Below are 60,948 nucleotides of genomic sequence, written 5' to 3'. Positions count from 1 at the left end.
GGTGATTGTATCCATTGTCACAACCATGTATTACTTATAGACCCAGATATTCATTTGCGCAAACTCTAGCATTCACCAATTTTTTTTAAAAAAACAAGTAATATCTACGGATTTTGTTGTTTTCATGATTAAAATCGGGCGGATTTTAGATTAAAAACAAATTGTGTTTTGATTATACAACTATTTTTATAGAAAAAAATCTAATAAAAAATCAATGGCACACATTACAACATTTTGAAACATTATCTAGAGGAGATTTTTGGCGGACTAGGCATCGAAATTCGGAAATTTAATGAAATTTGAACCCATTGTAGTATGGACTATTGGGTGCAGACAAACATTCACCGATTGCCTTAGCCATCTGTGACTTCAATGTCATCGGCTCAAATCCAGTGATATTAGTTTGGTGTTTTATTTCAATATTGACCATGCATGGCTCACATGTAAGTTCTTAGTAAAATAGTCGACCCTTTATATTCGTTTGACGAACGTACGGAAACAGAAGATTGAACTTTTGGGCAGAGTTGATAATTAAATATATAGTTGTCTATAATAGGGCTTTGTCAATTATCAGGTTTAATTATTTCTATATAGTATATCATCAACCGTACATATCGATCAAGGATGATGAATCACTCTCGCATCATCATGATCCATGACTTAAGTTGATATAAACTGCATTAAAAACATAATCATGTTTTAGATCTTTGAGATAAAGAATTCGAAGTTATACAACTGCATTAATTTACCTAAATGATGGTGACAAATCGGATTACAAATAATTAAGAAACTATCTTCTAGATATATAACGCTTACAAGATTAAATTTTGTATTGTGTAGAATTCTGTAACTGAAGTATACGAATACATCTCTTAAGTTTTGCAGTCTTGTAAACGGAAGCTATTTTATCGTCGTATTACTAGACTAATGACTAATTTTGAGAGTCCCATTATTGCTTATTGCTATTTAAACTTTTTAACCAATATAATTCACTTCAAGAAATCCACGTATAGATACAGAAGAACCGGATTCTGGATTGAAATCTATTAGTTATAAGATTAATATTCATATTTGAAAGTGGTAGCCGTGATATCAATTCAGAGAAAACCAAGAAAATAATAATGAAAACAATATATAAAAAGGTAATGTTACAAATATTTCATGTTAGAGAGACACACATTGACTATAGTACCATATGACCATGAGATTAATTAAAATACAAGTTTCAAGCTGCATGATTCTAAATGTAGTATTTTCTAAAACGAAAGTCAAAGAAATAAAGAAATCATGATTCAAAATCATTAAGCTTCCGGGAACGTTCCTAAAGTCTCCTGATGGGATATAATTTTAATTTGAACAATATATACAGTAATTGAATAAGGAATGCATAACAATCACATATCCTTCGAGATCAGATTGTTGCACTTGCACTTGCACCAACTCGTGGTTTAAAACTAAAGCGTGGTTGTAAGCTTTTTAATGAATTCTTTCCTCATCTATAAAAACGTAGGATACTAGAAATATAAAGAATTCTACCAATAGGTCATAAAGCGTTTAACTGTAAATTAGAGAAAAGAAAAATTATCACTTTTTTGTATAAAATAAAGAGATCTACCAATAAATCATAGAGCATTTATAATTTTTAAATTTTTTCAAAAAATCTATAAATTATATGAAAAAGTAAATCTAGAAAGATTTTTTTCTTTATAGAAAAATTTGTTCTATAAAAAATTAAGAAATGTCCCAATAAGTCATAGAGTGTTTGTATCATTAATTTAATAGAAATAGAATAAACTCCAAGAAAATTAAAGTTCTTCATATTTTACCCATGTTGGGGTTTTCTGTTTTTTCCTTTCTTTGTTGATTTTCCAAGGATTCACAAAGTTTTATAACCCACGGTTTTGACCTCAAATTTTCGACTCCTTTTGGATTGAAGAATTTTCAAGTCAAAGAAGTTCACGTCAGGTAACTATATTATATCGAACGTTTATATATTAGCTATATATATATATATATATATATATATATATATATATAATGTGTGTAATACTAGTCAGACATGAATAAGAAAGATATTTTCATATGTGATTTCTCGTGAATAATTAAGTTATATATGTGGGTATTGTTTATATGTGATGTCTGCAAAATAAGTTTTAGTAATTGATTTCTAAGGATCATGTGTACGTTATCATACAAGTTCATGTATAAATTTACTTCTATTTAGTTTATATATCTAAAGGATTTGACTTAATATTTTTACATAATTTTCTTTGGGCTCTTCTATTTTCAACGCTCATTTGTCAAATTTTGTTTTGTTTTTCTTATTTGGATTACTTTTTGCTTAAATTTGGATTACCCCTTCTCAGGGGTTTCAAATCTTTAATGATTACTAAAAAGGTTTCCATTAAGCCATAACATAAAGGAAAAAGTTTTTATTATTTGTAGTTAACGACTTAAAGTATTTGTTATTTCTTGTCGAAACATTCATGTGAGCAGAATCCAAAATTAGGGTTTCGGGAGTGATCATTTTTGTTTTGCTATTACAACTTTGTAAATTACACGTGTCGTTTTCTAAAAAAGAAATTAGATTGTCATGTACCTAAAAAATAAAATCGTCACGGAACAAGAAGCTCCTGATTAAGGCATGGATCAGACAAGCATTGTTGAGGCTTATGCATGTGGGCAAGTACCAGGGCTGTCTCTATCATCATCTCTATTTTCTTATTCCATACAATAATTTATTAATTAACCACAAAAATTCAATGAACGCACATAAAATATCTTATAATCTATCTATAAATTAAAACCAATCTCTTTGTACAATCCTTTATCCTTTTCTTCGTTCATCATCTACAAGCATCAAAATTCTTCTGAATATCATCGGTATATACTTTTTTTTTTTTTTCATTTAATACTTTATTTATTTACTATAAGGTGGTTTTCCCCTTGAAATATCAAGTAGTTAATTTATCCATGCTTTTTGTTTACTATGATTTGTTTAATAATTTTCCAGAAATGGAAGTCAATTATTGTCCGGAAACACCGTTGCTTTCGTCAAACGATCATGAGGCTGGTGATCAGAAACCGAAGTTAACCGGTATGGTTTCTTCAATGAAATCAAATTTCTTCACGGATTTGCCTCACAAACTTCGATCCAATATCGATCCGGAGAACCCTTTTCACCTTGATGTCTCCAAAGCTGCAGGCCTCAAAGGAGGTATGTTTTCCATTATAAGTTAGACAATAATTGTTCACAAGACTCACAACTACTAAACCAAATGTGTTTTTTTTTTCTCCTAAAATTCACATTTTTTAAAGATGAAAAGGAGTACTACGAAAGACAATTGGCAACATTAAAATCCTTTGAGGAAGTAGAAAGTTTCTTAGCTCGATCAGATGAGTATACCATCGATGAAAAAGAAGAAGAAGAAGATCGAGCTGAGAGAGCTGCACAAGAGCTTGCCATGCAAATCTCCAATTGGGCAAACATCTTTTTACTTGCTCTCAAGGTGTGACTTGATCGATGTATTGAAACATTTATATACATTGTTTTAGTGATGTCGTCTATTTATCAAATGTCTACAATGTGTAGATATATGCTACTGTAAAGAGTGGATCCATAGCGATTGCAGCATCGACACTCGACTCTTTGCTTGACCTTATGGCAGGAGGAATACTTTGGTTCACACATTTGTCAATGAAGAACGTAAATATCTACAAATATCCTATAGGAAAGCTTAGGGTGCAACCTGTTGGAATCATCATTTTCGCCGCTGTTATGGCCACCCTTGGTATATATATCCTTTTTTCTGATTTTTTTTTAGATAACTCTAAATTATATGTAATGCTAAATTAACCATATTACAAATGCGTAGGGTTCCAAGTGCTGCTTGTGGCAGCTGAGCAATTGATTTCGAATGAACCTTCAGAGAAGATGAATCATGTCCAATTGATTTGGTTATATTCAATCATGCTAAGCGCAACAGCTATCAAACTCGTCTTATGGATCTACTGCAAAAGCTCGAGAAATCATATAGTTCGTGCCTACGCAAAGGTAGATTAATTATGTGCATATATTCTTCTAATTCAATGTAAAAATGAGGACTGATTGATGATGTTTGTTATAGGATCATCACTTTGATGTGGTAACAAATGTTCTTGGATTGGTCGCGGCCGTTCTTGCTAATGCCTATTATTGGTGGCTCGATCCGACTGGTGCTATTCTTTTAGCCATCTACACTATTGTCAACTGGTCCGGGACTGTTATGGAAAATGCAGGTGAATTTGTATTTAAGTGTTGTCATATTGTTTGATATAGTCACAATGATTGAGATATTCACTATGATTTTTTGTTTATATAGTTTCATTGATCGGACAATCAGCTCCTCCAGAAGTACTACAAAAGCTGACATACCTAGTGATGCGCCAAGGTGGCGATAACATCAAACATGTGGATACCGTCCGTGCCTATACCTTTGGTGTTCTCTATTTTGTCGAGGTTCGTCTATATATATACACATATTAATGTTTCGATCGGATAGTTAAAACTTATATCATAGAAGTTGAAAAACATTTGTTGATCATTTGATTAGAAAATTTGCACTAATGGAGATCGAGGACAAATTTTTACCTGATTCTAACACTCGATAAGATTTATACAACTAACTATTTAGTTGGGTTAAATTATTGTTATGTGTATATATTGGCAGGTGGATATAGAACTGCCGGAGGATTTGCCATTGAAAGAAGCTCATGCTATTGGTGAATCATTGCAAATAAAGCTTGAAGAACTTCCAGAGGTGGAAAGAGCTTTTGTTCATCTAGATTTTGAGTGTCATCACAAGCCTGAACATTCAGTCCTTTCTACAATCCCCAATGATTTATGAAGATTGCATGTATGTATGTATGTGTAATTGTTTGTCTTGTTTTTCGTTGCTTCGTTAATATATTGTACTATGTGACCTCTGCAGCTTGATACATAGCAGAATGAGTTTTTTTTTTTTTTGTTTTTTTTTTTTAAATTGATTTTTTGCTTTAATGAATATTTACTTTTCGTCTTCTCTAACTCATAAAACATTTTTTTTTTTTTTGATAACTCAGGAGAATCCCAGACCTATGGAGGGGCCAAGACTAATCCCTTGGGGGAGGTCTTCTCTAACTCATAAAACATTTTACAAGCTCTAAAATGACCTTTTAATTAGTTGGGACGCATGCTATCATATATTTTTGTAACGCAAATTTTTATGTTTTTGCAAATTCTTCCCTTTACATCGGATTTTGCATTTAGAATTTAAATTAATATGTGAGAAACTAAAAATATGAAATTCATTAAAATGAAGAGTTATTATAACATGTAATCATTTCAACATTTATCATAAAAGACTCATGTTGTATATATTGAATAACAATTTATTCAGGGAGAAAACACTAAAATTTCGCACATTGCTTTACATCAAATGAAACGATCTATAAAGCAAGAATATAAAAAATAAAATAAACAGAGAGTACAAATTCAAAACGTGAGAGAAAAGTGTAAACTGTAAGGGAAAAAAAAAGAAGAAGAAAGAAGCTAAAATAAAAAAAGGTATAAAATTGAAAGATTTTTTTGTTTCGTTTTCCAGACGAATAATAACGTTCCGAATGATACAAAGTCATGAAACCTCTCACAATCCACAGTTTAAATCAACAGCAAACCCAAAACCGTTAATTTAGAATAGCGAAAACCTCAGGCCATTGCTCGTTGCAAATAAGTTATACTCTTCAACCTCTTTGCTCTCTTTCGCTTTTGTATCGTTATTTCCAACAGGGTCGCGCAAAACCCCGTCTTTGGAATGAGCAGGCTTGGACTTACTTCCAGTGGAAAGACCCACAGGTCCACTGAAATGGAATAAGGAAAAGCTATCTTCACTTACGGTCTGTGTTTCCGGTGGAGCCAAACCGTTTAGTTCATGTGGCGGCTCAAGATTCTGAGCTTGGTCCTCGGTGTTGGTTTTGGAATATGAATGGAACACTGGAACTGGCCCGGGATTGAAGAAGGGAGTTGCCGCATGATTTAGTGGGTTACCATACTGCAAGCACAGCGGGGAATCTCCGTTCATACTATATCCGAGCGGACCTGTGTATAGATAGGGATTAGGGTGAGCGAACGGAATTAATCCGTTGGCTGGAGCCATGGGCCAAGAGACTGATGGTGCTTGATGGAAGTAGCTCATTGGTGAAGCAGTCTGGAAAACGGGAAACTGTAGATTCTGGTTTAGCAAATGAGGGAACATGCCCCCTTGTGGTTGCCCATCAACAACACCATGTGCCATGTTATTGTTACTGTTATTATCAGAGTTGTTCCCAGTTACTACTATAGGAGTTTCCGGAATTTCACTCTTCCCAGTAGTATCTGGTATGAGGATATCGTTCTGTGTACCAACAACTATACTCTCTCTTCCTTCAGATTGCTGACTGGCGTCTTCAGAATCAGATGTGGAGGAGGATTCAGTGTTTCCGTTGTTTGAAGAAACCGTATTGCTCTCTCCCTCGCTCAGGCATGACGAGCAATTGTCTGAACTCGATGTACTACTCATCATAGGATCTTTCAAATGCCACCCATTCTTTGTTTCCCCGGACTCCATGCTGTTGTTATCTATAAGCTTGATATTATCCAATTTCTCTGTAGCCTTACATTGAGACAAAAGGTCAGATGAATTCTCAGCAACGATAGTGTCTTCTATCTCTTCAGCCTTAAATGTTGAACATCTAACTGTTACTTGAGACTCAGAGTTGCTTCGTGGATACTTCTTTGGCTCCATGGGCTCCCAAACTTGTTTTGAATGTAGTGAATCTCTAGTAGTAGAAGGATTTGGACCAACTCCCACCTTGCTCTTAAGTCTTAACTCACGATTATAGTCTGTTTGAGTATACCTGTTGCCTCGGAACACTGGCTTGGAGGCATCGGGTGCAGAGTCAGAATTGGATACTGTTTTTGGTTCTCTCATGCTTCTGGTAGCAGAGATGTTAGGTTCTAATTTTGCCTGGTATTCACCACTCGGTTTGCAACTGCAAGAATTGAAGTCAAACCTCTCACTGATCCTGTTGTCGCAACATTGAAACTTCTCATGAGACTTGATGCCATTCAGGCCACCAGTCTTTGAAGCTTTCACTCTTAACTGTCTGTTTGACCCATTGAATCCTCTTGAAGGCACTTCTAATCTATCATTACGGTATCTTGCCTCTGACCTACTGACAAACGAAGCATTATCCGAATATCTGCGTTTATCTGACCACCTCAAAGCATTATCAGACTGCACTTCTTTCCAGTATCTTGCATTCTGGTGAACAGTTTTTTGATGATCATTTGTAAAGTACCCGTTCTCATCTTCAAGATTTGTAAATTCTCTGTCAGGTCTGTGACAGTAGTGGTTTTCCGCTCTTGGAGAAGGGCAACCATCCAAACACTGTCTTTCTTGAACATCAGGAGAACCAGGTGGAGACAAATCTGCATCCCCCGTTTCAATTTCTGACTCCTCGCAGTTTATGGTATTGTTTGTCTCATCATCAAGGTTGGGAAGATCTTCTTCTTCCCTTGATAAATTCAGCAGCATGTCTTTATCACTAGATTCAGGGTTTTTCTTCTCCTTGCCTTTTTCTTTTTCCTTCAATCTCTCCTTTCTGCGAAGTTTTTTCTCCCTTTCTTTGGATCTTTTCTTCTCTTTCCGCTCCTCTTCTTCACGCTTTTCCTTCTCTTCTTCCTCAAGAAGTTTTACCTACCGGAGTTAAGACAACAGAATTGTTGGACATAATCTTGATCAAATTGCTTTCAGAACCTTAAGACAAAATGCCTACCTGTTTCTCCAAGGTGATAATTTCCTTGCAGGCAACATGTACACGTTGTTCTAATAGTTTCAATGTAAGACATACAAAGATACTGTGTGCATTTTGCCGAGCGGTTCCTTCCCTGAATGCTTTTTCAACCTAAGATATAATCAATAACAGACCGAAATAAGTACCTAATGAGCACAAAATAACAATAATAAAATGCGACTTTGAGGGAACCTATATCTAACAAACCTGTTCTTTAAAAATAACTGTTGCAGCATCTAGAAGAAACTCTCGAGCAAGTTCTGGACTTTTTGCATGCTTTTGTGGACGGGAGCATTCACCATCAAGCTCATTCCCATCTTTGTCCATCATGTCTTCATCCTTTAATAACATAGGAAGCACAGTGGTATCATTTAAAAAGTAGAAAGAATAATATCCGTGGAGTCATAAACAGTTGAGAAGTTTGAGTTAAAAAGTTTATGAATCTGGAATCTACCTCTTCTTCCTCAGCCTCTTCAGCATGCTCAAAAAACCTTCGGATGTTTTCACCTCTCTTGATTGAAACAAAGCCATCCCCAACTACTAGCCTGCCGTGCACACAGTTTTGACCTTTTAATGCATGGGCTTTGACGGATACCTCAGACCAGCGGCCATCTAATTTATAAGCTCTAAGGGTAATGTAACATGAATTTAAACCACGAAGGTTTAGGCCATTGACTTGAACTCTCCCATTCATGCCAACATTTTCAAACTTGAGGATATCACATTTTCCTTCTCCGGTTCCAATTGCCCACTCAAAGTGATGGTACATTCCAGCATTCTCAGAAAAAGTTTCCCGCCAGTCTGCTTTCACCGAATCAATGGATACCTGTAATATTGCAATTACATTTGTAATCCCATCTCGCAATATAGATAATCCTCATAAGAAAAATAGTAATATACTCTTCGAAAATCATAACTCTAGACTATAGGAACCCACAAAGATGAAAAGGTTAACATAGATGAATCACCTCATATTGGAAGGCTGTATCGGCAACACAAAACCATGTGGTACACCGAGGTTCTCTCCGCATTCGTTTCAATTCCTTAAGCTCTTTAAACTCACGAATAACATTTCGTCTGCAGTCTCTACAAAATCTCTTGCTGTCGAATCTGTAATTTGAAAGATCCATTTGTTATTAGGCCGAGAGAAAAAAAGTCTCGACATGACCAGACAAAGAAAAATGTTGTATTGCATGACTTGGTAGGCACATCCTCAAAGTCCAGACAAAGAAATGCCCATTCATCTAGCAATTCAGAATGTGATATCTTGAGTAGTAACATATCCTGTTACCCATGACCCAGATCATGTCCAAAAACTTCCTGACTCAATTTTGTGATTGAACAGCAAGGATATTAAATCTATTAATGACCTACCTGTACCTCAGTCTTTCCATAAAATCCTCTTCTTTCATCCTCAAAAGAGATTGTCGAGTTTCCTCGCTGAGTGCGGACCAGAAATCTACCAATGTATCACAAGAAAGCCTTGCAGTATGTAGAGCACACGTTTCTCTAGTTCCATGCCCTCTACCATAGCTAGCCATTCCTTGACTTATCCATCCTCGACCTCCACCACCACAAGCATCAGGATAAAGCAACTCACGTTCCCTTTCTCGAGCAGGGGCGCTGTCAAACACCTGCTAGAACCAATAGATTAACTAGTTGAACAGGAGTTGACTGCAAATAGGTAAACCTTGCATGAACTTACATTTTGAAGTCCTTTGAGAGACTTTGCGTATAAATAGCAATCAAGAAGCGTGAGTGACCCATCACGTGTCGTGGTGAGACCTCCCCATGGATGAACAGACGGATCCTGCATCTCATCGGAACATCCGTTACTGACAACTAAGTTACAGTCATTTTGATATTTCGAGCCTCCTGATTTGTTGCAAGGAGAAGTCCCTATTGATCCCTCCGGGTGCAAGGACTTCCCATGCATAACAATCTGCAAGAAACCTTCGAGAAGCAGGCCATTGCATCTGGAACAATACATGTTCTTACGAGCTTGCTCAAACAAAGTCTGTTTGTCAATCTTGAGGAGTTCCTGCCTAGCTTTCGGCGACAGCTCACTCCAGAACTGCACACAAGTTCAGAGCAATGTGCTTTGAGTTAATGATTTATCATCATATAAATAAGATCTGAACAAAAAAACTTGGATTGAAAGCAAAACATCTCTTAGCTAATAAACACCAATTAGAGAATGAATCAGAGGCTAATTCAACGTCCAAAAGCAAATGGGATAAGTACCTTTTGGAGCTGATTGTAGCTGACTCCATCGATTTCCTTTGACCAGAAGCCAAAAGAGTATTGGTCATTCCTCTGCGCTAAACCAGGCATCATTTACAGTCTCTTGTATTCATCAACCAATGTTTTCATTATCTCTCCCACAACAGAGACTGAGTCAATCAGGAACCAATCCTATTCGATTCAATTCCGTGGAATCGGACTACAAAAACACCAAATCCAATCGGAGAAATACAACAAACAACAATCGATCGCGATGAATCGAGATTTCTGGAAAATAAAAAGAGAAAGAGTCTGATTATGAAATTTCCCGGGAAAATCTGGGAAGGCAGATCCTTAAACAGAAAGAAAACGAATCGAATAGAGAAGAAAAGCCGCAAATCAGGGTTCCCTCGTGGTCGATGACGATGACGATGAGATTCGCGGCTGCGTCAATATATTCTAGAAAGAAAGAGAGAGAGATATGAGATTTGTTGTTGTAACTTATAAAGGGAGGCTCTCTCTGCCTTGCCTTGGTAGAAAAATAAAAATTAGAGGGAGCGGTTAAAATGACCAAACGATTACAATTTTATGTTCTCATTTTTTTTTTATTATTTTGTTTGGCTCTTTCTAACATTTTGGGTAATAAAATTAAAATCTGCAGACCACAGTTTATTTTTGAACAAAAAAGATTTGATAAAAAAAAAAAAAACAGATATATGTATGGTTTTTGCTTGGTTTTCATACGAAATGTTTGTTAGTTAGCTTTCCTCAAATGAGTAAAAGTGTGTATATGTGGGTGAGGTGTTGTCATCATGCTGTAATGGCTAAAAAAAAAAATTGTTTACTTTTTAAAATAAATTCTCATTTATAAAGTCCATAAAAAAAACTAATAATGTATTCGGAATTAAAATTTAATAAATTGTGTACACGTTGTTGACAAAAAAAATGGAAAGAAAATTAAATTTGAAATTGTGCGATATATGAAATAAGGATTTAAAACATGAAAATCATTTGCCATGTGTTATAGAATTCTGTTACAAAAAAATTATAGGGAGTTTTTGAAAAAAATCTTTTCTATTTTACGAACTTTTTGAAAACTAAACTCTATTATATGTGATAAACTTGTTTTTTTATAAAAAGTCAAAAGATCCAAATCTAATCAAGCTTTTACAAACTTGTTGAAACACTCTTGTCTATTTCCACACTTCTGAGTTCTGATTCCTGATATCGATATATGTCATCAAATGGAACTGAGAATTCGGAATGCTCATGAGAGTCATGAGTACTACTTGATATGATCTCACTTGTTTCAAGAGTAATCATTCCCTCATGCATAAAATCCCTAGATTTCAGCTCTGTTTCAAAGCAAGAATCACATAAAAGGACAATACAGGTTTTGTTTCTGCTGATTCATCTGAAGAAGGTTGATTTTCCATCATTGGAAGATGGAATAGTGAAACTGAAGTGCTTACAGACAGGCAATGTTGGTACAGGCCTCCTCAATATCTATAATCTGAAACACCGAAACTGAATCGAATTTAAGATGCTACTACTGCTATATAAAGAGTCTAAACCGAATCAAAAACACCATTGTGAACAGAAAAAAAGTGCACCGATCTTTTTTGAACTTGGTTTTACAACAAGAACATAGCCAAAATCATGTCTTACTTTTTCCTACATTCTCTGAAACCACAACAAAAAAAAAAACCCAACAAAAAATTACAGAGATAATATAGTTCTTGCAGCCACAAATAGTAACAATGGCTCCTCCAAACTGATTCATCATAGAAGATTTGTCATCATCTCATCTTCATCCCCATTGGAGAAGAATCCATTATACCACACTAAAACCAGACAACAAACTTCAAATCTTCCATATGATCATTAGCTCTCCACGAGGCTTCTTCTTATGTACATCATTTTTCAATCAGTTCTTTCTTTTCTTCGTTTTGGTTTACTCCTCTTTCCAGATTCGCCCGGTCACTCTCAACTTGAGTTCTTGCCTATCACCTCCAGAGAAGTAGAGTGCGAGGTTTCTTGGGATGATGAGTCCGTCTTGACTGTCCCGGACTTTCCTGTGACTGTCACGGATGCTTCTAGGGATCCCTTGCCATGTTAATTTACGTCCATGAGCTCCTACTTCCAGGCTGTAACTGAACTTCTTTGCCTCGTTCTCATCTCCCATGAAACGAAGGAATGCCATGTACACTGGAGCCATTCCCAGCTGGAACGCCTCGAAGTGTAAACAGAACTGTCTCCCAAAACAGTTGAACACCTAGAAACAAAATTTCAGTAACTGAGATTCGAGTTAAAGTGTAAAGCAACAAGTATCGGAAGACTAGGATGAAAATGGGACTAAGAAACCCTATGATAGGTACTTAATGAGCCCGTAAATTGGAATAACAAAAGAAGAGCAAAGTGGGAACCAGAATAGCAGCTAATTAAGGGAGTATGCTTGCGCTAACCGTGCAATAATGTAGGCCTAGGCCCTCTACTTATGGCAGCAGATTGATCAAAGTCAAAATTAAATAGGCAAAATAGAATAACATCAATAGCATAAGAGATCAGAAGCCGGAGATTCCAATAGTTCCTATTTAAGAATCCAATCTATATTTTGAAGAAGAGAGCTAAAGCCAGGAAAAGTTCATGGTTGGGGGGGAATGTAAAACTAGTCATATGATGATATAAAACCACAACCTACGTACAAATTTAATTTGAAAGAAATAACCTGAATCAGACTTTAAATTTGAAACCTTTAATAAAAAGAGGAAAACATATGGAAACAAGAAAGTTTTACCGTAAGCATCCATGTAGCATTTTCGACTTCATGTGGATTTGACTTTACATAACGGTGGTTGAAGGTGCATCCGTCATGCATATCGACTTTATGATCATCTTTGAGATGAACAACAAGTGTGGGGATATCACCTGTAACCGCGCACTCAGAACCAGCATAAGGACAAGTGTAAGGCCTAAACCTGCAATGCTGCTCGTGCTTAAGCTTGCTGTAGTAAGGAAAAATGTCATGACACCCCAAATTTTGGTACCGGCATGGAACTTCCAAAGACTCTGCAACTTTCTCAAGAGCTAAGCATCTTATGTTACCAAGCTCATAGCGACATGTAGGGCATGTGTTCTGCACTCTCACTTTGCAGTTTGAACATAATGTGTGACCATTTGGGCACTGTAGAATTAGACAACATTCAGAACATGTAACATTGCAATTACAAATCTTTTGAAACTCATATGTTTCTGACCTGATGAATTGGAGGGTACATTAAATTTGTACACACGGGACATTCAAGAAGCTCATAAACACCATTGTTTGAATGGATCCCATATTTTCCAATCCCTGCACTCCCTGGTTTTGTAGGTTTGTTATTATTATTAACTTCCACTTTTGCCGTTTTAACCTCGTAATCCATTCCCGTTGAATTAGATTCCATGACTTCTTTCAAAGCACTGCCTCCAGGAGCCATGGCGAGCCCAAATCCCTAATTCACTAAAATGAAATTTCCTTTTGTTTTCACTTGTCAGATAATTTACTCCTAATAGATCTCTTTATTATCCTGCAAGAAGAAAAAGGAATCATTAGCAATACAAGCTTATATGATTCACGTCAAAACTAACACTAAACACATCAAGAAAGGCTTATACATATATAGTTGATATATTGAGAAGGAAAGGAGTAAATTCAGGGGGAAATACTTAGTTCAGCTGATCAAGTCTTTTACTTTATTTCTAGGATCTGTTATAGCTTCTTAAGCAACAAAGAATGAAATAAAAAGAGCGAAAAGAAAACAAACATTTGAAGCAAAACATTAAATGCACTTTCAGATAGGAAAACAAAGCAATAGGCCCTTAAGCTATGAACAATGCTAAAAAGCTAGACCTTTGCACATTCCAATGACTTTAACAACAGTTAACAGTAATCAATCACAGGACTATCAAACATCAAAACAGAAAAATTCCAAGAGAACAAACAAAAAAACTCTTCTCTTTTCAATCTAACTAAACAGAGAGAAACATGAAAATAGATCTAACTAGAACAAGAATCAACGAATCTAACCTGTGACAGCTAAACAAAGATCGTGCAAGCAAGGTTTCACAATTTTGCAATTAAAAAGAACAGTTTTAATTCAAACAAGGTTTAAGCAGAAATCTATAGAGAAAAGGTGTTCAAAATACAAATCCCAATATCCTAAATCTCAGCATTATCTTTGTCTCTTTGACCTATGAAACAATCCATCCATAAACCAAACGATTCAAAAACAACAACATAGGGCAAAAAAAATTGACCTTTCGAGAGATATATTTCCCCCAAAAAAGCAAGCTAGATTCGTCGTCTTAAGATGCCTCCGGAGTCCGGATAATTAGATAAAACACCGACCCGAGAAACAATTTCGGAATTCGGTGATTGTGGATCTTTTGTTCCCGATTTCAAAATTAAAAACCCCAAATTCAAAAGAAGGAGAAGAAGTTTTTTCTTACCCGGAAGAAATTTTCCAGACTTTGTTATGGATTTGGCCTTGCTTCGGATTCAAATAAAGAGGAGAAATCGAGGGATTAATTGAAAATTTTGGGGATTACCGAGAAGAAACGAGAAGAGACGGGAGGAGACGGAGGAGGAGGAGGCTGGGTTTGAGTTTGTGTCCTGTCTTGTTCGTATCGGTGAAGAAAGCCATTAATGGTGGTGGTCTCTGTTTTGTCTTTATTCCCACTTTTTAAAAACACCTAATCACAATTCACGAAGGTGGTTCCTTTTTTTTTTAAGAAATTAATTTTATCTCATTTAATTACAATTATTTACTAAATATTCATCTGAGATTTTGTACTATCTTCATAATTATTACTCTTATTTTTCTCCATTAAGTTGGTGCGTTACAACGCTCGATTACCTTCTTTTTATATTGTTTTCAGATATGTTTACATTTTTGTAACAGATTTTAAAAAAGGACAAATATTTCCCCCTTTTTAATTGCATCAAATTCGCTTACGCTTGTGAGGGTATACACACTGGGAAACTTTAGTTTTGAGTGTGACCAATATATTTATTATAATTTTTTTTAAGAGAGAGAGATTTGGTTCAGAGGCGGAGCTAGCTTATAATTAAAGGGGTCATATGACACCTATGAAAATTGAAAATTTGGTGTAATTTTGTTAAAAAATCTATATAAACTCCAGCTCCATTAATATGTTGACCCCTATAAAATCATTTTCTTACGTTTTGACCCCTATAAATCAATTTCCTACCTCCGCCACTGATTTGGTTAGAGGAAAAAGAGAGAGGAGAGAGATGAGAGAGAGGAGAAAGATAGATGAAACATAAAACATTAAAATAATATCCACACCCAAGTGTTATCTCACACTCATGTGTTACACTATTCTATTATTTTTCTTTTTAATAATATTCACGCCCCACCAAAACATATACCACTGTATATGGTCTGAGTTGTGACTGTAAGTTATGACTTTAGAGTAAAAAACAAAACAACTAGTAAAATAGTTTTGAGATAAAGGTTACATCTCCGGCTAAAGTCAATTTAAATTGCCGAAAAATACAAAAATAATGACGAATTAAGAAAGATTTAATAACCATTTTAAGATTAAAAAATCTTATTGGCTCGAGTTCGTGCATCGAATAACGAGACGACGCTCGTTTCCCGCACACATCATTTGAGTTTTTTTTTTTATTCAGTTTTCAAATTTTGGCTTTTAACCGTTTATTTACCTGCATGCCGTTGACGTAATTTTCAGTTTCCTCACGACCTGTTTAATATTTAGAATTTTCTCAAATCATTTTCCAATGAGGTTTAAGGTTAAATTCAATTAAAACAGGACCATTATAAGTGTAAGCTGATTCATTTTGGCAGCTTATAATTAAGTTAACAAGAATCCAAGAAACTTTGTAATTTAATAAATGATGAAAGCCTGAAAATGGTGGAAGATGTCTGTTTTTGTGGGGCTTTTTTATTTATTTTTGTCTCCCCTCGTGTGAATGTATTTTTGCGGTGCTTTTTCTTATTGCCAAGAAAATATCGTATATAATATTAGTATTAATAAGATTTTTGTTGTAATCAGAAGAAGTGAAATAATTGTTGAAGAAAACCATACGAAGAGAGATAATTCAACAGAATAATAGACGTGTCACGTGTCGGATGTCGCTGTGCGCATGTGACATGTACTCTGCTCAAAGTCTTTTTGGATTTTTCTACAACCATATAATCATCGTTTTGTAACAAATTTGTCCAATAAAAAAAATACACACTACTCTAAAAGTTAGGAGACAACGAAAAAGTAAGGGTTTTAAAAATTACGACGCCTGAGAGATTCGAACTCTCGCGGGGAAACCCCATTTACTTAGCAGGCAAACGCCTTAACCACTCGGCCAAAGCGTCTTGTTGATAAGATTCTTGAAATGTGCTTTATATACTAACTGATTGCAGTCTACAAAGTTATTGGTTGTTCTACATGTTCTTAATGATTTTCAAATCCAACAAATTTTTATGCTATCTAATTTTAATTTGGAAATCGATTAAATTTTTAAATTTTGGTGGTTTATAAGAATAGATGTCAAGAACACTACGCATTCCAAATTAGATGGATTCAAAGGAAAGGAATAAGAGATTTTACCGTCAGCAAAAAAAAAAAAAAAAAAAAAAAGATAAAAGAAAATTTTCGATTAAAAAAACCATCCCTATTGAGAAAAATACAAAACAAATTACAACAAACCAACAAGCAACACAGGAAAAATAAAGTTACACAATCTTCTTCTTCTCTTCTTCTTCTCTTCTTCTTAATCATCATCATCGTCAGCTTCCAGGTTGAAAGCTTTCTTTTATTTATGTTTCTCAAGTAAATCTCCTTCTCCTAGGCGGACGAGAATCTGCACTGTCTACATCAGACACCCTCGAACCATTCTCATTCCTTCTCCTCGAAGACGATGTCGAATGAGTGACCATAGAATCAATCTCAACTGCAGTGTCCACTTGACTCTCAGAGTTTATAACAGCTGCAATGCTTGAGAATGAGTCTCTATCATCAACCATAACAGGAGCATGATGGTTTTGCTCTTGGTGGTTCCTCCCCAATGGATGAGTCCTAAAATACGCATCTACAAGCCTCTCAGCAGAACTCAACGCTGAAGTGAAAGTCGAGATCCTTGCAACTCGGTGCGACTGTAACTGTCTCCTTATCAACAGAGGATGGAATCTCGTGTTGGTTTCTCCTTCAAGATCAGGAGCAATGTTTGGATTCAGATCGATATCCTCTGTTGCTGCGACAATGGCTGCTGCTGCAGCACTAGCCTGGTTCTGCTCTGATCTAACTCCCCTAGATGTCATCAACCGGTTAAGGATCGAATTGGCTCGATCGTTGACTCTTTCCGATGCCTCGCGGTTACTAAAATCAGGGACCGGGGTTGAATCCCTGTCAAACCTATTTTGTATACGTCTAATCATTTCTTCCATCGGTATTGTAAAAGGCGACCTTTGAATTGTATTCCTCAAGCTCTCAATGCGTCTCGCGTGTGGTCTCATGGGGATCTTAGTATCTAAACTCTCTTCAATTTCTCTTTTGTGGTTTCCACGCCCATAGATCGGTGTCACGGTTTTGGAGGTCACCTCTCCTTTACAAACCGGACATTCCTTTGCATCCGAAATTTGTAACCATTGGTACAGACAAGGCCAACAGTAAAGATGGCCACAACATGTAAGAACCGGCTCCTTGGACAAATCCAAACATATATTACAATCGAAAAAGTTACCGTCGCTGCCACTGCTTTTCTCGATATCCGCTTTCTTATCCGATACACCGTCCCCAAGGGCTCCGTCGCCGTTCTCACACATTTTCAGATCCTCATTGCCTCTTTCACTACCCTCACCAGTCTGCAAAGCAGCTCCATTGACAGAACTTCCCATCAACTGGTTCAGTTCTATAGCCATGGTATGGGTTTCAGATAGAACCGGGATAGGGAGATTAAGCTGTCTGAATCGCGTCCTATGGCGAGTCCTGATCCTCGTCACAGCTTCAGAAGATCTGTCAGGCGGGTCATTAGTCCAATCGGCCAAATTCACAGTCTCGTTTGGTGCAGGTTGGAGATCAGACTCAGGACCAGGCCCAAGATTCAAATCCAGGTTCATTGTGTCAGCTAACTCCTCACCCATCAATAAACAAAAAGGCTATTGCTTTCACTTGCGGTGAACAATATGTACTCCGTCTCCGACTCACCGTGTGATCTATATTATTCTGCGGGGAAAGAGAAGCAAATAGCCAATTACCTATAAGCATATGTTCACAAGTTGTTTTGATAAAAATTCGAGAAGGGAAACAAAGAAGTCACTATCAAATATGCAGATCCCATTAAACAATCAATCTAGCTTTCTTAGTAGCCACACAGTTTTCAATGTAAACAAGAAACACAATGTGAAACTGAAACTATTAGCATAGTAACTATATCCACCAGACCAAAGCATAAACAAAGTCAAAAACATTAAGAAAGAAGAACACAAAGTCTAAATAAGATGTTACAAAATTTCGAACTTTGCAATAGAAAAAAAGAGTTGATTCATCAAAAGAAGAGATATATACCGTGGAAGCAAAATACAGGCGTGGGAGTTTGGTAGATTCTCAGATTTGCTTCAGATTCAATAGATGGCGATGGATTAACGAAGAAAAGAGTCGACTTTGGACAAACAAGATGATGCTAATTACAAATAGAGATGGCAAGAAGAGACGAGCCATTATTCCATTACTCTAGATCTCCGAAAACAATTTGAAAGGTAAACATCAACAAGAAAACCCCCAATCGGAAAACCCTAATTCTCAAATCCACAACCGAAAACAAAAAAAAAGAACCCAGATTGAAGAAAACCCAAAAGCTCTCGATCCAGCAAGAATCAGCTTAGCAAAACCCAAAAACCGATTCAAATCTTACAAAAATAATGATTACAAAACGAATCAGAAGAATCTGGAGCTGGAGAGAGAGAGAGAAGAATCAATCAACGACCTGGAGTTTGGATTAGGTCGTGTAAGACCATGGGGTTGATCAAATCAGCTAGAACAACAAGACCAACAAGCTCAGAGCTAGCTGAAACTCCGACAACGCCATGGAAAAATCGCCCTTTTTTTTTTTAAGCTTTTAGATACACAAACGTCCAAATCTTGTCCAATTTGGCTTAAGTGGGAAAACGAACCCAAAACTCTTCTAAGCAGAGAGAGAGAGGAATCTGGTACGCTCCGGTTTAGGTAAAGGATGGTCTAAAGTTTCCACGCGATGATCACGATCTCTTATGAACGGACGGTTAGGGAAATTTAGAATCATTTTTTTTTTGTGAGACAAGATTGTTTTCTGATTTAAGAGAAAAAAAAAAAGATTTATGTTTATGTGTAATCTTCTTTATTAAAAAAAGGTGTTTATAATCATAAGAAGGACGAATGTTGAAAGATACCAAATGGTTTCTATAAATGCATACCAAAACTCATTAGTTGTCTTTCGTTTTTGGTGTGAAAACCCTTGTTTAGATGCTAAACTTTCTCTATTATTTCGTTGTAATAGAAAGTTATACATTTTATAAATGGATAAGAAATCTAACAATATGGTCATATTGATCCATATCAATTATTTAGGAAAATCAACCGATACGAAATTACGGATCATTGAGAACACACAACTTTGGAATCGATTCAGAAGCATGAACGAAGAGAATTTAACATATTAATAAATAATAACTACTCAAACAAATGCACATAAGGACTCAAGTATATGTGATTTACAAATTCGGTTTCCTAAAACTTCCAAGTTTTGATTGAAAACAGAAATATTTATCTTAGAAACTCAAATTAAACTACAGTTGCGTGAGTACTTTTGGGCAATTGGCGTAGTCTCGACTCTCGAGTCTGACTCCATAGATTAAAGGGCCAGTAGATCCATTGGGCCCTGATTAAAAAAAAATCCTTTAATGTCTGTTGTAAAACCAAAAAAAATCGGAGATAAGATATCGGAGAGATATGAAAATAATTGGTTAGAGACTTGAGATTATCATTATTCATTATAGACAAACTTTTCTGTGAGCTCTGCCTCTTGCAAACCAAACAAGATCCAGAATACCTCCTCCCAAATTCGAACACAAACTAGTCTTCTTTTTTTTTTTTTTTTTTTTCCGAATTGGATCGATGTTTGATCAAATATTGTTTGGTAGCGTGGCTTACACGCAAAATTACAATCTCTGAAAATTGTCTATATCTAATGGAAAAAAAAAACCCATCATTATTCTGATATGTTCTTCAGGTTCTCAAAGGTTCAGGTTCTTTGGAACGACAGCGAAGATACACATAAAACACAATGGAAACAAATACAAGGAAACCAAGCAATGATAAAACCAAAATCAAGATGTCAGCGGAAGTGCTATTACGATGATGATTATGATGATGATGATGATGATGATGATGATGATGATGATGATGAGAGCCGCTGCCGAAGGCATGCACACCACCACTACCGCGACGGCCACCTCCCTGACCACTACCACCAACTTTTGCCGCAACAGAAGTTATCGAAAGGGTTAATATTACACCGGCGGTTAGGAATTTCATCATCACCATCATCTTTGGTGAGGAATAAGACTTCATCATCTTGTTCAAGAGGAATATAAACCTACAAAAAAACTAAAACAAACAAGCGACGCTTGTGATTTTAATCTGTAACAGAGAAAACTTGAAGAAAATAACAACCTGGGGTTTTGCATAGACAAGCCTCACTTAATAAGGAAAAAGTACTCTCTCCAATCCCTAATTTGTTTAGGTTAGTCCCTTATTGGCTACTCTATCCTTTTTTTCCATGAAAATGAACTAATAGATATATGTAAAATTATACAAATACGAGTTAAAAAAAAAGAATGATATAATTATACAAATAATAATTATCCATTTACTCTCTTTTTTCGATAAACTTTTGAAGCTCAATTTCGTTCTTGTTTTATTTCTATAAGTTCAAACCTTCTTGTTCAATTTGATCGAATATTTTTAAATAAGCGAATCGCTGAAAAATATTAGACACAAAGTCACAAACATTTGTAGTCTCGAGATTCTTAAAAAAGAATAATGTCCTTTTATGTTTCAAAATACATTTTAGATTCTAAATATAAATGTTGACATCAAATACATAATTTAACCCAAATAAAAAGATGATTAAAAACCAGTTCTTCCGTTTTTAATGTTAATGTCGTTGTTGTTAACGTGAATTGAAATATACTTTTTAATCAGATGTCCCCAAATGAATAACAAGTTTTTGCAAAAAAAAATGAAAAATTCAATTATACCATATGAAAAACCCTAAAAGCCAGTTCCTCATCACTTTCTCAAAAGTTCAGAATCTTTGGAACAACATAAGCAAAACACAAGAGTCAAGAAGACAACACACACGTCATCGTTAAACCCATGTTGATCCGTCAACCAAACCGCTATTACGATGACTAGAGCCGACGCGGATTGGAATTATACCACCACGCCTACTGCCACCACCGCGAAAACCACCACCTTTTGAGGCCACGGAAGTTATAAAAAGGATTAAGATTAGACTCGCTGTCACAAATTTTATGGTCATCATCTTCCTTGAGGAACAAGACTTCATCAACTTCTTCAGGGAAAATAATAAAAACAGGAAAACGCTATTGATTTTAAAGCTGTAACGGTGAAAAATTCAAAAAAAAATAGCAACTTGGTTTTGCATAAACAAGTCTCACCTAATCTACTCAAATTCCTATTGACGCGATAAGGAGTTATTTTCCTAAGAGTTAATCAAAATAAATACTATATGTTAAAACCTCAATCAGTAATAAAAATAGTTAAAAAGGTCATTTAACATTATCTTTTGAAAAAAGAAAGAAAGGATCAAGTATAAATATAGGTGCTTAAAATTTCTATATTTTAATTAGTTTTCTTATTTTTTTAAAAAAGCAAATTAAAATATACAATTTTTAGTTAAGTACTTTGGGTGTAAATAAATAAATAAATATTATCAAAGATAAAAAAAATATTAGTAAAAGTTATATATATATATATATATTTTTTCTGCTAAGAACAAAATTTATATATATTGATATTTTTAAATGAAAAATAAACAATTTTTTTAGTGTAATTAATGGACTGAAGAAAAAAATTTCCAAAGTTTGACATTTGACATAGGATTATACTGCACAAGCAAGAAAAAAAAAAAAAGAAAATCAAATGAACATTATACAAGAAATGAATGCATACATAAATGGATTTTTTTTTTTTTCCTCCATTTTTTACATAAATGGAAGTTCCTATTTCCTACATTCGTCAACACAAGAAAACTGGAGAAAAGCCAGGTTTATATGTGATTCATTCTGAGAGTGACACTAATTGCAGTCGGTATCAAACACAGAGTCAATAAACAATCTGCATCGCCGTGGTCAGAGAAAAGATCTTGCAATCTCTCTGAGCTAACCGCTTATCATACCCTATTCAACTCTTATCAAAACTCGAGGTGATAAACTACCCTATTAGTTCATGGCTAGCTTTTCGCATAAAGATTGATATGCCACAGTGCAGAGCTTGAACTTTTCCTCAGCTTCATTCTGTGTTTCATCATACCAATTTGTTGTCAGTGCCAAGAAACACATACAGGCTAGATGAATTAAGTTGTTAAAAACACAATGAAGTGGTTAATATAGAGGAGGAGATTGTATTAGTTACCTTGGTAGAGGCGTGGTGACGATCTGGATGCCATTTTAATGCACAAGCTCGGTATCTGAGGAAAAAGTTGGCAAGCGAGAGTTAATAGAGATTAATAAAACATGATCGATGTAAATACAGCTTCCGTCAGATAAGATGAAGTGACTAATTTTACTTACGCAATTTTGACATCTTCAAGGTTTAAGGGACCTGATGAACTCAAACCAAGTGCTTGTCTATGAGACTCCTGGTTTGGTTCTGTGTCGCTCGATTCTGTTGAAGAATACTTATCTCCTTCTTCTTCATCTAATCGATATCTCGAACCCCAAGATTTTCTAAAGTTGCTAGAGTACCTCCCCGAGCGAGTTCCCCCCTCTCCATGAGTGTTTGACCAAGAGAAACGTCGGGATCCACCCAATGCAGTCCGCAAAAAGTGCTCAATTTCATATCCATCATCAACTTCGCTAAAATCAAAACATCCTACATAAATGAAAGCATTGTATTGTTGGAGACTGATATCTACATCCAAAAGTGAAACCAACAAAACAACACATGTGTGATTCACTAGACTGCCTTTTACTTAACATAAACTCTACCACTAGCATTGTAGAAGCAGTTACACAAACTATATAGTTTAGTCATTGAAGAGAAAGCAGAGGCAAAGAAGAGTTGTCTTACTTACTTTTATCCAAATGTTGAGGGATGTGTCTTTTACCATTCCGATTCCTTTTGGAAACTCTAGAGTACTGTTTCTCAAACCACGAGGTGTGCTTACCAGAGTAATCAAACCCATCACTCCAAATCTGGGAAACAAAATTACATCAAAATGAAAGCTTTTTAGTTATATATAACATTGACAAAAAAATGTTTCATTCCGACAAAAAAAAAAAATTCACAAACTTGACATTACCCCGAATAAGTGTTGTGCAAAAGCATTCACATTACGACGCAAATCTTGCTTTGCCTTCTTTCTTCCCAACCTTTTGCTTCGAGCTTTTGAATTCTATCAGATGATGCAAAAACAAAACGAGATATTTATCCATATAATCAAACTCTGAACAATTGAACCAACAAAAATCATAGAGAAACACAATCCAAGCATCGATTGAGAAGCAGAAACAATGAGAATGTGCAGAAGAGAGGGAGAGAGAGAGAGAGAGAGACTGACGGATTGATGTTTGCGTAGTAAGATGGGAGTGGAATGGAAAAAAGCTGTTTTGATGTAAGAACAATAGTCTTGTCGCTTGAGAATCGCTGCTCTTATGGCGGCCATCATCTCCGGCGGCCAAAGATCTCTAACCGGAATGTTGCCTTATTGACTCTGCCTGCTTAGAGCAGAGTCAATAAGCAGAGAAGAGGCCCAATTAGAGCCTCAGTAATAAGGCCCAACATATCTTTAAAGCCCAACTTAATTGCCCATCCCTTTTTTTTTGTGTGCGCAACGCATGTCTAGTGAAATTCTTAATTATGTAATTATGCAGACTAAAAAACTCGACAATGCGATATTCATTGTATTTGTATTACTTGTAAACATAAAACACCATTTGAGAGGGTGATTGCTGTTTGCTTGTATGAGAAGAGAGTTAGTTCATCCTTAACAATTAAGAACGTAAGAAATACTTTTTCGAGTTTAACGTTAAAACCAAAACATAAAAAAGAGTGTGTCTTAAGCCAATAATATATAGACATGTTGTAGGACCTGAATATTTCAACAGGGGTACAATCTAATATTCGTAAAACAATTAACATAGAACAAGTATCAAAAATCAACAATACCAAAAGGATGATTGAAGAACGGAAATTGACGGTGGTAAATAGAGTCGAGAACTTTGATGTTCTCTCTCATTAACTTAAAAATCGCCCCGTAGTGTGTCGGTTTGATGACAATTAGAGTTCCAGGATAAAACTGTTTCTCCTTTTGATTGCAACACTCAAATCAAAAGCTAATCGAACACTAGCTTTGTGTTGTACTCTTAGACTCGAACTAGAGAAGAGAAGAAGAGGAAGGAGATTGTTACGTTGTTGAACGTGTGTCTCAATGAGAAACAATGGCAATCGTTTTATACCCAAAATCTCAACATACACACAATTAAGAGGATGATACGACACTTATGAGAATTGATTTTCAATTTCAAAGTCAAAAGAATTACTCCACCTTAATTGTCGTTGATTGATTTTGTTGTTACAAAACCTAATATTAAAGGAGATATTTATTGATTTAATTAACAAAATTAATCAAAACAACTTAGGAAAATAAGAATAATCTTATGGCTTATAAGCCCAATTCCCATTTCTCAAATCCCAATTACAGTCCATGTGTAATTGGGTTTCTCCTTTTAACTTATAAAGTTTGGAATTTTGACTACGAAAAATTGAAGAATTAAGACTGTAAGACCACGATTTCTACAACATGGCAAAACTGAATAATTGCAATAGATAATGATAAAACCAGAAATAAAATACAACAACCGATACCAATATTTGTTAAACAAAGAACGGGTTGTGCGGAGGCGAGACACTCTTTCCTTAATTCTTTAATTGCCCGTAGTGTGGCGGCTTGACGCAATCAGAATCCCAGGATACAACCGCACCATCTTCTGATTTGCAACACTCAAAAATCAGAAGCCTAACGAACTCTAGTAATGTGTGTACTCTCAGACTCGATAACTAGAGAAAAGAAGAAGAATGAGATTGTGAGCTTTGTGATCCATATGTCCATGAGATCAAAATGGAGAGATGAAACCTTGGTTTTATAGTCCAAGCTCTCAACACTATAATGGAGCAATAAAGGTGAGAATGTTATTGTTATGAGAATGAATTCTCAACATCAATGCCATTGACTCCACCAGCTTTAATTGTCATGAATTAACTTTTGTTGTTACACAATTTATAATTCACATTAAAGGAGATAATTGTTGACTTAATCAACTTACACATTTGGGTAATTAACAATTATCATTTGGGTTATAAGCCCATTTCCCAAATCTCAAAATCCCAAACACGGTACGGCTCGACACGATACAACACGGCTCAGCACACATGTCTAGTTTGGATTTCTCCTTTAACTTCCGAGGTGCGACATTTGATCCTTTAGTCAAATTTCAAGCTATCCAAGCTAGCCACTTCGGACTTCCATTTCTCATTCAAACGAACTTCAATTTTGAAAGTTATCCGAAAAAGTAGTCCGGCGCAACTAATCAAAATAAGTTCCAACACATGTGATTTTGTTCGGTGTATTCAAATGCCTTTGATTGTGAACCTAATGTTGTGTAGGGATGATGTGATCGTTGTAATATATGTGAATAGATGTGAATAGCAAAAGATGATTACAATAAATCCGGACCGTCAGATTGTTCACACAAAATGCTTCTACGCCATGTAAAGAGGAGAAGAAACTATTACTATGATCAGCTTACATAAGTCGAGCTTCACTAGCCTTTCTCACCTTCCTGTTTCGTTAATTATATATTACGTGGTGTGTTAGCCGTGCATATTGAAGTTTGCTCCCGAAGGAAAACTCCTGTTTCAAATCAAACGAACACGAGATCCAAAATATCACCGGAACACAAGAATATGTATCTTTTTTGGTTTGCCGAATTAGCAACCCTAATTAAAATGTTTGATCATATATGATTGCATCGTGACTTACACGCAAAACAAAACAAAAAATCTCTTAAGTGTCTATATCTTATGAAAAACAATTAGAAACAAAGCTATAGTTAAATATCATAAGTTCTTCACTTTCTAAAAAGTTCAGAATCTTTGGAACAACATGAACAAAACAGAAGACACCAAGCATGTCATCGTTAGACCCATGCTTGAACCGTCAACGGAAGCGCTGTTACGATGATGAGAACCACCGTGCCCGCCAAAGAGAAATAAACCACCACCCCGACCATGACCACCACCACCGTGACCTCCACCGCCGTGACCACCACCACCACCACCTTTTGCGGCGACGGAAATTATCAAAAGGGTTAAAATTAGACAAGCGGTCACGGATTTCATCATCATCATCTTCGGTGAGGAACAAGACTTCTTGATCATCTTCTTCAGAAAAATTAATAACCTATCAAAAACAGGAAAACGATCTTGATGTTAATCTCTAACGGAGTAAACTTCAAGAAAATATTAACTTAATTAGGGTTTTACATAAACAAGTCTCACCTAATATACTCGGATTCCAATTGACGCGACAAGGGAAAAGAAGATTCACTGCAATGTCTAATATATAAAGTTTAGATCTGAGTATCGTCCTTTATAAGCTCGACGTACTCTTTCGTTTTTCTTGCCCAAGAAAACGAGTTAATGGAAATAAATATATGTGAAAACCTCAATTAATTCGATATGAAGCATGAGGAGTATCATTAATTTACTAATAAGCTTTTGACTATAGAAATCTCCAATTATAATGCTCTTTTGTTCTCTTGTCTTATCTCCCAAAAGTTTAGACATTCTTTATGTAAAAGTTCTTCATAATTTCTAGTTTTCCATTTGATCTAATATCTTTTAATTAAGTAAGCGAATCATATTGAAATAAATGCACAAAATTTAAGTGTGGAGGCAAATTCTTATCATCAATGTTCGTATTTAGTATTTTAGCACTCTTTTTGTTTTAAAGTAAATATTGTTTTGATGCATTTTACACGAATTTAAACAAACTTACATTAGACTTTTTTTTTAGAAACTTGCTTATGCAGTTATGCTAAAACAAAATTAATTCAAAACTGATAAATTAGTTGTGTTCGTTATACTCTTCATAAAAATTCTAATATTTGTTATATGTGAAAAAAACAGTAAATAAACTCTACTCTCTCGTCTTCTTCTTCTACTTCTACTTCTACTTCTTCAGACTTCTAAGCAGCGAAATAAAAAAAAACAATCTTTGACATTTTTCCCCTTATACCTTCTTCTTCAATGGCATTGATCCAACGTGGTTCGGTATCTGGGACCTCTGCGGTTCGATTGAGCTTCTCATCCTCCGCATCACCAGCGTCGTCTTCTCCTCCACCGTCAAGGGTTTCTCTCAATTTTCAGTCGGAGAAGAAGAGTTGTTGCCGGAGAATGATATGCAGAGCTATGGTACAAGACGCGGTTCAAGGGATTCCTTCGGTTTACGCCAGAGAAATGGAGCGTCTCTCTGCTAAGGAATCGCTTATTCTCGCCGTAAATTTCTCCTCTTTTTATTTAGGTCTTCGAATTTCTTAAAAATTGAAACTTTCATTCTTAGAAATTGGTGAGAATTAGGTTGAATTTAGTATCTGGTTGTGGAAATCATTAGATTGCTTGCATGGATGGATTCACAGTATGAACTTTATCAGTGAATTTTTGATTGCTCTCTGTTGGAGTTCTGAAACCATTTTTGATTACAGTTCAATGACGCTGGAGGATTTGAGGCTCTAGTTACTGGGAAGATCACTGATATGCAAAAGATTGATGTGAATGAGAGGATAACCACTCTTGAGCGGCTTAATCCAACTCCTAGACCAACCACGTAAGTTGCTCCATTTTGAGCTTTAAGTTTTAAGTTTTAAGGTGGTTATTTGAGGGACCAATGCCTTTTAACTGGTTCCTAATAGCTAGCTTTTCAGGTCTCCTTATCTTGAAGGTAGATGGAGTTTTGAGTGGTTTGGATCCAATACGCCTGGTTCACTTGCTGTTCGGGTTATATTCGAGTCAGTGTTCTTACAATCTTGCTCATCGATAAACACAGAATCATTCGGTTTTATATCTTGAGAGTTTTAAGCATTGCTCTATCTGTTTGGAATTGTGGCAGGAGGTTTCCTTCGACATTGGTGAGTCTATCCAGTATGGACATAGTTATTAAGGATAATAACACAATGGCAACAGCAAACATCAAACTCCTAAACTCGGTAAATATGTATACGGTTTTCTCTTGATAAGATTTATGGATGTATTACCAGACTCAAAGAGAGTTTCTCTGTTGAAAATAATGCAGATAGAATACAAAATCATCCTGTCATCGAAATTGACAATAGAAGGGCCTTTAAGGATGAAAGAAGAGTATTTAGAGGGAATGCTCGAGTCGCCAACGGTTATTGAAGAAGCTGTACCTGACCAGCTAAGGGGTTTATTGGGTCAAGCTTCTACCACGTTGCAGCAGCTTCCTGCACCTATCAAGGATACTCTAGCCAATGGTCTAAGAATTCCCCTTGGTAAGCCATAAGCATCATTTCAACATTTTCCGCTCCTCACATGTAACATTGTAACCACGTAGTGTTGTTGTTATTGACTTTCAGGTGGAACTTACCAAAGATTCTTCATGATATCTTATCTAGACGACGAGATTCTTGTAAGTTCCTGAACTTTTATGATCATAATGCAAGTTGAAGCTTTCAGAATATTATAAAACGAGTCTTTTTGTTGTTGTGCATGTAGATTGTAAGAGATACCGCAGGAGTGCCTGAAGTTCTAAGGAGGGTTGAAACATCGTCTTCGATTTCTTCATCGAGCGTTGTAGAGAATCTTGAATACAACAGTTAAAAATAGGTTCTCTTGTTACTCTGATTCTCTCTGTAAATGTAAGAACAAAAAGTGTATCCAACTTACCAACCTCAACACAGTATATCACCGGCCACAAAGAAGTGTATACAAAGAGTGTATGTTTCTTCTTTTCTTAAATCTACTTCTTCTTTTCTGTCATTCGATTGCCAAAATTTGCCATTTTTATTAGTGAATGTTTTGGATTGAATATTTGTGATGTGGGCTTCCATTTTATAGGCGTTTACAATCATTATCACTTATCAATTTTCACTCTGATATTTATGAAACATTGTAAATGGCTTAGAGGACATCCAAGAAAGCAAAAGCTAGACACAACATTCATCAGAGTAAATTACATGTTGAAGACAATGAACAAATCATAAGACCTTAAGGGAGAAATAAAAGGAGTCTCAGCTTATTTCATCAGATCAATTAGTCTCATACTAAACAAAAAAAAAAAGTAATAAATTAAATTCATTTCCACAAAAACCTAGTAAACAAAATAAAAGATACCACTTAGAGAAGAATAAAGTTACACATCCTTTGAGAGACTGAGTTAAGCGAATTGATCTGAGAAAACTGATCCACCATGTAAATGAGAGGAAGAAGAGGAATTAGAAGAAGCAGAAACATCCATGGAGGACAAGGGCAAATACGGAAATTCACCAAGTTCTTGAATAAACCCTTCGAAATCTCCCAAACCATTCAAGAACCCTCCGGAGCTTTCACCAGCACCATTATTACCGTTCCAAGTCATCGAGATCTCTTCTGAATTTAAGCAGAACCCTTGATCACAATGCTCGGGTTCTCTTAGTTTCTCCGTGTTGATCATGTCTTGGACCTGACGATGAAGACGATGCATATCTCTTCTAGGTTTTGTTTTTGAAGTTCTGTGGTCGTCTGGTTTGCCGGTGAGGCTTTGGACGAGCTCACGGAAGTTGGCAACGTCGGTCTTGATGATCTCAGGAGCAAATATGTGAATTATACGGATCTTTGGCTTTGATTTGGTTATGGAGTATGACTGTTTGTGCACCGCGACGCTTGATAATGAGTTTCTTCTTTTCTCGAAGATCGTGGCTTCCATTTTTAGAATAAGCAGGGTTTATTGTTTAGCAATAGATAGAGAGAGAGGAAGAGAGAGTTGGTGAATTTGATTGTATATTTGAAGGTTATATAGAAGGAGAGGAAATAATAAGTATGAAAGAAAAAGATATTTTAAACTTTTTCTCTACAACTTATATCCTTTTAAATTATGCTATGTGGAGTACTTTATATATATGAACTAGATATAGGCATGTGATTTAGTGGTCATTTTGTTTTATCTATTTGATAATTGTACTCAAACCACGATCCAAATTTATAAATTTATAGCCATCATGTAGTTCATAGTAAGAAGGATATATTTTAAACAAATGGATCTCTGGTCTTGTTGATATATACATTTATTGGAGAAACTAGTTGTATTAAATTAATTGTATGCGTATTGCTAGAATTGAGTGTTGGAATAATTAATACGTGTATTTATTGTATTTATGAGAAAGATGTGTTAGTCTGCTAGCTTCTTAAGACATGGAATAGAGGAACAAGAAGCACATTGGTCCCCTCCCACAACCCAAATTAATCTCCATGTTGTATTTTTCTTTAATATCTAACGCAATGTTGGAATTTTTATATTCTGTGCCTATATATATGTGTGTGTCCTTGTGTATAATAGATAAATGCAAGTGGTATAGATAAGTAGGATTTCGCAAACTTGGCCCCATGACACACAAACTCAACAAACTTATATGATTGGTTTTTTATATTTCCAACAATACAATATTCGTTTATATTATAATGTTTAGTTGATAATAGAGGTCACTTTTTGCATATCATTGTCTGAACTTCTAATTTACATCGTATTCATGTTCCGTCTAATTGTATCAGCCAAAAACATACACTCATACATGTATAATATTGTCATTTATGAATTTGTTACACATGCATATCGTAATTATTCACTGAGTTTGCATTCATGAAGCAATTAAAGGATTTTTTTTTTTTTTTTAGATAAAAGCAACTAAATTAAAGGAACAAAAAGAAAACAAGTTAATCAGCAAATAGAGATAATAGAAAAGTAGGAGGTAATAAAAAGGAAAAGTAGAATGTGAAGACATGGAGATGGCATGACTCTGCGGTGACTCTCACTTAGCTTTTTTCTACCTTTAGTCGTCTGATCACGTACCTCTATCTCTTAATGCACGAGGCAGTTTCACTTCCTGACGTCTATTCTTCACCATTTTTTCTTTCATTCTCTTTATCAAGATACGATTATACGAATACCAAAGAATAATAAAAATTAAGGTCACACATATTAATTAATATATAATTTCTTTTTGTGATCACCCAACACATATATGCAATGCATGTTGATAAGCTTGAAGAGTAACTTGAACTTGAAGTTACTAAAATAAAGGAAGAGATAATATTGGGAATATTTAGGAGTTATCTAGATATTGTTTAGGAGATATCTAAACTTAGTCCTTGGTTGATTTGGAGTTATCAAATCAAGTCTCTATATAAGAGTTGCCAATGGTGTGGTTAACCTTATGAGTTTTAAGAGAGATTGAGAGAACTTTAAGTTTTGAGAGAGTTTCTTAAAGTAATAAAAGAAAGAAGTCTTTTATAATCTTGCAATCTCAAGTGTTTAAATCAATATTTGGTATCAGAGCAACATTGATTTAAGCACCGGAGACATCACAAAAGAGTTTAAACAACGAAGCTGTGTTTTTATACGTGTTCGTGTAAATCCATACCATGGGCGATATAATACCAGCAACGGACAAAATAAAGGAGGTCAGCATGGCCTCCATACAATGTCCAATGCTCAACAATATCAACTACACCGTATGGGCGATGCGTATAAAGGCAGCTCTCAAAGTTCATAAAGTGTGGGAGACTATTGATCCTGGATCAGAAGACGAGGAGAAGAACAACATAGGAAAAGCTCTCCTCTTCCAGTCCATACCAGAATCAATGGTCCTTCAAGTCGGAGAACTTAATAATGCAAAAGCTGTTTGGGACGCAATCAAGGCTAGGCATCTAGGAGCAGATCGTGTGAAAGAAGCTAGGCTTCAAACTTTGATGGCTGACTTTGAAAAACTGAAGATGAAAGACGGTGAGACAATTGACGATTATGCCGGGAAACTTTCAGAGTTAGCTACCAAATCCGCAACCTTAGGGGAAAAGATTGAGGAAACAAAACTCGTTAAAAAGTTTCTTCAAAGCTTACCAAGAAAGAGATTCATACAGATTACAGCTTCTCTTGAACAAGTCCTTGATCTCAAAACCACCAGCTTTGAGGACATAGTTGGAAGGCTGAAAGTATATGAAGAAAGGACAACAGAAGATGAAGAAGAACAATCAAACGACCAAGGTAAGCTCATGTATGCTAGCTCTGAGGGACAATCTTATCAAGGAAACAATGGTTATGGTAGAGGCAGAGGACGTTTTCACCAACGTGGAAGAGGACGTGGCCGCTACGGTAACCAACAGAGAGACACATCAAAGATAGTATGTTACCGCTGCGACAAGATTGGACATTATGCATCAAGCTGTCCTGATAGGTTACTCAAACTTCAAGAAGCCCAAGAAACTGATGAGAATGATACTCAAGAAGCAGAGAATCTAATGATGCATGAAGTTGTGTATCTAAATGAGAAAAATGTGAAACCTAGAAATTTTGAAACTTCACAAGATGGAAACAACGTCTGGTACTTAGATAATGGGGCTAGCAATCACATGTCAGGAAACCGTGCTTATTTCTCCAAGATTGATGAAACAGTGACAGGGAAGGTAAGATTTGGTGATGATTCGCGAATAGACATCAAAGGCAAGGGATCAGTTCTATTTATTAGTAAGAACAGAGAAAGAAAGGTCTTGGCAGATGTATACTTCATTCCGGAACTGAAAAGCAATATCATTAGCCTTGGCCAAGCAACAGAGGCAGGTTGTGACGTGCGAATGCGAGAGGACTATTTGACAGTACATGATCGGGAAGGAAGACTGCTTGTAAAAGCAAGGAGATCAATAAATCGCTTGTACAAGGTACTAATGGAAATTGAACCCGTGAAGTGTTTACAAACAGAGGAGCTAAGTGAAGCAACAATTTGGCACGCTAGGCTGGGACACATTGGCATAGAAACGATGAAGACCATGATGAATAAAGGACTTGTAAGTGGTATGCCAATGATGACAATTCAGAAAGAAACATGTGCTTCTTGCTTGCTGGGAAAGCAAGTAAGGCGTGTTTTTCCTCAAGCAACTTCATATCGAGCAACTAATAAACTTGAGCTCATACACGGAGACCTTTGCGGACCCATCACGCCACCTACAGCTGCACATAAGAGGTACATTTTCGTTTTAATTGACGACTATTCCCGTTACATGTGGTCCATGCTCTTAAAAGAAAAAAGTGAAGCTTTTGAAAAATTCAAAAAATTCAAAGCATTGGTTGAACAAGAGACTGGTACACACATCAAGACATTCAGAACCGATAGAGGTGGAGAGTTTATGTCTCAAGAATTCCAATCATTCTGCGACAACACAGGGATACAAAGACATCTAACAGCTCCGTATACTCCTCAACAAAACGGAGTCGTCGAAAGGAGAAACAGAACGTTAATGGAAATGACTAGGAGTATCTTGAAACATATGAGTGTACCAAATTACTTGTGGGGAGAAGCAGTGAGACATGCCACATATGTGATAAATAGAGTGGGAACAAGGACATTAGCTACACAAACTCCATACGAAGTGTTCAAAGGAAGAAAACCAAACATCGAGCATCTGCGGGTATTTGGGTGTATAGGTTATACAAAAACAGAAACGCAACACCAAAAGAAGCTTGACGATCGATCACGCGTACTAGTTCACTTGGGGACAGAGCCTGGCTCGAAAGCCTATCGTCTATTGGATCCAACAACTCGCAAAATAACGGTGAGCAGAGATGTGATTTTTGATGAAAATAAAAAGTGGAGATGGAACGATTTAGGAGGAGAAGCAGAGGACAGTCCTGGTATGTTCAAGCTCAGTCTCGGAAGTTTCGGAAACAATGGCTTAAGGGAAGAAAATGGTAAAGCCACTGAAGACAGAGTTGAGGCAGAAACAGAGGAACAGAGCAACGATGACGATCAGGGTCTGTTGGAAGAAGAAGATACCTCTCTTAGAGAGACAGAACGTGTTGTGGAGCAAGTTCAGCCTCCTATTCAACCCATTTTAAGGGCGTCACAGAGACAGGTCGTAAAGCCAAAATACTTGGAAGATTATGTGTTGTTAGCTAGCATTGAGTGTGAACGTCTCTTGATGATTTTAAATGATGAACCTTGGGATTTTAATGAAGCCAAGGAATTAAAAGAGTGGAGAGAGGCTTGTGAAGAAGAAATCTCATCAATTACTAAGAACAAAACTTGGAACCTAGTTGATCTTCCCGTTGGAGTTAAGCCAATTGGACTAAAGTGGGTCTTTAAAATCAAGAGAAACTCCGATGGTAGCATAAATAAATTCAAGGCAAGGCTTGTAGCCAAAGGCTATGTTCAGAGACATGGAGTTGACTATGATGAAGTATTCGCCCCTGTTGCACGCATCGAGACAATCCGATTCATCATAGCCCTAGCAGCCTCTAATGGATGGCAAGTTCACCATCTTGATGTAAAGACCGCTTTCTTGCACGGTGAACTAAAAGAAACAGTCTATGTCTCTCAACCAGAAGGATTTATAACTAAAGGAAGTGAAGAAAAAGTTTACAAGTTGAATAAAGCTCTTTATGGGTTGAAACAAGCACCGAGGGCTTGGAACAACAAGTTAAATGAAATTCTTAAGGAGTTGAAGTTTGTCAAGTGCTCAAAAGAACCGTCTCTTTATCGCAAGCAAGACAGCAAGCATCTTCTCATTGTAGCTGTTTACGTCGATGACTTGTTGGTAACAGGCTCGGATTTGAACTTGATACTAGATTTCAAGAAAGGAATGGCCACTAAGTTTGAAATGAGTGATTTAGGACTGCTATCTTACTATCTTGGCATCGAAGTTACTCAACATGATGGTGGCATAATTTTGAAACAAGAAAGATATGCGGGAAAAATATTGGGAGAAACCAAGATGGAAGAATGCAATGCAGTTCATATACCAATGGACTCAGGACTGAAACTGTCTAAGGCACAAATAGAAAAGGCTATTGATGAGAAGGAATATCGGAGAAGCATAGGATGTCTACGATACTTACTCCATACACGTCCGGATCTCTCATACTCTGTTGGTGTACTCAGTAGATACATGCATGAGCCAAAAGAATCCCATGGTGCAGCATTAAAACAAGTCCTTAGGTATCTCAAAGGAACACAAAGCTATGGTCTTTCTTTTGCTCGTGGAACCAAGTCAGGACTTGTTGGATATAGCGACAGCAGCCATAATGTGGACGAAGACGACGGCAAAAGCACAACCGGACACATCTTCTATCTCGATGAATATCCCATCACTTGGTGTACACAAAAGCAAGAGACAGTGGCATTGTCTTCATGTGAAGCCGAATTCATGGCAGCAACCGAAGGAGCTAAACAAGCAATTTGGCTTCAAGAGCTTCTTAGTGAAGTTGTTGGTGAATCATGTGAAAAGGTAAAGCTATTGATTGACAATAAATCTGCTATAGCTCTCGCCAAAAACCCGGTGTTTCACGGACGTAGCAAGCACATTCATAAGAGATACCACTTCATACGTGAATGTGTCGAGAATGAGCAAGTGGAAGTGGAACACGTTCCCGGAGAGGAACAAAAGGCGGACATTTTGACGAAAGCTCTCGGGAGGGTTAAGTTCAAGGAAATGCGAGATCTTGTTGGAGTTCAAGAAGTGTCAAAGATTGACTTCAAGCTTAAGGAGGAGAATGTTGATAAGCTTGAAGAGTAACTTGAACTTGAAGTTACTAAAATAAAGGAAGAGATAATATTGGGAATATTTAGGAGTTATCTAGATATTGTTTAGGAGATATCTAAACTTAGTCCTTGGTTGATTTGGAGTTATCAAATCAAGTCTCTATATAAGAGTTGCCAATGGTGTGGTTAACCTTATGAATTTTAAGAGAGATTGAGAGAACTTTAAGTTTTGAGAGAGTTTCTTAAAGTAATAAAAGAAAGAAGTCTTTTATAATCTTGCAATCTCAAGTGTTTAAATCAATAATGCATTATCTAAAACAAATCAAAATCTGTATACAGCAAGCTCCTCATAAGTATTAGTGATCGACCACGAATAAGAAACGAATATACCAAAATGCATAGCTATATATAGTATAGTGTTATTATTAATATCTCTGACAACTTTGCACGAAAAATAAGTTAATAAAGACAACTAGCTTCCTAGCTATTATCTCTCTAACTACTTAAAAATACATGAACAAACAAAATGTTAATTAGAGAACATATACGTGTGTCGATCATCCTTAATAAAACATATTATTAAACCGTACATAAACCCCTAGGTTTTTGTTGCACAATCTGACTTTGCCTCAGAGCATATTTCCCAACAAAATTACATTATATTGATTCGATCACAGTGGTGAATGATTCGTCCACTATAAGATAAGAAACAATGGATAATGGCCGTCGGATTAAGAGTAGAGATATGAAAGAGATCTAACGGCTCGAAGTAAGAAAGAGAGAGCTTGAAACTCAACGGAAAAGATTTGGTTTTGTAGTTTGAGAGCTTTTTGTACAAATGCTTGCGTCAGAGACTCAGAGTCGAACACACGAGTCTTTTGCTCTCTTCTAGATTCGGCCCACATGCGGGCAACTAAACATTGGATGTTAGACACGTGTCCTTACCTAAGCCGTATAGATTGTGGTCCTCTCCCATATATGTGTTTGACGTGGTTCCCAGTTTCACAACTTCTTCTTGTACATCTCTAGCTTAGCTGTAATATTGAAGGACCCCCACATATAAACAATATTTCCAACAAATTAAATATGATTTTTCTTATATATTTAAAGTTAATAATATTCGTGTTTGATTGTTGAATGATGATATTAATTGCAATGTCGTCTGGTTGTAAATTGGTAAATTCTGCTATAAAACTATGTGCTATATCATATTTATTTTGGTCAGCTCTTGATAATGATTTCAATTCTTTTTTTTTTTTTTCTAAATTGTAAATATTTCATTGATAATGAAAACAATTTAGATTACAAAAATAGAATTTGAAACCTATACATATGAATCTGTGACAAAAAGAATAAAAACATGGAAACATAAAAAATGGTTAATTAAAAACAAGTTTTCGGTCAATCTTCTCAACCTTGCAATAAAGCTGTGGGAGTAGATGAAACGATGATGTTCAAATCGATCATTCCCGAATGATTTGCAAAAGCAGAAGGGCCATTGCGGAATGTGGAACACCTTGTTGCGATGCACCAAGAGCCTTAGAAGCCTTTCCAATTCTTCTGCATGCTTAATTTGTTATTTAGTCTTATCTTTGATCTAAAATGAGTATAAACTCAAGGATTAATATACTAAAATCTCGTGTTTCAGTAAATGCATGTATCAACAAAGACTATAAACGGACAAATAAATCCACGCAGAATCTAATCAGCCACCAGTAAAGACTAATTTTCACCTTTTTACTCTCTTTCGATTGATTAACCTCTTTAAGGCGATGGATAAATCGTATCGTTGATAAAAAATAAGAAAAACTCATACAAAGAAAACCAAAAGGTTAGAAAACAAGAAAAGCCCTAAATCGCGCCAAAACAAAACGAACGGCGTGATAGAGCCCAGCGTAGAGGCCTGACTTTAAGCCCATGTGTATTTACGGGCTTTATGTATCAACAGAGGAAAAAAAACAGAACAGATAGACGAAAACTACCGGGCATTTTGTCCACCTTTCATTTTAAGCATTAACCACCTTATCTTTTAGCCTTGGAACTTACACATAATTACACCACAGACCAGTCTGCGTTATCCGTTAATCTTCGTAAAACACGAGGGTGAAATCGGAAAAATGACTTCTGGAGCCTTTATCCTCATGTCCAACCAAAATCTTTACAAAATTCCCAATTCTTAAGAAAAAAATGGAAAATTTCCTTTAAAACTATTAAAAACTCGTATAAATCCTTCTACTTCGATCACTGTACTCTCTCCATAAGTTACTAGCTGAATTCGATTTTTGATTTTGGGGAATTTGTGCGTAGAAGAAGATGAAGGCATCGATGAAGTTTCGTGAAGAGCAAAAGCCTCTTTTCAGGGCTAAGGTTCCTTTGAGTATCTTAGGTTTACCTTTTCAATCTGGAATCGTCGCCGGAGAATCCAAGGAGCTCAGTCTCAATCTCTCCACTTTCTTCGAATCTGGACCTTCTCTCAAGGTCGCTTACCGTCCAAACGATTCGTGGAACCCTTTCTCTCTAATCGTCAAAACCGGATCGGGATCGTTCGGTTCTCCGATTTCAAGCTCTATGCTCATGAGCGCTGAATTCAATCTCCTAGGTAAAGGAAACCCTAGCTTTATGCTTCACTTCAAACCTCAATTCGGCGATTTCTCTATCAAAAAGTCTCATTCGTCGTCTCAAACAAATCTGATCAAATCGATGAATGGATCTGTTTCGGGAGATGATTCTTCGATTGAGGTGGTGGATACTCCAGCGGTCAATGGATGCGGCGGAGGATTTAGGAAAGTCACGGTTCTGCCGTCAACTTCTGCTGGAGATATCGCTGGATTGTTATCCGGCGTTGAGGTTGCGGCGAGGACCTCTTTGCCTGTGAGAGGACGCGCCGTTTTGAATTTCCGGTGGGGCGTTAGGGTTCCTACGGAGATCAGACGCGATTTCGATCCAACGGCTGCGATTTCCCTGAGGAGATTTCCTTTTTTGGTGATGAATAAAATCGGAATCGAACACGTGGACGGCTCAGATGCTAAAGTGACCAAACCCACGAGCGATCCGGGTCAGCTCACAACAAGTGGTGACGTGGCGGAGGTGTGTTTGGCCGTGAATCGGCAGATGGAGGAGCTTCGAACGGAGAACAAGCAGTTAAAGAGAGCCGTCGAAGATCTCCGGGAAGTTATATCAAACGTCCGTCCATACTCGCCGGCGACAATTGATTACGGATCACACTCAAAGTACCGCGAACCCGAGAGGAGCAACAACAACGGGAGATCGAGAGCTGATCGGTGGAGCAGCGAGAGAACGACGACGTCTGATTACGGCGGGAAGAAAAGCAAGGAAGAGGGCGATGTGGCTGAGGAGCTGAAGAAAGCTTTGAAAGGAGCCGCTTGAAGCTTCTATGGCGGCTATTTGGTAATCACAGGCTTTATTCGAATTCCAACTACATTTGTCGACTTAATCAGCTATGGCTTTTGTATATATATGCGTTGAATCTTCTGGATTAGATTTGCAGAACTTGTTTTGAATCTTTTGATGGAATCTTCAGAGTTTTATATGAGATTATGCTTTTGAACTCTCTTTATGGAACTGATAAGCATGTCGAGTTGATTTGAATCAGTATTATATCAGTCAATGTAAAGCTTGATGGTGATTCTTATTTGCCGTGTGAACTCTATGACCTTGAACGTATTTTGTATATCTTCTTAAAGCATTGGCAAGTGTAGTTGAATTCGAGAAGAGTTTGCGAGGAGACTTACCGGTCTCTCTAAGTAGCAGCAAAATTATCTTCTTTTTCGGTAGAACTCGTCCTCCGGTTATCCCGAATCCTAACGGATCGGAATATACCTTTGCAGCAAAATCATATTTGTCAATGGCAAAGTGATCTAAGACGATTTAGAACATCTCATAGTCATTGATATCGGGCATGACATAGTCCTCCGCAAGATCTCGACGCTCTTCCATTCTATGGTTAAGGTCAATGTCAATGTCGATGTCGGTATGGTGAATATTACAGATTTACAGTGCAGACAATTTGAACGAATGTATTGTCCACAGTAGTCATTTTTCTTCTTCTTTAGTTTGGATTAAACATTAAATATGTAAATTAACTGCTTCCGTACAATCCATTTTTGAAATTTAAATGTTATGGATAAACAAAATTGGACTCTCTTGGTTGGGGCTTTTGGTTCCAAACCGGTAATGGATTCGGTGTAATGCTTGGGCCCACTAAAGTGATACGACAAAACGAGCAAAGTTGTTCAACATTTTTCTCAATTGGTGCGCCTTTGCATTTGCACGAACATTTTTACAACGAAACCTCTTGCATAATTAATAAATTATTTGTCCGACAGATACAAAAATAAAAATAATCAGCCCCAAGGTGTTTCTTAGTGGAGGCCAAGAGCAACGATTAGCAGAAGACGATCATTTCTATTTCAGTTTCTGCAAATTGGAGAAGTGACAATAAGCAAAATCCACTTTGTTCTTTTTTTTTACATTTACTTAATGGCAAAATCGGAAAACGACAAAAATTCACCAGAGAAACAAACGTGGAGCACAATGGAGGAGCTCCTCCTCGCCTGCGCCGTTCACCGTCACGGTACTGATTCATGGGACTCCGTCGCTTCTGAAATCCATAAGCAGAACCCCACTGTTCGTACACTCACCGCCATCGACTGTCGTCACAAGTACAACGATCTCAAGCGCCGATTCTCCCGTAACCTGGTCTCGCCGGGATCTGCAGAAGGAGAAGAAGATACTCTCGCCGCCGAGATCTCGTCCGTTCCTTGGCTTGAGGAGCTGAGAAAGCTCCGTGTCGATGAACTCCGACGAGAAGTCGAACGTTACGATCTATCCATCTCGTAATTTCAATCGACCATTGCCTTTTCGTTTTTGTTTCGAATCCAGATTTGCGTTACCTTCGATTTTGAATCGTGGATTTGTGAGTACAGGTCCTTGCAGTTGAAGGTAAAGAGATTGGAAGATGAGAGAGAGAAGAGCTTGAAAACCGAGAATTCAGATCTAGATAAAATCGCGGAGACGAAAGAGAACCACAGTGAATCGGGAAACAACTCCGGCGTACCGGTCGCCGAGCCGACAAATTCTCCAGATCCGAATGATAATAGTCCCGGAACCGGATCTGAGAAGACGAATAAAGATGTTAAAATCGCTGAACCAGTGGACGAAGAACCGAACCGGATCGACGAGAAGCCGGTCAGAGAGGATTCGGGTAGAGGAAGTTGCGAGAGCGTGGCCAAGGAATCGGATAGAGCAGAACCAGAAAGAGAGGGAAATGACTCGCCCGAGTTCGTTGAGTCAATGGACGAGTCGAAAGGAGAGGAAGATAGGAAAGAAACGAGTGATGGGCAGAGCTCGGCGAGCTTACCGAGAAAGGAGACGGTAGACCAGCACCAACCGGGTAACGAGGATCAATCTCTGACCGTCAATAAGATCCCCGCTGAATCTCAGCCGTTGATTGATTTCATCGAGATTCTTCAGTCTCACCCCATTGGCTCTCACTTTTCGCGCCGGCTCCAAAGCCAGGTAAAAATATTAAAAGTCACATAAATTTTTTTTTGGGGGAGCAATTCAAATTTCATCATGTTTTTGCAAAATGATTCCTCGTAATTAAAAATAATTTTCTATAATAAACAATCCTGTTCAAAAATAATCTGCTGATGATAATTTTTTCCTTAAAATGTAAAAAATTCTGCTGTCTTTATTTTAGTATCATGATAGTAATTCATTATCAAACGGCTTGTTTTAAGCCTGAATCTTATTTGTTTGATTGTGAAGTTGCAGGAAACATCCGAGTACGACAGGATAATAAGGCAGCACATAGACTTTGAGATGATTCGAAGTCGTGTGGAAGAAGGTTACTACAAAACCTCCAGGAGCAAGTTCTTTCGGGATTTACTGCTACTAGTCAACAATGTGAGAGTTTTCTATGGCGAGCCATCTTCTGAGTTTAATGTCACAAAGCAGCTTTACCAGCTTATCAAGAAACAGATGAGTCTCAAAATTCCTAAACAAACCTTACCAACACCAAAAGAGGAATCCTTGGTGACGTCTAAGGAGGAAGTCACAGTCTCTTCTCTAAAACCAACACTTTCAGTGCCTATTATAGCTTGTCGGAAACGTAGTTCCTTGGCTGTTAGATCTTCAGCGTCTGTCACTGAAACTTTGAAGAAAAAGACTAAAGTAGTTCCAACAGTCGATGAGAAGCCAGTTTCAGAAGAGGAGGAAGATGGAACCTCTGATAAAGATGAGAAACCTATTGTTTCTAAGAAGATGACTAGAGGAGGAGCACCCTCAACAGCTAAAAATGTAGGGAGCACAAACGTTAAGACCAGTTTGAATGCTGGTATCTCTAGTAAAGGCCGGTCTTCAAACGATAGCTCTGTGCCAAAGAAAAGTGTTCAAGAAAAGAAGGGTAACAACGCTAGTGGTGGCTCAAAAAAGCAAAGTGCTGCTAGTTTTCTTAAGAGAATGAAAGGGGTTTCATCATCTGAAACCGTAGTAGATACAGTGAAGGCTGATTCCTCTAATGGAAAGAGAGGAGCTGAACAGAGGAAAAGTAATAGTAAGAATGACAAAGTGGATGCAGTAAAACCGCCTGCTGGTCAGAAACGATTAACTGGGAAAAAGCCAACAATTGAAAAGGGTAGTCCTGCAAAGAAAAACACTGGTGCCGCCTCTAAAAGAGGCACTGCTCCTCTAATGACAAAGCGGGACAGTGAAACTAGTGAAAAGGAAACAGGTTCTTCTACTCGTCCGAAGAAACGTTCAAAGAGGTGATGAGTTATTGCAATACTTAACTATCTTCTATAGGATCAAGAATCTTCTAAGAAGTGTACAAGGCAGTCATTTAGAAAAGAGTATTGGAATTGTTTATAGTACACTTCTCTAATTCCAGATAGCAGCAAAATATGAGTTTAGTAGATTGTATAAAGAGCCAGAGGATCTCAAACAAGGTTATAAGATTGTTCCAATGTAGAATCTTGTCATGCATCTGTCATCTTCAGCATCCTACTGCATTGGAGATTATGCGTCAACGATAGCCTTTCCCTTATCAACTTTTCTGATGATAGGAATCCCAGTGCTAGTTTTGCCAACCTAACAGAGGTTTTATTGAGAAATTGTGTCAGTGAAAGGGCTTAGCATCACAAGGAAAATTTGTTGGAGCTGTTTTCAAGGTACCTCCTTAAGTTGCTTCTTGTTTCGAGTTGTACTGGTTTCGTGCAAGAGAGTTTCGCCTGGTTTAAGAAGGCGTTTCCATACTGGTAATCCAGGATCGCTCTTTGGCCATTGCATATCCTCTGCCGGAACCTGCAAAGAGTTTGAGATTAGTGGTTTCAGCTTCTGAAAAAAGGAGGACGAATATAAAACTTGAAGAAGAGATATAACAATTTGATTTTACATGTCTGAGATCAATCCAGTTGCACGGGTCCTCATAATCCTTGTTGCTGAAAGCACTCACCAGGTGGTGAGTTTCCTGTAGATTCGAAACTATATTTCTTAGAAGGGCTGAGATCTGACCTGATGAACAACACACAAGTAAACATGAAGTGACTTACCGTTTTTGCGTCATACTCTGTGATGAGGAATTCAATGTACTCGTCTTCGTCAGGCATTTGTATATTGACGTGTCTTCCAACAAGTGACCCAGGAGAAACCTGGCCCCAGCTTAGGACAGGTGAATCCTCAGAAGTAAAACTCGGTTTTGCCTCTTCGTCTTGTATCTTTTCAGGAGCTATAACCTTTCCATCTTTTATCTTTGCAGGAGCTAAAACCCTGTCTCGCTAAGCAATCAGAAAAGGAAAAGACAATGGGAGTTAAAGCCAGATTGAATTGTCTGCTATAGGAGTTGGAAAGAGATGATTTTAAAACCTACAATTTTGGCCATGTCTCGCTAAGCAATCAGAAAAGGAAAAAGAAAATGGGAGTTAAAGCCAGATTGAATTGTCTGCTACACGAGTTGGAAAGAGATGATTCTAAAACCTACAATTTTGGCCATGTCGTCCTTGTTCGGTTTGATACGGATTCTCAGAGGTTGGCCATCTACGCCAGTAATTTTCCGTTCTTCAGCGGCAGTAAGTTTCTGCATTTCCATCTCATCAGACGCCAATGAAACATTCCTGAAAAACAGAGGGTAGGACACAAACTTAGAGAAGCAGGGAGAGAAGATCACATCGTTGCAGTAGTAAAAGCCATGATTAAGATACCTCAATTGTTGGACCATTGGATCATCTTTGATTATATTCTCATAATTCTGGTGAGTGTTGAGGTCAATTTTCAATTCTTTCATCAGTTCTTTCACGATAGTAATCCCTTGCTGAAGAAGAGAAGACATGAACACAAGTTCCAAGAAGCGAATCAATGCATATTATAGAACAAGAACGATTAATTTACGCTGGATATTGCAGGAGATTCTGCTCTGAAGGCATGGAGAACATAAAAGTAAGCCTTTCTCTGGAGTTCCCTGAGTTTCTCGTTCTTGTCCATGGAGCTGAACAGGATAGCATCGTCACTGCTATAGCTCGGCATAGTCTCTGTATTATTGATCGGTATATCAGTTGATTCTACAGCAAACGGAATCAAGATCACAAGAAAGTTCACCACCGCTCAGACTAATTCCATCAATGGTAGAGAAAACAGAGAAGGAGAAAACAGAGGAATCCGAAACTCTAGAATCGCAAAAGCCATGAGAAAGTTAACCTGGAAGAGACTTACGAGATGCTGGAGAATTTGGGGCTTGATCTTTGTGGTCCGACATTGCTGAGAACACAGAGGAATCGGAGAGAAGAGTCTTGTTGATGAAGCTTGTGCGTCTTTGAGAGAAACCCTAGATAGAAATCGAAGGATCTTCAACAACGTTGCATGGGTCGATGAAAGAAGAAGTTGCGAGATTTTGGATTCTCTTACCTTTAGATGCTCTTTTGGAGTTTTGAACGTAAAAGAGTGAAATTATACTTTCTTGTGAGGGAAGTTAGTTCTTGATCAGTTGATGAACTTGACTTAATTGGATTAAAGTATCGACACGTCAGCAACTGAAGAATTTACGGTTAATAATTTCAACATCATTTACTCAATACTGTTTGGATTAGTACGGACTTCTAATCTAACGGTTGTGGATAATAGCAGCAAATTTCAAGAATTAATATGTGGCTCGTGATACTTTAAAATAAAATATTGTTAGCACTTGCAATTATAAAGAAAAGATCAAGAAAGCTGTTAAAAAAAAAAAAATCAAGAAAATCTACTAAGTACTAACCATCGTTTTTTCCATTTGAATTTCACTTAATTAATGAAAAATAGTCACTGTCATTTTTGTGTTGGCAATAAATTACTGTCCTTTAAGGCTTTTAACCGCGCTACTAACAAATTATTTTAATATTTAATTAAAACTAAATTGTTTTTCTAAGTTAATGATAACTATATAAATTGCTCCGGCGAGAAGTCGAGGATCTATTTGTTTCGAAATTCCACCGGAGATTCCAATCCCTTGCGTTTTCGGGTCTAGATTTGCAGATTCTATGCTTCTGAATCGGAAATTTTCAGTATCCTTGTAAATGAAGCTGAAGAGATCAGGAGAGAGACGAATTTGGAAATCCCCGAGAGCCACCCAAAGTGGTGACTGAATCGAACCGGAGCGATGTCGCCGACCATAAAGAAAACTTTTCCGATTATAGACGAGACAAGGGATGAGATAAGCTAACAAGTCACTGTTTACAAAAGCAAGTGTTTGGATTCTGTTTACACTTCAACACTGACCCATTTCTTCTCTAATTCCAGCTAACAACACCCAAAAAAAAGGTCTTGTGTAATGTGATTGTACAAGTAACTAAAGATCTCAAAACAAAATGCAAAAGAGGGTCTTGGTCATTCTCAGCATTGTCCTGCATTGAAACCAAGAGTTTCACTGGTCAAATTTCTGCCAAAACCATTAGAGTTTCACTGAGAATGTGTGTGTAAAGTTACCTTGTCAATGTTGTCAGAAAGGTGCTCCTTGAGCTGTAGCTGCAGATTGGTTGGGAGTATCAAACTTTGGCTTTTGTCCACCTTCCCACATGATATCGTTAGGCGCAATCTACAATAAGTTTGAGATCAAACGTTTCAGCTTTCTGATATTAAAGACTTTGATTTGATGATAAGAGTTTGTGTATTACTTCTCTGATATCTATCCAGCTAAACGGATCAATGCCATCAACCTCCATTGCATTCGACTCTGCGTTCACTATGCTATGCATTTCCTGGAGAGATATTGCAAAGTAGATCTCTTAGAACGGCTTGAGTCTGAGGCATGAGATACAAGAAAGGGTTAAGTACCTTTTCCGCATCATATGCTTTGATGATGTATTCAGCGAAATCAGCTTCATCAGGCAGCTTCATACAGACCCATTTTCCAATAAGAGACTCAGGATTAACACTGCCCCAGCTTTTGCCAGGTTTAGGAACAAATGTCCAACTCTGCGTTGCCTTAAAACAGAGAAAAGGTAAAGACAATGAAAGTTAAAACTCTGCGGTAAAAGCCAAATCATTGTTGTCAATTTCTCTTCCTTACAGGTGGGGCCAATGGCGTCTCTGGTAGTATCTGCGTTTCCTTCTTATCAGAATCCTTCCTGAGAAAACGAAGATGATTTTTAAACAAGGAACAGATTATATCTTCGAGCTTTGACAAGATGATATTACATACATTTGTTGTAGGGTCAGAAGTTTCTTCTGAATCTGATCCGCAAAAGAGATTTGAGTTTCGTTAGCAATCCCCCACTCGTTCATCAGTTTTTCTATGATCTGAGTCCTCTTCTGGATAACAAAAGACATGGCCAAAACCCTCAGAAAGCAAACGGAAGAAAGATTCAACCAAGAAAAAGGTTACTGTTACGTTTGACATTGTCGAGGTTTCTAAAGCGAAAGCTTGGAGAAGAGAGTAGAAAGCTTTTTTCTGGAGTTCTTGGAGTGTCTCTTTATTGACCTCTTTCTCGGGTAAACACGCCACATCTCCTTCGTCACTGCTGTCGCTGCTGGAGTCAGACTCGGGTGCTATGTTATACCCAACGAGTGATTTTCCAGCCGTTGCTCTCTTCTTTAATGGGAGAAGCTCTGGCTTTTCTGCATCACGAGAAATAACAGAATCAAGATCACTCGGTATAAAGACAGAAGAACCATTCTTTATCAGCAGCCGTTTCCATCAATGGAAGAAAGAAAACGAAAAACAGAGGAATCCAAAACCTTGAAATATATAAACCCAAGCTAATCATTTCATACTTGAAAACCCTAGTTACTGAAGATTGCGTTCTCGAAATTTAACAAGAAGTCGATGGGAGAATTCAATACAAGTTTTTGAAGAGACGTACCGGCGGGAGCATTTGGCTCTTGATCTTTCTCGTCCGCCATTAGAGAGAGAGAATCTGTAGAACAGAGGAACCCGGAGAGATGAATCTATAGAAATTTAAAAAGAACTCGATGGGCGAATTCAATAGATCAATCCCCATCGGAAGTTTTTGAAGAGACGTACCGGCGGGAGGATTTGGCTCTTGATCTTGCTGGTCCGCCATTAGAGAGAGTCTGAGAAAGAATCTATCGAACAGAGGAACCCGGAGAGATGAAGTTTGTGGTTAAAGAAAAACCCTAAAACTCGAGCGATCTCTGGCTCAAGAATGTGTCGCGGAGGTGACTGGTAGGGAAGAGTGTGAAGATTTGTGGAAGAAGCGAGTTTATATGACTTGTGGAAGAAGTTAATGATTGTACACAATGAGTCACTAGTTTACGGACAGTTAATTAATTTGTTTTTTTTCTCTTAACAAATAGGATAACTAATTAAATGTGAATAGGTAAATAAATTCAAGTTTACGTAGTGGTTTATTATCCAATCGATCCACGTTTCTTATTAACGATTTGATAACAAAAGGGTTTGAATTATATAAATAAAAATTGATAAGTCTGGTATATCAAAACGACATTTTAATTTTTTTATAAAAAAAGAAGCAATTTATAATTTTTTAAAATTTTGGGTCTCGAGCATGCTACATACATATAAACTGCAAAAGTCAACGAAACAATATATAGGGGTGTCGAAAATTGACTTTATATGGACTATAGTAGTACTACTCTATTGAGACGGGCCTCCCTCGATGGCTCGATCATGTATATTTACCAAAATAAATACTTCTAAAAAAATTTCATTAAAACAGTAAAGTTTCAATTAAACGCATAAAGTGTGATACTTTATTATTTGAATTTTAAGAGAAAATTATTTTAAACTATGCATAGATCATAGATGAATATTGGAAGAAACAAAATTGAGGAATAAGTGGTATTTCTTAAAGGTAAAGGAGCGTTGATTAACTTTTTCTTTTTTCTTTTGGTTATCAAGTTATCAATATTGTTAAGTAGCTAAGCTTCGTCTGATTTGTGATGTTTAGTGTGAATTCTCACGCTACGCCTACGCGTAGGTTTGTTTTAAAAATTGTTAAGATAAAAATAGAGAAATTGTTAAAAATACTCTTTTTTCAATACCCTTTTTCAAAAATGTCCCTTTGAAAGTCTATTTTTAAGTTTGCCCTCTTTTAATTTTTAACGACCATTTTACCCTTATTTGAAACAAAATTAGGTCCACAAAATACAAAATATTTTTTGGCGGGAAAAGTGATCCCGCAATTTTCCCGCCAAAACACTTGTAAAAACCTTTAAAATACCTTGTAAAATTTTTCCATAAAAATTTTTCCCGCCAAAAATTTTTTTTTGCGGGAAAAGTGATTCCGCAATTTTTTTGGCGAAATTTTTTTTGCGGGAAAAATTTACAAGGTATTTTAAAGGTTTTACGGAGTATTTACAAGTGTTTTGTAAGGTTGTACAATGTATTCTAAAAGGTTTTACAAGGTATTTATAAGGTTTTATAAGGTATTTATAACTTGTAAAACCTTATAAAAAACTTGTAAAACTTTATAACTTGTAAAACCTTATAAAATAGCTTGTAAAATCTTATAATATCTTATAAATACGTTGTAAAACCTTTTAAAATACAGTGTAAAACTTTATAAATACACTTGTAAAAAAATTTTTGGCGGAAAAAAATTTTGTGGGAAAATTTTACAAGGTATTTTAAAGTTTTTACAAGTGTTTTGGCGGGAAAAATTGCGGGATCACTTTTCCCGCCAAAAAATATTTTGTATTTTGTGGACCTAATTTTGTTATATTTCCTTATATATTTGTGATATCTTTTATTAAAAGAAGAGTAATTTAGTCATTTTGCACATAAAAATGGGTATTTTTAAAAATGGACAGCCAAATGGGGCATTTTTGAAAAAGGGTATTGAAAAATGGGCATTTTTGTGAGTCTCCCATAAAAATATGTTAATTGTTTTTGTCACTAATTTATATTTATTTTTTGTTTGTTATTGTATAGTTAATAAAATTAGACTCATCTTATGTATTTACAATTTTTATTGTTAGATTCGTTTTTGACTCTAAATATCAATTTATACATTTTCATGTATAATTTGATTATTTTTATATCTAAGATTCTAATATTTGTTCATGAATACACACAACAAGAATATAAGATATTTTGATCTCAAGAGTTTTCTATGAAAAGAAGAAAAAGAAAACAAAAATTAAAGAGTTATTTAACACTTTTAGATTTTATGCTATTGCATATAACCATATAAGAGAAAATGATTTATTTTGAATTTCGTGGTATGTCTAACGTCTCAAAATCTCATTACTTGAAAAAATTTGCATGTCATGTTACAAACTTACCATAAGACACAAAAATGAAAAGAGATAATGTCAAATGATAAGATATAAACCATAACGTAATAATCAGAAAATATCCAAGGTAAAATTACTAAACTAATAAGATATTAGGTAGCAAACAACTAAACTACAACGCAAATAATTAGAAAAATAATAAAAATAAAATGAAAGTAGTAATTGATTTATTAAAATAATTTTATAATTTTATTTTTATTTTGAAGATGTCATTTAAGAAAGGGATTAATGGAAGATTTAACATAATATGAGCCTTTTGATTTTTTCTCAATTAATTTTGCTAATTTTTAATTTAAATAATGTTGAATGATACTTATCATTTTCTTGTATGATGATTTGACATTTATATGGAGAAAGTTGACCAACTTTTATATATATGATTTCTCTACATTATACTCCTATGAGAAAACTATTATTTCTCCGAGTCTTTTTATATATTATTTATGGATAAATATGCAATATGGAGAAATGACTATTGTAATTACACGAGGATACCACAATATAGTCCTATAAAGTCCAAAATTAGGTGAAAATTGGATCTATTAGTAGTTGAGAACGCACAGTAAATTGTACTTTAGATCATTTTCCTCGAGATTTGTTCGATCCTTTTAGTCTCTTTTGGCTATTATGATCACGATGTTTTTCTTTAGAATATCATAAATCCAAGATATTTACGAGATTGAAAGTTACACATTCCATTTAATAATACAAATATCTCTGTTTCTACAGACTCGGCATTACATTTGCGTAAGAAAATGAAATTAAGATCAAAACTAAACATGTTATATACATAAAGACATTACTATAAAACATTCACGGCCTAAGGAAACTGCATGATACTATTTTATAAAACTCTATTTATAGTAATAAATTTTCATTCACTCGGTAATGTCACGTTTAATTATGTTATGTATTTTAACACTTGTGAAATTTCAATAGCGCTAATTCCTTCTTTTTTTTTGTAATTCCTTAAACCTCGTTTCGTTAGTTTATTTAATCTTTCTCAAGATAATAAGAAATTAGGCAAGTTGGACGTAATTTACCAAACACTAATCAAACTCACCACTTAAAGATGTGCCCAGTTAGAGGGACAACAACAATTATTGTTTTTACAATATCAAATGTTTCACTAATAACCCCAAAAGTGTCAACTTCTCGTACATTACCCACCAAAACTTTCAAGATACACATTTCACGACCTTGTGGTACGGTATATTATCAAATCAAACTAGCTAATATTTTACAACATGATTATCAATTAATCAGACAAGACTCAAAATCTATGTTTCACCTCTGATAATTCATAAACCCCTTTCTAACATTTCTTGAAATCTCCTGTAAGATTCAACTTTCTCGAGCAAGAACTTCTCGTGGCAATTAGCGATGAACATATCCGCCAAATGATCAATATCATCATCAGCTACAACATCTCTAATCTCTTCCACATCTTCGACTTTCTTTTGTTCGAGCCACTCGAGGTAACCAGAGAGCTGAGAGTCATCATCTTCCCCACCATTAATGTAAGACGAAGGGAAAGGAAAAGGTTGAGGGACAGGAGCAACATGAGAGGAACACCAATTGTAATGCAATCTGAAAGATCCGAAGAAGATCTTGCGTTGGTTCTTTGAAGCCTTTGTTGGAAAAAGCATCATGAGTTTTCGTTTCTTGTTGTTGTTGTTGTTGTTGTGTTTTGAGATCTCTAGAAAGATTGATTTGGCTCTCGCAAGAGCTCTTAGAAAACGGTAGAGAGGGTGTGTGAGGAGATTTTGGATTAGAGTTTTGAGTTTCATGGATGATGATGAAGAAGAAGAAGAAGAAGAAGAAGAAGATGATGAAGATGGTGATGATGATTTGAGCTGCATGACTTAAAGACTCAAGAGATAGACTCTTTCTCTCTTTCTCTCACACTTATTTTGTGTGTTTCCTTCTCTCTCTTTGCATCAAAGTGATCAACACTCGCGGGACTTTATAAAGGATTTTCTTGACTTTTTAGCCACTCATTTCCTTGTTATTTTCTTAACTAAACTTTTGGACTAGTGGGCGTTTTTGTAATTTGGTTTTCTCCGAATATGATTGTCCTGTGTGACTGTGCGTAGTCTTTTTTTTTTTTAGCGAATGTAAATTTCCGTAGAATTTTCCACGAAGTTAAAAGTATGACGAATTTTGTTGATGTATTGTTATTCTTATGAAAGGCTATTTATTTCTATCGAGAAAATGTTGTAATAGACTTATAAAAAATGCATATAAATAAGAAGAAGTGTCTTGCTAAGCTAGTTATAGGTGTGATTTGAGTTAAGTTACCGATTAGGATAGACACACAAAATAGATTGTTAACCACAATAATTTTTTATTTTTCAATTAGCATATTATATTGACACACACACAACGTTATCTATTTATAGATACAACATAGATTGGTCAGTCTTCTTTGAATATATGATATAAATACTCATATAATTTGTGGCCTTCATATGTTCACAAAAATTATATGATATATCTCTTGTGGTAGATAGAAGGTCATTTAATTTTCACTCATGAAACTTTTATCCATGATTCCATATTTCAAATTAATTGGAAGCCAAGTTTATGAAAGAAAACAACAAATATGATAGCTCTTGATTTTGAGTAAGTTTTTTTTTTTGCCAGAAAAAAAACGAAAAGAAAATATTATGTGTATGTGTGGCGTAACACAAGAAGTAGAGTGAGCCACAAATGGGTTTGGCTGAGGACTGAATTTTTCAACTCCCAATTAGGTATCGGGAAGAGTTCAAACTAATTAAAACATTGCGTAAGGTTAAAGAAACCAAACACTTCCTATGTTTTATTTGTCGTTATATTAAATATTAATTGTTTTGTAATCTCAGATTCGCCACTTCATGTTTCACTTCTGTTTAATTTAAGTTGATTTACTATCAACGCAGACAACCTTCTGAAGAATCTATAATATTTTATAGACGTAATTACATAGTTAAATCAATGTGTTTGGTGATTTGAATAAGACCAAAACTCTACCCTACAACTTCTCCTAAACACTTATTTATACACTCTTCTTAATTTCAACCAAATTCACACATTTCCCAAACTTAGATCGGATCAACAACATTGATTTATTATAATAGAATATCCAACACTTTCGTTTTTCACCAAAATTTCCTCTTTTATTTTTGACTGATCAACACATAAACAAAATTTGGGATTCTCGAGTTTAGTCTTCATGACTGAAACTTTTAAATTCGGTATCATTCAACTTTTGCTGCTTGTTACTAATCTTTTTAGTAAAAAGTTTTGAAGATATATATTATTTGGTAATATAGATTGTTTAACACAACTTAGAGTGATATATCCATCAATATACCATTATATTGATATATTGAACTATTATTTTTATATCTCTAAAAATAAATTTAACGTCAGCACTATACCAAAATCAAGTGGTTGAATAACTTCGATTTTTGATGTACGCCACGGCGCCACCTGTGTAAAAAATATATATTTAAACGTAATGAAAGCTAAAAATTGTGGAGGCAGATGCCAACATAAGGCCTTACTTAAAGATGTTGTTTTGTATATCAGCCAGAAAAATATGAATGATTTATTTTTTTTACAATACTAATGGTTGTATTTAATGAGAATTAAATTATTGATGATTATTTTTGTTGGCTGGTGTTCATTTGGATCTACGAAGGGATTAAACTTAGGCAATCGGATCAATGCAAATTAGGCCAAAGGTCCTTGTCGTCATGGAATCTTGGACCAGTTGCAGGAATTTTTAGGGGTTCTTGAAGCCAAACAAATCCCAATAAGCACATGTCTTCCACACACACACACTCGTATCGTTAATTACGTATGCATGTCGTTATTACTTAGTGATCATAGTATTATTAAAATTATACTCACAATATTAATCTCAGAAGAACTTAATTTTGGAAATACGCGTTCATCCAAATTTAATCAAATTTCTTAACACATTTATGTTATGACTATTGGACTATGTATATGAAAAAAAAAAATCAAATACTCTCTCTGTTTCGTTTAAAGTTTTTTCATACAAATTAAGAAAAACATTAAATTTTCTGTTTTACCTTTTATAAAAAATTTAATTGGCCAAAACATTAAAACAGTAGAGTTATAACTGGAATTTTCACCAAACATTTGCATTGAAAACCTAAAACGACAACTATTATGAAACAAAATTTAAATTTTAAAACGACAACTAAATTAAAACGGAGGGAGTAGGAGTTTTTGTTTGTAAATTTGAAAAGTTTCACTGATATGGGTATATTAAGATAAAAAAATGAAAAAGAAAAAGATATGGGTATATGAAACACTATAAAGTTTCTGTAATTTGAGTTATCTATAAAATATAGCATAATTTGTTTGTGGATGATAAAATAATTTATTTGTCTGATATATTCATTTTTAAAATAGCCGCGAACGGCGCATAAGGCTTAAGCTTCGCTGAAAACCTCAAAGACCGAGGATATATAAAACAAAACTAATTGCTAACTAAATAATAACAAATCCAGTGTGGCTCTGGTCTAAAGATAACAGTATATAATACATACTTTTTTATTTTTGAGATGTTAGACAGATGATTAAATATTTTTCGAGACTTGGAAAATATAAATTAGACAAGAAATCAAAGTGGCTGATTTCCAGTTGATCGGCCACCTGAATCTCTGGAGCTCTTGTCTTTCTTGGATTTCATCTTATTTACACGAAGACACTGACCAAAATACACACATCATGCAGAGCACATCTGCTGTATTATATTTTATATTTCTTTATCTATATATACATGTAGCAATATTTGATCCAACAAAAACATGTAGCAATAATAGATTTTGAAGTTTTAGTTTCTGTAATCAAACTTTATTAAAAACAAATTCTGAAGCTTAATGAGGTAGGAACCGCTATTTTGATTTAGTCCTTTATCAACTGGTCAAGTTAGTAGATTAGGGTACCTAGGATTGTTGTTTGGTAGCAATAATGCACACTGAAAGACATTTAATTAGCATCACATATATTAATTTGGCCGGTATAACTGTATAAGTAACTTTCATGCAGCCTACCAAAAAAAAAAGTAACTTTCATGCAAATTTCCGCGTAACTTTCCGATTTTCATTTTGGACTTGTGGAAAAAAAAACTAATAACTGATCTACTTATTTTCTAAAAAACTTACTATCATCCTTTATAAAATTAAATACTAAATTAATTTCTGTTGACGAACTTAGCTCTTTGAGTAACAGTTTTTAACTCTAGAGGTTCACCAAATTTAAGCATTGAAAATTATTTTCAATACAAATTTGGCCATGGCTTGTGTTAATGTCGTTAACCTAGACTTTATATATGTGTGTGATAGTTCTAATTAAGTTCTAGATATTTAAAATGTAACAGTCGTTTTCGAATTTAAGATATATATATATATATATATATAGAACTATAGTATATCACTCGACTCCCTATATGCATATATTCATTGAATCTTGTAGATCCCTGGATGAATTAATTAGCCTAAAGTTACTTCGATTTAAATAACTCATTTAAACTGTCAGAGTAAGCTCTTAAAGTAGAAATACTATACATAAAGTAGGAAGAAACAGAGAAAGGGGGAAAGAAGAGAGTGGAGAAGAAGGCAAGGTAAGAAAGAGGTGTCTCCAAAGTGCATCAGCAACGCGTGAGGAGGATCCATAGATGACACAGACGATGAAAGAGTTGGTATCAATCTTTTAACCACTACTTGCAACTACTCCTCTTTTCTTCTATCATTCATTTTTACCTTTTGTTAATCAGCTGGTTCCATGTTTATATTACATACAGTATATGTACGAAAGTAGACGTATATATGATTAATGCACTATTCTTAAGAGTGACATATCCGACCCGTTCAGTATCCATCTCATTCCGTTCTAAGATTTTCGATACCAAAACTTTCAAATTCGGGTAATACTAAAGAATTTTACATGTTTTGGTAGGGAATATTTTTCTCTGATTATCTTATTTGTAAGATTTTTTTATGGGACGGAGCAGTGCCGGTCCGGTGAAATCCGGGGCCAAATACGAAAAAAAAAATTGGGGTTTTTTTTAAAAGTAGAAACTGCTAAAAAAATTTTTTTTGCTAATTATGGGGCATTTATAATTTTTATTTAACAATTTTTCTTAAATTTTAAAGATTTTTTGCTAATTATGAGGCCTTCTTGCTAATTGTGAAGTCTTTTTTGTTAATTTTTGAGACCTTTTTTACTATTTTGAAGCCTTTTTGAGGCCTCTTTTACTAATTTTGAAGCCTATTTCATAATTTTGGGGCCTAAAAAAAAAAAAAAATTCTTCACAAAATGGGCCTCGGAAATTTGAGGCCCAATACAAAATGATTCACCAAAATTGGTGAAGGGCCGGGCCTGGGACGGAGTAATCAATTCAGCGTGGGGATCAAATTAAGGCAATTAAGCAATGCTTTTAAAACCGAACTGGACCGACTTGTCCGACCGGACCAACCGCGATGATTAATTAACTAGAAATCATCCAATCGTGGAGTGACCATGCTTCACAAATACAAATAGAAAGTTTATTATAATATGAATCTAAAATTGCGATATTATGTATAAATGGTGGGTAGTACATTATACCGTCATGCACTCAAAGTTATATATAGCTTTTTTTTTGTTTTTGATAACTGAGAGAAGTTAAATTGATAGAGATCAGTTTGTAAAGTCATAGAAGAAATTAAATAAAAGTGTCAAATAATCATTTGAACATCTTTCATTACATCATATCACTTGCAAAATTCAATCATTTGCACATGCTCATCATCATCAATTGTATCCACCTTCTCTGACTCGATCTAAGTCATCATACATATACACATACATGATACAACTTAACATGTAGATTTCGAGCAATTTAACTTAACATATCTGGTTGTAAGTTTATTAAATAGGATGTGCTGAAACATAATGAAGCAGCGGTTGCAATTTTCAAAATTAGAGTAAAACTGGTTCAACCGGCCGGTCCAATCCGGTTTCGGAAACTGTCATCACTTGAACACATAGTGGACCTTAATTTGTTCAATCTATCTTTGTTGCTTTCTTGGATTTTACGTTAGGGGCTTTCTTTCATTTCTATTATTTCAGTTGGGCTTTCGCTTCTTCATAATGGTTTCACATCTCTATTTAAGCACACGTATGATGTACAATTTAGTGTTTATATCCATGACTCTATATTAGATTTAGATGGCATTTTGTAATGAACTAATTATGAAATTAAAGTTTGTGTTATAATAAGAGTTAAAAGTTAAGAGAAGAGTTTAAGTAAATGATTTGAAAACATAATTGGTCAGTAAATGACTTGAAGTTTGTACATAAACAAACAAAAACTAGAACTACACCTGACGTTGTCTCTAAAAACCAGCCACGTCGGATGTTTTGAGAAGTTTTCGGCCTCTAACAGCAGCCCTGAGTAAAACTCTTTTCCTTCCAAGCCTGAGGATTTCGTCTATGGTGTCATCAGCGTCTTTCTCGTGGATCACTTTCAGCCTCAAGTGATGTCTTGCTGCACCTATATGATTTTCTTCAACTTTTTTCTCCGCCTTCTTCGCAGCGTCAACCATCCTCGTGGTCACACCGTCTAAGCCGTCTCTATGTTCAGCCAAGTTCTTATCAACGGTGTCAATCTCAGCCTCAAATTGTTCTTGTGCACGTACGGTTCATGGCTTCATGCAGCACATGTTCACCAACTAAAATATAGTCCTTTTCAAGACCATGGTGTTTTGCTGCATTGCGGTGTTGTTATTAAGTCTCTGCCCTTGCCTTCTCAACAAAATCAACTAAGAAATGAATTTCATAAATCTTTGATCAAGAAATAAAAAGCTTTACCAATTTTTTCTAGTCATAACCCAATCTTCATTTTATAACTCACCACAAACTTTTTGAATACGTCAAGATAAAAAACAAATCATCACAGAACTTAAAATATCATGTTTTTTTCAACTTTCAACCATTTCTTTAACAAAGTGATCGACCGTAAAACAAATAAAAACTAAAAAAAAAAAAAAAAAAAGGATTTTATTGAACAAGAATTTAACATTCCAATTATGGGAACGAGTAATCAATTTAACGTGGGATCAATTAAGGCAACTCAAATGGATCTAAACAATAGTGATCGTCATAATGGTCTACTAGAGTTTGCGATAAAACATCATCGATATCCGGACTTTTAAGTATTTTGTGAATGTTAATGCCACTAGGGTTTATGATTGCTAGATCATTTGACAAAGTCTATCGATATTTAGAAATCTAATTTTGAAGTGAGGATTGACTTCAATAATACAAATATAAAATTTTGTAATATGAATCTCAAATTGCGACCATTATATATATGGGTAGTACGTAATACCGTCATGCACTCAAAGTTATATATATATATATATATATATATATATATATATATATATAAGTGAAATAGTTTATAGCTTTTTTTTTTTTTTGATAACAAAGAGAAGCAAATTGATAAAACAGTTTGTTAAGTCATAGATGAAACAAAAAAAAAAAAAAAAAAAGTGATCGATGATAATCATTTGAACATCTTTCATTACATCATATCACTTGCAAAATTCAATCATATGCACATGCTCATCACCTTCTCTGACTCGATCATTACATGTATACATTTATATATATATTTTTGTGATTTGGACCAGTTTTAAATGACGCATCTCTTACGCTGATCTCTCTTTTTTGAAGACGTAGTCTCAAATTAAACATTTATGATTTCCATTCAATTTTTCAGCCTCACCGTACAACAAACATAATTTGTCAGTTCAACAAAAATTTCATAGCTCATGCTCAAAATTGATTTGATCATTGTTAAAATTACTCCTTCAGGCTCTTCTCTTCTTGGAAGATTTGGATTTAGAGGAAGAAGAGGAACGCTTACCACTGCTTCTCTTTTGGGTGGATTTGTCAAACCCGTTCTCATTCTCCGATTTGGTGGACTTAACACTGATAATACCACTTGAAGAGATTTTTGAGTGTTGCAGAGCCTCTGATTCTTTGTCCCCAATTACATATTGTTGAAGCTCAGAATCCATTAATCCTCCAATCTTCTCCTTCATTATTTGTTCCTAAAAAAGACGAAAGATGTACAAGTTCGTTCGATGTTATAACTGAAGTATAACACAAATATAATATTTTTACCCGGCACAGGGAGGTAGGAGAATCACCTCGACTTGTTTTGCTCCTTCCCTGATATCATCGTCGACCGATAGATTGTGAGGTTCAAGCTCTCTCTGCAACCAACCGTAAATTAGCCTTTTACAAATATAACTCTAGAAGACAAAACAGATGACACTATTCAAATTTCAATAACATGGAGTTACCTCTTTCAAACGAGGGAGGGCTGATTCGATCTCCTTTCCTGCAACTCCATTGAGATATTTGTACAACTCCCTTGCGACCTTCAGGATAAGAGAATGTATTTGTCCCCTCTCCAACTGCATTTGTCTCTGCAAAGTCGAACATTCAAATGTGTTTGCAAGTTTATTAAACAGGATGTGCTGAAACATAATGAAGCAGCTGGCTGAAATCTCCAAAATTAGAGTAAAACATGTTACCTCGATGCTAGAGATATCCGTCTCCTGCAACCCCAAGCATAGCAATATAGATGCCTGAACATATGACAGTGATACGGGGAGCTTCTCTTCAAAATACTGATGTGCCAGTGTTTTGCAAATGTCATAAACCTTTCAACGATAAGACAATGAAACAGGTTACAAACTGAAGGAGAACTGAAAGCAGTTAGTACTGATCTAATCTATTTAACAAGTTTACACAAAAGACATTTGTTTTTAATTCTGCACCATTTCAACGTCCAATGTGTGTTGGTATAGAGTTGGTTCCAAGAGATAATTACTAAAATGTCAACTTAGTTCACAGACATTTTCAAAAGAAAACCATTCTCAAAAAAAAAAAGAAATCTAACCAGATTGAAGTCAGTCAGATTTTTAGTATATGCTCTGAGCCTCTCCATATCATATGGAGATAATATGCCGTCGAGTGTCTTCAAAAATCCACCTGATGAACTCCCTGAAGAATCAACCTCGGGGAAGTTGATCTTGGGGTTTAAGACACTGGACAAAGAATAATATGACAAAAAAATAAATAATTATATGAAATTGATATTATCGAAAAGTAAAGACAGAAAATTGTTAGTGCTTACCTCATTGCAAGTTTATAGTCCATCTTCTTGAATTTGTCACTCAACAGCTTAGAGAACCTTATCTTGAAATCTGTATAAAAGCATGTTAAACCATCAAACAAAGATATACTTGGAAGATGGTGAAAGTTCAGTTCTTGATCAAAGAATCAACAAACCTTTATAGAAGGGAGTAAAGAAGCCCAGCTCATCGGACTCGTTGACTTCTAGTTCATCATTTTTAAAGGGTTTTAAAAGCATACATGTGTGCTCACCAGTCACAGCACTCTGATCGAAACACAGGGAATAATCAGTGTTACAAACAACTATTAAAATTGAAATTTGTATAAGCGATTAAGGAAAAAGGATAGAAATATTCTCAACTGGGATTTGGCTAACGTAGAATGGCGCAAAATTATGTTTCCTCCAAAATCGGAAGAGGTCCAAAGTAAGCCCAAAGGAAACACCAATGTAGTGGAGCTTCTCAGGTCGTCGATCATGGAGTGGAACCAATAGAGGTGGAAGATTTGTGCGAGGCTTTACTTGCTCCTCGAGCATGGAGACCTGTCAAAATGAATTCAGCTAAGAACGGAAACAGAGAAATAACTATGCTAGTGAAAACCAAAGTCCACATAGATATATAGGAAAAACCAGAAACCTTCTCAGCTGCCTCAGTGACTTTAATGGGTGCATGCTCCACATCAACTTTATCATCAGCTTCTGAGATTGGAGCTATCTGACCCTCAAAATATCTGCAAATGTCAATCAGTATTAGTAAGAGTATGACCACACCTAATTAAGAGTACAAAGTCCAAA

At 35.8% G+C, this 60,948-nt stretch overlaps 13 protein-coding genes, 1 long non-coding RNA gene and 1 other non-coding gene across 22 annotated transcripts in view; 5 read left to right on the top strand and 10 right to left on the bottom strand.

Moving 5' to 3' along the window:
- The first annotated feature begins 2,502 nt into the window (after positions 1-2,502).
- On the top strand, positions 2,503-5,350 carry LOC9312524 (putative metal tolerance protein C3). Of its 2 annotated transcripts, XM_021024517.1 has the most exons (9): positions 2,503-2,883; positions 3,014-3,217; positions 3,319-3,509; positions 3,593-3,791; positions 3,876-4,054; positions 4,128-4,278; positions 4,362-4,498; positions 4,710-4,895; positions 5,101-5,350. In XM_021024517.1, the coding sequence occupies exons 2-8, from the start codon at positions 3,016-3,018 to the stop codon at positions 4,884-4,886; spliced, it is 1,236 nt and encodes a 411-aa protein (XP_020880176.1). In that variant the 5' UTR covers positions 2,503-2,883; positions 3,014-3,015; the 3' UTR covers positions 4,887-4,895; positions 5,101-5,350. The 2 variants fall into 2 exon arrangements, with proteins under 2 accessions (XP_020880176.1, XP_002878183.1); XM_002878137.2 differs by lacking the exon at positions 5,101-5,350 and having other exon boundaries at positions 2,504-2,883; positions 4,710-5,005.
- Positions 5,351-5,446: 96 nt separating this feature from the next.
- Positions 5,447-10,569, bottom strand: LOC9312523. 3 transcript variants are annotated; one of them, XM_021024514.1, is made up of 8 exons: positions 10,096-10,569; positions 9,557-9,925; positions 9,226-9,488; positions 8,820-8,961; positions 8,306-8,677; positions 8,059-8,190; positions 7,834-7,962; positions 5,447-7,754 (listed from the first exon to the last, which is right to left on the bottom strand). In XM_021024514.1, the coding sequence occupies exons 1-8, from the start codon at positions 10,186-10,188 to the stop codon at positions 5,709-5,711; spliced, it is 3,546 nt and encodes a 1,181-aa protein (XP_020880173.1). In that variant the 5' UTR covers positions 10,189-10,569; the 3' UTR covers positions 5,447-5,708. The 3 variants fall into 3 exon arrangements, with proteins under 3 accessions (XP_020880173.1, XP_020880175.1, XP_020880174.1); XM_021024516.1 differs by having other exon boundaries at positions 9,232-9,488; XM_021024515.1 differs by having other exon boundaries at positions 9,226-9,485; positions 10,096-10,568.
- Positions 10,570-11,667: 1,098 nt separating this feature from the next.
- LOC9312522 (E3 ubiquitin-protein ligase SINAT2) lies at positions 11,668-14,795 on the bottom strand. 2 transcript variants are annotated; one of them, XM_002876408.2, is made up of 4 exons: positions 14,566-14,795; positions 13,332-13,643; positions 12,872-13,258; positions 11,668-12,349 (listed from the first exon to the last, which is right to left on the bottom strand). In XM_002876408.2, exons 2-4 carry the CDS (start codon positions 13,551-13,553, stop codon positions 12,029-12,031), a joined length of 930 nt encoding a protein of 309 aa, XP_002876454.1. In that variant the 5' UTR covers positions 13,554-13,643; positions 14,566-14,795; the 3' UTR covers positions 11,668-12,028. The 2 variants fall into 2 exon arrangements, with proteins under 2 accessions (XP_002876454.1, XP_020881476.1); XM_021025817.1 differs by lacking the exon at positions 14,566-14,795 and adding an exon at positions 14,374-14,545.
- Positions 14,796-16,390: 1,595 nt separating this feature from the next.
- TRNAS-GCU lies at positions 16,391-16,472 on the bottom strand. Its single transcript has one exon. It is a non-coding gene; the product is annotated as a tRNA-Ser (tRNA).
- A 263-nt stretch (positions 16,473-16,735) lies between these two features.
- Positions 16,736-19,259, bottom strand: LOC9312521. The gene is made up of 2 exons (XM_021025461.1): positions 18,664-19,259; positions 16,736-18,321 (listed from the first exon to the last, which is right to left on the bottom strand). The coding sequence occupies exon 2, from the start codon at positions 18,237-18,239 to the stop codon at positions 16,926-16,928; it is 1,314 nt and encodes a 437-aa protein (XP_020881120.1). The 5' UTR covers positions 18,240-18,321; positions 18,664-19,259; the 3' UTR covers positions 16,736-16,925.
- A 3,128-nt stretch (positions 19,260-22,387) lies between these two features.
- LOC9312519 lies at positions 22,388-24,195 on the bottom strand. Its single transcript, XM_002876405.2, has 6 exons — positions 23,939-24,195; positions 23,681-23,773; positions 23,453-23,573; positions 22,950-23,250; positions 22,792-22,846; positions 22,388-22,673 (listed from the first exon to the last, which is right to left on the bottom strand). Exons 1-6 carry the CDS (start codon positions 24,044-24,046, stop codon positions 22,599-22,601), a joined length of 753 nt encoding a protein of 250 aa, XP_002876451.1. The 5' UTR covers positions 24,047-24,195; the 3' UTR covers positions 22,388-22,598.
- A 3,372-nt stretch (positions 24,196-27,567) lies between these two features.
- LOC9312518 (probable plastid-lipid-associated protein 9, chloroplastic) lies at positions 27,568-29,433 on the top strand. Its single transcript, XM_002878136.2, has 7 exons — positions 27,568-27,936; positions 28,143-28,264; positions 28,362-28,445; positions 28,547-28,643; positions 28,730-28,946; positions 29,031-29,083; positions 29,170-29,433. Exons 1-7 carry the CDS (start codon positions 27,688-27,690, stop codon positions 29,272-29,274), a joined length of 927 nt encoding a protein of 308 aa, XP_002878182.1. The 5' UTR covers positions 27,568-27,687; the 3' UTR covers positions 29,275-29,433.
- An 88-nt stretch (positions 29,434-29,521) lies between these two features.
- Positions 29,522-30,452, bottom strand: LOC9314250 (VQ motif-containing protein 25). The gene has a single exon (XM_002876403.2). The coding sequence runs from the start codon at positions 30,356-30,358 to the stop codon at positions 29,831-29,833; it is 528 nt and encodes a 175-aa protein (XP_002876449.1). The 5' UTR covers positions 30,359-30,452; the 3' UTR covers positions 29,522-29,830.
- A 7,838-nt stretch (positions 30,453-38,290) lies between these two features.
- Positions 38,291-39,860, top strand: LOC9314249. The gene has a single exon (XM_021024023.1). The coding sequence runs from the start codon at positions 38,490-38,492 to the stop codon at positions 39,561-39,563; it is 1,074 nt and encodes a 357-aa protein (XP_020879682.1). The 5' UTR covers positions 38,291-38,489; the 3' UTR covers positions 39,564-39,860.
- A 593-nt stretch (positions 39,861-40,453) lies between these two features.
- LOC9312517 lies at positions 40,454-43,983 on the top strand. Of its 2 annotated transcripts, none has more exons than XM_002878134.2 (4): positions 40,454-41,032; positions 41,123-41,714; positions 41,973-43,866; positions 43,954-43,983. In XM_002878134.2, the coding sequence occupies exons 1-3, from the start codon at positions 40,677-40,679 to the stop codon at positions 42,966-42,968; spliced, it is 1,944 nt and encodes a 647-aa protein (XP_002878180.2). In that variant the 5' UTR covers positions 40,454-40,676; the 3' UTR covers positions 42,969-43,866; positions 43,954-43,983. The 2 variants fall into 2 exon arrangements, with proteins under 2 accessions (XP_002878180.2, XP_020879681.1); XM_021024022.1 differs by having other exon boundaries at positions 40,461-41,032; positions 41,967-43,866.
- LOC9312516 (protein EMSY-LIKE 1) lies at positions 43,191-44,975 on the bottom strand. The gene is made up of 8 exons (XM_021024024.1): positions 44,904-44,975; positions 44,583-44,752; positions 44,396-44,505; positions 44,176-44,308; positions 43,748-43,972; positions 43,591-43,665; positions 43,371-43,499; positions 43,191-43,286 (listed from the first exon to the last, which is right to left on the bottom strand). The coding sequence occupies exons 1-8, from the start codon at positions 44,944-44,946 to the stop codon at positions 43,215-43,217; spliced, it is 957 nt and encodes a 318-aa protein (XP_020879683.1). The 5' UTR covers positions 44,947-44,975; the 3' UTR covers positions 43,191-43,214.
- On the top strand, positions 44,352-45,262 carry LOC110228008. Its single transcript, XR_002331606.1, has 2 exons — positions 44,352-44,445; positions 44,597-45,262. It is a non-coding gene; the product is annotated as an uncharacterized LOC110228008 (long non-coding RNA).
- A 266-nt stretch (positions 45,263-45,528) lies between these two features.
- Positions 45,529-47,918, bottom strand: LOC9312515 (protein EMSY-LIKE 1). 2 transcript variants are annotated; one of them, XM_021026285.1, is made up of 9 exons: positions 47,689-47,918; positions 47,528-47,581; positions 47,056-47,282; positions 46,867-46,976; positions 46,735-46,792; positions 46,500-46,640; positions 46,340-46,423; positions 46,152-46,260; positions 45,529-46,069 (listed from the first exon to the last, which is right to left on the bottom strand). In XM_021026285.1, exons 1-8 carry the CDS (start codon positions 47,726-47,728, stop codon positions 46,165-46,167), a joined length of 810 nt encoding a protein of 269 aa, XP_020881944.1. In that variant the 5' UTR covers positions 47,729-47,918; the 3' UTR covers positions 45,529-46,069; positions 46,152-46,164. The 2 variants fall into 2 exon arrangements, with proteins under 2 accessions (XP_020881944.1, XP_002876447.1); XM_002876401.2 differs by having other exon boundaries at positions 45,531-46,069; positions 46,500-46,649; positions 47,689-47,916.
- A 3,055-nt stretch (positions 47,919-50,973) lies between these two features.
- Positions 50,974-52,143, bottom strand: LOC9312514. The gene has a single exon (XM_021024225.1). The coding sequence runs from the start codon at positions 51,803-51,805 to the stop codon at positions 51,245-51,247; it is 561 nt and encodes a 186-aa protein (XP_020879884.1). The 5' UTR covers positions 51,806-52,143; the 3' UTR covers positions 50,974-51,244.
- A 6,547-nt stretch (positions 52,144-58,690) lies between these two features.
- The window catches only part of LOC9314248 (RNA cytidine acetyltransferase 2), a 6,919-nt gene continuing 4,661 nt past the window's right edge, over positions 58,691-60,948 (bottom strand). For both annotated transcript variants that reach the window (XM_021025881.1, XM_021025882.1), the window contains exons 18-26: positions 60,791-60,884; positions 60,517-60,696; positions 60,312-60,420; positions 60,157-60,226; positions 59,920-60,067; positions 59,552-59,680; positions 59,318-59,443; positions 59,162-59,227; positions 58,691-59,062 (exon numbers count right to left, since the gene is read on the bottom strand). In XM_021025881.1, coding sequence (XP_020881540.1) covers positions 58,820-59,062; positions 59,162-59,227; positions 59,318-59,443; positions 59,552-59,680; positions 59,920-60,067; positions 60,157-60,226; positions 60,312-60,420; positions 60,517-60,696; positions 60,791-60,884 — 1,165 coding nt within the window. In that variant the 3' untranslated portion in view covers positions 58,691-58,819. The remainder of the gene's footprint in view (positions 59,063-59,161; positions 59,228-59,317; positions 59,444-59,551; positions 59,681-59,919; positions 60,068-60,156; positions 60,227-60,311; positions 60,421-60,516; positions 60,697-60,790; positions 60,885-60,948) is intronic.

This window comes from Arabidopsis lyrata (assembly GCF_000004255.2).
Source record: "Arabidopsis lyrata subsp. lyrata unplaced genomic scaffold ARALYscaffold_5, whole genome shotgun sequence".
Lineage (NCBI taxonomy): Eukaryota > Viridiplantae > Streptophyta > Magnoliopsida > Brassicales > Brassicaceae > Arabidopsis > Arabidopsis lyrata.
Note: the sequence above shows the minus strand (reverse complement) of the source record. Positions and strands in the feature narration are given on the sequence as shown.

What these genes read in the sequence shown, in the direction of transcription:
- LOC9312524 (XM_021024517.1), top strand. Translation starts at nt 3,016, where the DNA reads ATGGAAGTCAATTATTGTCCGGAAACACCGTTGCTTTCGTCAAACGAT. An exon ending in TAGTTCGTGCCTACGCAAAG is followed by an intron (nt 4,055 to 4,127) that starts GTAGATTAATTA and finishes TGTTTGTTATAG; the next exon opens with GATCATCACTTTGATGTGGT. An exon ending in GACTGTTATGGAAAATGCAG is followed by an intron (nt 4,279 to 4,361) that starts GTGAATTTGTAT and finishes TTGTTTATATAG; the next exon opens with TTTCATTGATCGGACAATCA.
- LOC9312523 (XM_021024514.1), bottom strand. Translation starts at nt 10,188, where the DNA reads ATGATGCCTGGTTTAGCGCAGAGGAATGACCAATACTCTTTTGGCTTC. An exon ending in GCTACAATCAGCTCCAAAAG is followed by an intron (nt 9,926 to 10,095) that starts GTACTTATCCCA and finishes ACTTGTGTGCAG; the next exon opens with TTCTGGAGTGAGCTGTCGCC. An exon ending in CTCTCAAAGGACTTCAAAAT is followed by an intron (nt 9,489 to 9,556) that starts GTAAGTTCATGC and finishes TATTGGTTCTAG; the next exon opens with CAGGTGTTTGACAGCGCCCC.
- LOC9312522 (XM_002876408.2), bottom strand. Translation starts at nt 13,553, where the DNA reads ATGGCTCCTGGAGGCAGTGCTTTGAAAGAAGTCATGGAATCTAATTCA. An exon ending in TGTACCCTCCAATTCATCAG is followed by an intron (nt 13,259 to 13,331) that starts GTCAGAAACATA and finishes CTAATTCTACAG; the next exon opens with TGCCCAAATGGTCACACATT. An exon ending in ATGCTACATGGATGCTTACG is followed by an intron (nt 12,350 to 12,871) that starts GTAAAACTTTCT and finishes TTTTGTTTCTAG; the next exon opens with GTGTTCAACTGTTTTGGGAG.
- LOC9312521 (XM_021025461.1), bottom strand. Translation starts at nt 18,239, where the DNA reads ATGGGTGAGGAGTTAGCTGACACAATGAACCTGGATTTGAATCTTGGG.
- LOC9312519 (XM_002876405.2), bottom strand. Translation starts at nt 24,046, where the DNA reads ATGATGGCCGCCATAAGAGCAGCGATTCTCAAGCGACAAGACTATTGT. An exon ending in TTGCACAACACTTATTCGGG is followed by an intron (nt 23,574 to 23,680) that starts GTAATGTCAAGT and finishes TTTGTTTCCCAG; the next exon opens with ATTTGGAGTGATGGGTTTGA. An exon ending in CCCTCAACATTTGGATAAAA is followed by an intron (nt 23,251 to 23,452) that starts GTAAGTAAGACA and finishes TCATTTATGTAG; the next exon opens with GATGTTTTGATTTTAGCGAA.
- LOC9312518 (XM_002878136.2), top strand. Translation starts at nt 27,688, where the DNA reads ATGGCATTGATCCAACGTGGTTCGGTATCTGGGACCTCTGCGGTTCGA. An exon ending in ACATCAAACTCCTAAACTCG is followed by an intron (nt 28,644 to 28,729) that starts GTAAATATGTAT and finishes AAAATAATGCAG; the next exon opens with ATAGAATACAAAATCATCCT. An exon ending in ATCTAGACGACGAGATTCTT is followed by an intron (nt 29,084 to 29,169) that starts GTAAGTTCCTGA and finishes TTGTGCATGTAG; the next exon opens with ATTGTAAGAGATACCGCAGG.
- LOC9314250 (XM_002876403.2), bottom strand. Translation starts at nt 30,358, where the DNA reads ATGGAAGCCACGATCTTCGAGAAAAGAAGAAACTCATTATCAAGCGTC.
- LOC9314249 (XM_021024023.1), top strand. Translation starts at nt 38,490, where the DNA reads ATGAAGGCATCGATGAAGTTTCGTGAAGAGCAAAAGCCTCTTTTCAGG.
- LOC9312517 (XM_021024022.1), top strand. Translation starts at nt 40,677, where the DNA reads ATGGCAAAATCGGAAAACGACAAAAATTCACCAGAGAAACAAACGTGG. An exon ending in CGTTACGATCTATCCATCTC is followed by an intron (nt 41,033 to 41,122) that starts GTAATTTCAATC and finishes TTGTGAGTACAG; the next exon opens with GTCCTTGCAGTTGAAGGTAA. An exon ending in CGCGCCGGCTCCAAAGCCAG is followed by an intron (nt 41,715 to 41,966) that starts GTAAAAATATTA and finishes TTGATTGTGAAG; the next exon opens with TTGCAGGAAACATCCGAGTA.
- LOC9312516 (XM_021024024.1), bottom strand. Translation starts at nt 44,946, where the DNA reads ATGTCGGACCACAAAGATCAAGCCCCAAATTCTCCAGCATCTC. An exon ending in CCAATGGTCCAACAATTGAG is followed by an intron (nt 44,309 to 44,395) that starts GTATCTTAATCA and finishes TCTGTTTTTCAG; the next exon opens with GAATGTTTCATTGGCGTCTG. An exon ending in CAGAGTATGACGCAAAAACG is followed by an intron (nt 43,666 to 43,747) that starts GTAAGTCACTTC and finishes TCGAATCTACAG; the next exon opens with GAAACTCACCACCTGGTGAG.
- LOC9312515 (XM_002876401.2), bottom strand. Translation starts at nt 47,728, where the DNA reads ATGGCGGACCAGCAAGATCAAGAGCCAAATCCTCCCGCCG. An exon ending in AGAGCCAAATCCTCCCGCCG is followed by an intron (nt 47,582 to 47,688) that starts GTACGTCTCTTC and finishes TCTGTTCTACAG; the next exon opens with ATTCTCTCTCTCTAATGGCG. An exon ending in AAACCTCGACAATGTCAAAC is followed by an intron (nt 46,977 to 47,055) that starts GTAACAGTAACC and finishes TTTGTTATCCAG; the next exon opens with AAGAGGACTCAGATCATAGA.
- LOC9312514 (XM_021024225.1), bottom strand. Translation starts at nt 51,805, where the DNA reads ATGCAGCTCAAATCATCATCACCATCTTCATCATCTTCTTCTTCTTCT.